The sequence below is a fragment of the Micrasema longulum genome, unplaced genomic scaffold, assembly GCF_059751315.1.
Source record: "Micrasema longulum isolate JH-2025_06_02 unplaced genomic scaffold, ASM5975131v1 h1tg001068l, whole genome shotgun sequence".
Classification (NCBI taxonomy): Eukaryota; Metazoa; Arthropoda; class Insecta; order Trichoptera; family Brachycentridae; genus Micrasema; species Micrasema longulum.
Genome location: NW_028278256.1, coordinates 275,041 through 335,988, shown reverse-complemented (window position 1 = coordinate 335,988; position 60,948 = coordinate 275,041). Strand labels below are relative to the sequence as shown.

Sequence of the window (60,948 nt, the reverse complement as noted above, 5' to 3'; positions counted from 1 at the left end):
GTGGCCCTGTTATAGGTCCTGTCGGATATACAGATCTGGTGGCTTCTAAAAAGAATTTCAAGGCTTTTAAAAAGTTTTGTAATCATTTCGGCGAATTGATCATGTCCAATCAATTTAATCCCAGTCAGTGAAGAATTCGCTTCCCTCTCTTCTCAATCCAATGAATTACATATTATGTACTTCTGGATTACTTTCTTTCAGCACAAAGATGCTAAGGCTACCAGATTTCAGAGAGCTCCTTCGGGCAGCTTTTCTCGTTTGACAACGAGCAAATTTTCCGTGTATGTGGGCACCGCCAAGGAGACTTATGTCCTCAGATGCGGTGTGCGGTATGTGGTGGGTAAGCTGTTATTAAGGAAATCATACAGTCTTTAAAAGGTACAAAAGAACAATTTAAAAAAGTAAAACCAATCACAGATTTCATACAAATTTATTATGAATGCAGGAGGAGAGGGGAAAAATAATTGAATTATAAAAAAGTAAAAATATGAATATTAAATAAAAAGTACATAAAAGGGAGAAGACATTGTATAGCACCAACTCTACTTTCCTCCCTCTCTCTCTGCTTCCATGAACATTTGTATTTCTTTGTAAAAATTCACAACCAACAATACTTCATTAGATGCACGTAGTAGATGTACATATGAATAAGTATAAATTAAGAGTTGAAATCAAAAGTTAAAATTAAAAGTTTAAATTAAAATTAAAGTTTAAATTAAAAGTTAAAATTAAGAATTAAAATTAAAAAGTTAAAATTGAAAGATAAAATTAAAAGTTAAATTAAAAATTAAAAGTCAAGCAGGAGATAAATTTCAAATGTCTTTTACAGATCTGATAAAAATATGGTATTTTCAATGTGGTATTTTCAATTTGTCGATGTCACTAAAACTGTCATTATAGGTAATCTGTATTCTTCTAAGAGTGCTATTTTTCAAATAATTAGTCTTTGAGTTAGGAATGTCGAAGAGTACAGCTTGACGAATTCTACGGACAGGGACTCGATATGAAATGCCTCAAACAATTTCTGGGCTATCAATTAGGTTATTAACAATTTTGTAGAGAAAGCTCATATCCAACGTGGTACGCCGAGTTGCGAGATTTTGAACTTTGTGAAAATTAGCGGACTCAGTCCTACTTGAAAATGAAACATTATTTAATAGCCAAGCTCTATATAGATATGGGCTTGGCGGGGAAGATTTAGCAAAATCTAAACTCTCGCCTTCCTGACAGTAGCCAGGCTCTTTATTGACCTGGGCTTGGAGGGGAAGATTTAGCAAAATGTAAACTCTCGCCCTTCTGACAGTAGCCAGGCTCTTTATAGACCTGGGCTCAGAAGGCGAGAACTATTCACGGGGACCCGTTACTATATATACTCACAGATCGCAGTGACGTCAGGAGCTTTAATTGCACTGACCCCTACCTCTAAGAATAAGAATAAGAAGGAAACAAAAAGATTAATCGGGTAACTTTTCATACTTTGCCTGTGAAATAAAAGAAAGTTCGATTAAAATATTGCTTAATACATTTTTTTTTACACGAACGTTCATATTGTTTCGTTGGTAATTAAAAAAAATAAGTTAAAAAGTATAAATTGTTTGTGAGGGAAACTTACAAAATACAAGACAAGAGGCCCATTATTAGAATGTAATACAATTAGTATTAATTATTGGTATCTTTCCATAAAATCTAACCTGGAACCCTCCCTGTGCGATGCAAATGTTCTACCAATGCCACACTTACTTTTATTTTTATTTTTATAAAAATAAATATCAGCGTTCTTATAATTTGGCCAAATATTTTAATCTTTTTGGTTATTTTCAAGGAGTTGTAAATAACTCTCTATTAGAAAATGAAAATCCAGTTGGGGTAGAGTGGGGTTCGAACCTCGGACCTCTGATCCGTGAGTCCGCAACACTAGCCACGGGACTACAACCCGATTTTCATATTGAAATAGAAATTTAATGAACGCAAAAACAAACGTTTCAAATTGTTCCATTATTCCAAATCTTAGGATTTCAATAAAATTTCATAAAAATTGAAATTTAATGGAACATAGAGGGAAAATATTTTTGAGGAGGGAGTATAGAAGTCCAGGCATTTTATTTATTTATTTATTTTATTTATTTGTTTGTACATTTTATCACAAATGGGATTTTATGTTCACCTTGCCCAGCTAACAAGGGTACATACCCCGTTCCAAGTTAGGCAATTACATTTTAATACATGATAATAGTTTACAAGTTAATAGAAAGCACAGACCAATAAAATATAAACTAACTTGTATACACATTTTGATACATCTATATACTGTAACGATTATATTTCATCCTGCCCCATTTAAGCAGCGCGGGTCCAAATAAATTTTTTTGGTACGTGAAAATTCAAGTGTGGCAATACCGCGACAGACCGTGCATTTTTTGAAAAGCAAAGACCGCCCGTGACAGGCAAAATTCGTGAATAAACGCGTAATTTAACAAAAGCTAAAATGTAGTTTGTTTTATCGTGGGAGCATCGCCTTACGGCATGTAAGTACTATGTAATTTAATTTGTAATCGTATTGTCGTTTCGATTTGCCAGAACACGGAATCTAATGATGTATTTTTGTCCATAATTATAGGCTTCCTAAAAACCTCATTATATTTAAAATTTATGGTATATTGCTATCTTTATAATGGATTATCATTACATCTGTCTAAGTTTTGACAATTTACGTCAAGTTTTATATAAAACAACTTAATTGTTTAACCCGATGCTGCATAAGATGACAATAAGGTCGGTCTGAGTTTTATTAAGAGGAATGACTCGGTCAGCTATGGCTTGCGCTAGAATGAACCTTTGAAAACTGGAACCTTTCACAAAATACTCTGGCCATTTGAAACAAAAAATTTTGAATGTCTACAAAGAAGATTTTAAGAATTTAACGTCGATGATTGGTGTCAAAAATCAAACATTTAATACTTATTATTTATTTTTATTTAATTTCCAAATGATTTGCAATTAAGACTTCTAGATTTTATATTTAGCTAGGTAAACGCATAAAACTTTATTATTTTTGCTTGTAAGAATAAAATTGTAATTTTGAGAAAATGCCTTTGTTATTTTGCAATTACTTATTTATTTATTTATTTATTTATTTATTTATTAACGGACATTGTCCATGTATACAATTTATAAGGTTTAAATATTACAATAAAAGAATAGTTTAAAACATTTAAAGAAAAAAGAAAGAAGCATTGACAAACATAAGGGACATCGAGACAAGATCTGGACTATTTATGTAGTGCTCGTTTAAATCGTTGTAAACTTAAACCAAAAAAGTCCAGATCCTGTCTTGAGTTAACAATACGACAAAGGCGGGTCATTGGAGAATTTAGGCCATAGTTTGTTCTATGCTGATCGATGAACAGTACTTCATTGTTTCTCAATCTACGAGTCGGGATATTGAATTTTACTTGTCCCAGTAATGATGGAACATCGATTATACCATTTAGTATGCCGAACATATATATGGAGTCAATATTAGTTCTACGTTTTTGTAGACTAGAAATATTTAACATTGACTCTATTTCAGCATAAGAATAATTATCTCTCTCTAGTCCAAGCATCCACGCTATTTTTCGAAGCAAGCGATGTTGGACTGATTCAATGTGATTAATGCGATTGACATAGAATGGAGACCAGACCACTGAGGCATATTCAAGAAGAGGGCGAACAGTTGAGCAATACAGAGTTTTGATTGTACGGACATTAGTAAAATCAGAGGATATTCTGTTAATGAAGCCAAGTAATTTAAGTGATTTATTTACTGTATTATCTATATGCTCGTTGTATGTCAGTTTATAGTCCAAAACAACTCCTAAATCTCTGATGGACTTGACTACATCAATTTTGGAGTTTTCTAATAGGTACTCGAAGGAAATTGGTTGTTTTGTTCTATAAAATGACATTATTTTGCATTTTTTAATATTTAGTTCTAATTTATTGACTTTACACCATCGGTTAAAAGAGTTAATGTCTGATTGAAGAAGAAAGCAGTCTTGTAAAGTTTGAATTATTTTGAGAATTTTGTTGTCGTCCGCGAAGAGCCAAAAACGAGAGTAAGAGAATGATTTAGCAACATCATTAATAAACAAATTGAAAAGCAGGGGTGCCAAATGAGCACCCTGAGGTACACCCGATGTAACATCAATACTGGTTGATAAATAGTTATTTATCCGAACATTTTGTGTCCTACTAGTTAGATACGATTTGATAAATGATAGTAATGGATCTCTTATTCCCAAGGCATGTAATTTATACATGAGAATTTTATGATCTACTTTGTCAAATGCCTTAGAAAAATCTGTATAAAGAACATCAATCTGCTGACCATTTTCGAGTGCTTTGACAATAACCTGGGTATAATCTACCAGGTTAGAGGTGGTTGATCTGGCAGATCTAAATCCATGCTGTTCATCGATCAGTATATTCTTAAACATGGGCGTGATTTTGCTAGCAATTATAGCTTCAAACATTTTAGGGATACAAGATAATGTTGAAATAGGCCTATAATTGCTAATATCAGATTTATCGCCTGATTTAAAAACAGGCCTTATATAACTTATCTTCCATAAGGATGGAAACTCACCAGATGATAGAGAGAGATTAAACATGAATGAAATTGGTTTAGAGAGACTGAAGCTACAATTTTTTAATAATAAATCTGGAATACCATCAGGCCCAGTGGTCTTTTTACTAGTTAATTTGTTCATAGAACGAAAAACATCATTATTAGAAATTGTGCAACTGTTTAAATCTATAGTATTTGAATATTGTAAAGGGATAGTGCAGCATGAGGAATTATTATTTGCAAAAACGGATGAAAAATGAGTTGCAAAAAGATTTGCAATGTCGGCACCATTAGTTGCTCGTCCGTCATTGAGGAACATAATTGACGGTATATGGTGATCGCTACGCTTATCCGAAACAAATCTCCAAAACTTTTTCGGGTCATCGTTTATCATCTGCTCAGTATTGCTAATAAAGACACTGTAACAGATTCTTGTCTCTGCTTTTACCATTTCTCTCAATTGGGAAAATATTTGGTAATTTATTAGGTTGCCAGTTGATTTATATAATTTGTGATTTCTTTTTTTTTCAAATATTAAGTTTTTTAAATACGGACTGAACCATTTTGGAAACTTTGATCGGATAAAGTTAGCTTTGGGGATGAACATATTTATTGCTTCATTCAAACATTGGTTAAAGTTAATTACAGCCTCATTAATATCAGTATAAGAAAAAATAGTGCTCCAGTCATAGGACAAGAAATATAGGTTTAACCCATCATAATCACCTTTATCAAACTTGTAATGCGCATTATCGTTAGGCTTAAGTGAGTCAATATTAAAGGCATGCGTAACATTTAAATCAAGTGGTGGGTGATACTTGTCGATGGGCAACAAAGGATCAATAGATTCTAATACAGAAATGTTAGGTATAGTACTGAAAATCAAATCTAGACAGTATCCTGAACAATTTTTTACGAAATTTAATTGATACATGTTCATGTAAGCAAATGAATTTACTACCACCGCTGTTTGAGGGGTATTGGGGCTTTGTGTTTTAACTCCACTTCCATCATTAATCCAAGATACTTTAGGCAAATTATAATCTCCACATATCAGCACAGAAGCTGCATCAGTGGAAACTCGCTCTACCAATTCTGTGTGGGCCTTGTAAGTATCAATAGACGAAGAAGGTGGAATATAAACACAACCAATAATCATTTTTTTGGAACCAACTGAAACACATAATATAATTTGATCTGCAATATTGCTAGAAGACTCAACGGTGTAACAAGAATACAATTTATTTACACATATCATGACACCACCGCCTCGTCTTTTATTTGAAGATACTGAACGATCGCAACGAAATATATTATACTCAGCTAGTCCTAGTTCGGTTGACATGATATTGTCAGATAGCCAGGTTTCCGTAAAAAATAGAAAATCGTATTTACATCCTGTAGAAAGATTACATCTCAAGGTATTTAACTTAGTGTTAATGCCTCGAATGTTTTGATAGTAAATAGAGAAACTACGTTCGAGATTCCGACGTTTTAACTTTGGACTAAAAAATTTATCCGTGACAATTCTTTTGTTTCGGCAGATTGACGGGCAGGACAGTCTCTAGTTCCCGTTACGTGGGTGGCGGGTTTCTTAAAGAATTTGCACGTGGCACATATCGGAGACTTGTCAGGGTTGGGGCAGGCATCACGGTTATGTCCGAGTTTGGCACAGTGGGAACAAGTAGGTGAGTCAGCAGTGCATCGAGATGCTATGTGGCCATAAAGTTGGCAATGACCACATCTCAAGTAATCGACCCAGTCTCTGACTTTGTGTAGCTCCCAATCAATGGCCAACTTGGAGAAAGAAATTAAGGAATGTCGCACAGAGGGAGGAACTCTAAATATAAATGTACATGTCCCTGTTCGAGGGCCAGATTTATGTGACATTGTGACTTGTTTCTTTAGATCCTCGAGCGGTATACCTGTCTCATCATGAGTCTGCAGATGTATCGCATTAATGACGTCATCGGGTGAGGTGTTTTGTTCCAATCCATGGATGGCAATGCGTGGGAGCCTATAAGTTGCCACCGTTGCTTTTAATCCAGCACCAGATATTTCAGGGTTATTAGCAAGCTTTAAAGCTTCTCCGTGAGAACTTGGGTGAATGACTATTCCCCCACTTTTAATTTGCTTCACTCCTGTTATTTTAACACCTATTTCAGTAGGATTCAGTGCAATCTTCATTTTTTTTAGAGTTGATTCTGATGTATATGATGTAGATTTATCTTCCGGAAAAACAAATACAGCAGGCCGCGCTGGGAGTGCTGGCGCTTTGTTGATTGTTATCGGGGGCATCGCACATTTTTTGTTTGATTGTGAGTTCGTTGATGTTATAGAACTCCAAGTAAGTCCAGATAACTTATTTGATTTCAGCGCTTCAATAGAGCCTTCCAGTTTGCCCATTGCAAGTGCCATCTGATTCGTAACAGTCAAAACTCCAATTAAATCGGTCTGTATACGAACTTGTTGGTCTTTTGTGGCTCGACAAGATGGCTCAGTGAGTACGGCCAGTGCACTATGAATTTTAGAGGATATACTGTTGATGTAATCAACGGCACTATCCATAAGAGATTCATCAACTGACATTTTAATGGTTGATTTTTGATTAAATATTAATTTTATATAAGAGTTATTACAGTTGCGCCTGTAGTAGGCAATATACACAGCACTTGTGGCAAAGATGGCCGCAAACAATCAAATTATATCACATGAGAATCTTTTTAGTTTATATAAATGTCATCAGACTTATTATCGATAATTAAACTTAATAAATACGTAAATAGGATATGTATTTTTATTTTTTTATAGAATGTTTGAAACACAATCACTTTTTTAATATATAAACTGTAATCAAGTATATTTGTACTTTTATTTTTGTATTTTTTAGTTTTCTTTGGTATCAGTGAAGGATTTGATAAGATAACACTCACTCAGAAACTGTGCGCAATGGCGCATCGAATGATATATGTAAAACAGTAGCACAGTAAGAAACACAATGGTTAAAACAATTTACAATAACTGTTCACAGAAACTGTGGGTAGTACTTTTGAGTGAACTGTAGGTACTCAAAGTGTTACCTTTGAGTACCTACAGTTCACTCAAAATTAAATTACCTGGTCTACATATTTTAATCAGCAATACACAGTGATTATTGAGGCTCCGAGTTTATTTAAATTTTGAATCCTATTTTTTTATCTTGATTCTTCACACATCTTGTGTGAAGCTCGGACATAATTACTGTCCACATTTTGGAGAGATTCTCATCTTTGCTGGTTGAGCGACACTGGTGAATAGCGTATATTTTGTGATGAATCTGATCTGCATTTATTTGTTCGGCTCACTTTTTGCATATGGAAGAGTTAAAGAAATGTGAATGTCACACAGTGTGTAAAGTGGCCACTTTTTTCTGTAGATTTTCATTTATTTTTTTATTAATGAATTTCATAAAAGGTACATGTTTTTAAAAAATTCTATACATAACTACTTTATACATCTTGTTAATGTTATCAATGTAACTCGCCAAAAAAAGAGACTAACTCTTGTGCTTGGAGATTTCAATGATACTATTGTTTCGTATATTTGATTATGTATGAATCTGAATTTGTAAAATGTATATTTTAATATTTCATCATCATTCCCTTTCCGCACTTATGGTGCATAGAGCACTGCAGTGGTACATCATTCGCAGCGTATCTTGAAATTTTTTGATAAATGAAGGTAAAATGATCAGTCTTACTCTTCAGGACCAGTCGAGGGTATATGAAATATTCTAGTGTGAAAACACCGTTTAAAATAAATATTTCATATCAACCATGTCGGGAATCGAACCCGAGACCTCTTGCATGGTAGGCAAATGTTCTGACCATTACACCACGAGGCGAGCAATTTTTTGTCGTTACAAGGTTTTTTTTTTTTTTTAAATAAAAAGAAACTCATAATTAAAGATGAGCAAATTAAACAAACAACAAATTTTAAGTACTTGGGTTTGGAAGTGGATGAAAAATTAGCGTGGACTAAACATATCAAAGCAGTTATAAAAAAACTGGGTCTAATTATTGGAATAATGAGAAGAACAGATGTCTTTGGCAAAAGTACTAAATTAATGATATACAATGCTTTTATACTTCCACACTTTGTATATGGATTAATAATATGGTCGCAATGTAGTAAACAGATGCAAGAATCAATACAAAGAACAATGAATAAATCACTAAAAGTAACATTTAATTTTAATAAATATACTAGAACCACAGATTTATATAGAATAACAAAAATGCTCAATCTAGAGGAATTGATTTACACAGAAAAAATAAACATGATATTTAAGATGAAAAAGAATAAAATAAAGACAAATATTAAATTGAATTTTAACTACAACATACATAAAATAAATTAACTTGCGAACAACCTAGGACCAACGGAAAAAGAAACAGTTTTTTGTATACAGCAATCAATTTTTACAATTCACTTTCTAATGATCTAAAAATTAATAAAACATGTGCGTACTTAAAAAACACCTAAATAAAACAGTTCTTATAGCCCGTGGGATGAGTGATATGTGATGTTATTTTATTGAACTTTTATTTACACTATTGTGTTATTGTATATAATATCCCCTCATACCAGCACTTTTGCTGATTGGGAATATTTCGTACAAATAAAATATGTAATATAATATAATATGTAAGAGTTTAAAAACCTTGTATTTTGTCATTTTTTTGTCTTGTTTCCTATGTATACTTGTGTTACACCACAGCCGCACAAGTGTTAAGTAGGTGCTTTGGGCATATTATTTGGGAATATTTCGTACAAATAAAATATGTAATATAATGTAATATGTAAGAGTTTAAAAACCTTGTTTTTTGTCATTTTTTTGTCTTGTTTCCTATGTATACTTGTGTTACACCACAGCCGCACAAGTGTTAAGTAGGTGCTTTGGGCATATTATTTGGGAATATTTCGTACAAATAAAATATATAATAAAATGTAATATGTAAAGTTTAAAAACCTTGTATTTTGTCATAAATAAATAATAAAAAATAAAAAAGTATTCGCGTTTTTATGATTTACCCATATTTTACATTTTATTTTATTTGATTTGCATTTTGAGGGCCATTTTCAACGAGTTGTAGATAACTCATTAGAAAATGGAACCAAGTTGGGGTAGAGTGGGATTCGAACCACAGACCATTGATCCGTGAGTCTGAGACACTAGCCACAGGACCGCAACCCGATTTTAGTTATTACCTTTAGGTGATTTTGTTCAAAAACTTCAACACATCCATTTATTATTTATTACCAATTGCTTTTTCCATCCGAGCGACATTATTGAATATTATTTGATTCTTATCAATGGAAATGCTATCATAAGCTCCCCCTCTTAATAAGTTATACACATTTTCCACTTCAAAGATTTTCTAAAAAAGTTCTTGCATTATTTTTTGTGGGAAAACAATGCAATTTTTTAAGAATTATCACAAATTTTACGAAACAACAATTAATATGATTAAATTTTTATCACACGATCAAAGGAGCGAGTAAGCTAGAATGATTCAAATACTTTGTAAAAGGCATAAGCCAATGTAAAATAAATACACAAATTATTTATTTATTTAACACCATAAACGATTTTGTCGGCCTCGTGGTGTCAGCGCATTTTCCTACCATGCAAGAGGTCTCGAGTTCGATTCCCGACACGGTTGATATGAAATATTTGTTTATTTATTATATAGTCACTCTTTAGTACGTAGCCAACTTGAATACAACTCGGTTATATGGTCACCATATTATAAAGCGCATATAAGTAATATCGAAAGAATTCAACATAATTTTTTACGTTTCGTTAACTTAATTTTTATCAAAAAGAGCAAATCATCTTCAGAAGATTGGGTTGGAATAGTTATAATTTGATTGATCAATGTATTTTGTTATTGTATAATTTCTTTAAAATATGTATGTATTTCCAGTAATTAATAATTTGTACAGTACGAGTATATTAATATTTCATACTCGAATTTTTTATTTTTTTTTAATATTTTTATTTCTAAGCACTCTTTATACCACATATATGTAAATGGCAAAAATGCCGTATATAAATAAATAAATAAATATTAGGTATTCCAGTTGAACATATTAATTATACATACTTAAATAAATATTTAAATTTACACACATTAGAAACTAGAAGAAAATTAAATGATTTGTTATTTTTATTTAAAATATTAAATTCAATATTTGACTGTTCCGAACTGTTAAAACTAATTAACTTGCGAGTGCCCGGCCGGATTGCTCGATTTAATAAACTCTTCTATATAAATGTATCTACAACTAACTACAGTGCACACTCGCCTATGAGGAGAATTCATGTGTTTACAAACGAATACGCAAATGATATAGATATATTTAATACAACTCTTTTGAATTTTAAAAGGCAGTGTATCAATTTATTATCTGCAAATTTAAATTCTTAAATAATACTATGTTGTTTTATGTTGAATACCTTTTATCAACTTATATCTGTATTCTTAATTATTATTTTTCTACATTCTTATAATTTTAAGATTCTTTCAATATAACAGATGGAAAAAAATAACTTCTGTTCTCTCTACTGGAATATATGTATGTATGTACTATGTGTAAGATTAGTTTTAAATATTTTTATTTTCTTTTTCTTATTACTTCATTTTCAATTTTTTGCTACTTTTGTGTAAAACATGTCTGTTTTTTATATATAAATATATGAAAGCCTACAAGGCGTTTAAATAAATATATATATACGGCCTAAGCCAATTACAACAGTTACATGAAGAAACATAAATGCAAGAAACTGAACAAAAAGAACATAAAACTATGTTGCAAAGACAAACAAGGGCAAAACAATAATGGTACACAACATATTCATAAAAACGAAAGACATAAGACTTCGAGCTAAACCATGCCAATCCAACTTCATCCCACACTGTTTAGTCGCGAAGAGATCTACGAAAAGCCGAAAGACCTATCCCAAAGAATTCCAAGTCGTGTGATGAATTGACTAATCTACGCATTCTGGACATTGGGGCATCAAAACAAAAGTTGCTCTTAGAAGATTTTATAAATAGCAGATTTCGACTTCCGTATTATTTAAAAAATATTATTATTAAATATTATTTAAAAAGGTGTTTTTACACTTTACACTAGAATATTTCATAGTCCCTGGACAGGTACCTGAAGCGTAAGACTGATCATCGTACTTTCATGTAACAAAAATGATCAAGATACGCTGCTGTGTGGTGTACCAATGCAGTGCCCTATGCACCATTAGGTACGGAAAGGGAATGATGATGATGATGACAATTTATAAACATATAAGGGCGGGCGTATTGCCTTAAGGCGATTTCTTCCTACCTACCCAAACCGTTCAGTTAGAGAAAATTACAGGTACATGGACATATTGAATCTAACGATTTCATACAAAATTAAAAACAAAGATTAACAAAATAAAAAAAATAACACTTTACGTTGAAGAGTGGAGAGGGAGTGGGAAGGAAAGAAGGATAAGGGAACAACTTAAATATTTAGTGACATTTCAATCTTGACTGAAATGTAAATAAAGAAGGGGCGGGGCGTCTCTAACATTAGAGGGTAGATTATTCCACAATCGAGCAGGTACTACTGTGAAAGAGGAGGCAAGTAAATTAGAACAATAAAAGGGTATTAAAAGGGTTCTCTCGTTACTAGAACGAAGAGATAGTCCGTGTGGTAATAGAGGTTGGAAGAGCTCTCTCAGATAAACAGGAAAAGTGGGATTATTAAAAATATTATGAAGAAGTGATCGAATGTAAATGTATCTTCTATGCCTGTGAGCCAGTGTAGTTACGTGCGATATTCGGTTATGTGGTTGAATTTGCGAAGAGAAATGCAATGTATATTTTTTTCGATGTGTTTTTTCCTCATAATAATGCAAGACTAAACATTACTTTCGATGTCAAAAAAATATGGTAAGCTGCAAATAATCGATTATAAGGAGAATTCGCCCTTGCATCAAAGTGCTGGCCAGCGCTTATCCTTTTAATTTACAGAAACTAGTATTTTTCCCCCTTTATTTATCATTTATGTGGTTTCACATTTAATTTATCATAGTCAAATAAACGCGCATGCACTGTATACAATTTAGACGCACATGTTTAAGGATCCATTAATACAATACAATGTCAACAAAACATTATCTCATATGAACAAATAATATTTTACTTGGTGGAAACTGGGATTGAAATATTCAGTATACGATGGAGCTTCGTTCTGTAGATACCACTCTGAGTACAAAACTTAAAAACGCCAGAAAAACATATCAACAATGATAATCATCTTGTCAAAATAACATTAAAAAACCAACTAGAAAAATAGAACCAAATTCGTGATTATTAATTTTTTAAATTTCATATTTTTCACAGTAAATTCGATGGTTATTTTACAAGTATTTAATATTGATCTTGAGTTTTTCAATTGACAAATCAACTGCTCTCTTTTTAACTGTCACGATAATTATAATTCATTTTAAATATTTAAAAAATAATACTCAAAAAAAAAATGGACACGCAAGAGTGTAAGCCAAATGCAAGAAACCAATACATTGCAGCTATTGTGAGTAAGTATTGTCTCTATGTTATTGATTTTATTGTCTTTCTTATACCTATTAGCAGTAACCTCTTGATAACCCGATTAATTTATTATGACTGTTACTTTTATCGATTTTACTGTCATAAAATAATATATTTTGTGAATATCAGGTGTGTGTTTATAAAACTAATGAGCGAAGTTGTAAAAGATATAAAAAATGATCGTTTAGAGAAAAAGAGTTATTCGGGTTTTGTCCGTTTTTATCAGGCTTTGTGATTTTTTATATGATATGTCAAAATGATTTTAGACTCTAGTTATGCAATCATATCACTTAAAAATAAAAATCTTCTCCTTATATTGCTTTTTCAAATTTTAAGTATTACTTGTTATTCCTTCTTTTTCCTCTGCTGCACTGACATGTTTTTATACTTTTAAACTACTTTTAATTACTTACATTGTATATGTATATGAAATCAATATATTGCTGCTCTTACTATGTATCATTAATTTTGAAGATGTTTTTTTAAATTGACATAAATTTATTTTCTTATTTAAGGATTCTTTAAAGATTCTTCTCATCGTTTCTTTGAATCCCTTAAAATATGTGTGTGTATATTTATATTTTTCCTTTTTAAAAAAATTTAATTATTTTATTTTATTTTTACATGTAAGCATATTTTCATTCTTTATTTTAATTCTTAACTTTTAATTACTTTTACAAATATTCTTTATTTTTTTACTTTAATTTTAATTTTTAAACAACTTCTATTTATGTTTATTTTTCTTCTCCTTTTTGTACTTTTATTAATAAGCTTACATATAATTATTATATAATATGGAAACTTCACTGGTCCATTAGTGTTAAGTCTAACTGTGTAAAATATAAAATAATGTAACTGTACTGTATGTTTCCTAAATAAAAGAATAAAAAATATATAAAAAAATACCCTTTGGTAATTTGCCAGCATCAACATTCTTATTAAAATAAGAATTTTTGAGGGCATTTTAATGAAACATGTAAAATTTTAAAGCCGTAAAGCAACGAATTTAGTGACAGTTAGCGAAAAAAAAACTTGTCGGTTAAGAAGCTTTTAGTAGGGATTCTTTTTTTTTACTAAGGACTCTTTAAAAAATCACTTTTCAATTATGTTGTTTTATTTAATACCGCAAGAATAGGTAAATAATCACAAACTAACCATCATGACGTTTCCTGTAGAGGTAGGAAGAGAGAATTAAACGCCATATCGCTCGGTCTCTGAAAATATACTCGTATATAAGCATTCGCTTCGCAAATCTTTTTGGCTGTTCTTTCGCCGTCTATTTGCTCTACGTGCTCGTCCCAACGCTTTGTTGATTTTGTCGATACTGCTTGTCTGAGCCTCGCAAAATATACATTTGTGCGCAAATCCATATATTTTGCGCGCAAATCGTGCATACTTTTACCACTCAGTTGCCTGAGAGATCGCATTTCGACAGCATTCAGCCTAATTGTATCCACGTTTTAATACGGTTTGACGTCGTTCGGTGAGGTTAATGTTTTTTTTTTTTTTTTAAAGGAGAAATATTTTAGTTCTTATTATTTGCTGAAATATTAAAATTTTCAGACCACTTCCTGAAAATCGTACATAATTTGTGCTGGAAAAATGGGAATCAAATTATGGTAGAGTGGAATTTGAACCTTGGTACCTTTGGTTTGTGAGACCACAATACTATCACGAAATCACAACCCGAAGAAATTTAACTATTCTCGCAATTGATTTTTTGATTATATCCAATTCGTTTCATTAATTGACTGTCCTGATTTGCTGGAGTTGGTGTGTTTCCGTGTACCTGGTCGACATACCCGCCACAGATCTCCTTTTTGTTCTGCAAGTTCTAGGACCAACTATCACATGCACTCGCCTATTCCCGGGCTCCATAGATATGGCAATCAGTACGAGGACAAAGCTGATATATTTGGTTCTGGACTTGATAGTTATAAAACGAGTCTGATTTCTTTTTTTCTCTCGTAATACTATTCTTAAACTTTTCTTTATATTTAAAAATGTTTTTCATTTTTTGTTTTTTCATATTTATGTATTTATTTCGTTAATATTTTTGGGTGCTTATGGTATTTACCTACTTATTACTATTGTTATAGTTGTGCTATTTTATAATTTTTTGTTAAGTATTTATATATGTATATTTTTTTCATATTTATGATCAATATATGTTGGCAATTTATGCCGTTTATGTAAAACTTAATAAATAATGAAGTAAACGTTTTTTAAAAATGGTATGTACTACATTAAAAAACTGTTTTTTTAAATACTTGTACGTTTTTTTGTAAAAATAAAAATATTGTGGCGAAAGATCACACAACTGAAGTAAACAAGAAAGAAGTTATGGTGATTGTAATAAATTATATCGAGAATAAATTACAAAACAAAATATTAATCATTTTGTTTTATAATAATAAATATATCTTTATATATATATAATTCCTATGTACGTGTGATGTCACCGTACTCCTCCTAAACGGCTTAACCGATATACGTGCGGTTTTCAGATAAATATAGATATTTGCGCTATGCGTGTTCGTAGATATTAAAATCTTCAATCGAAAATGTAAAAAAGAAGTAAGGAGCATAAATATTTTATTCATCGATCTACTAGGGTTGCATTCGAAGATAATGCATATGCAAAAAAAATGTAAAGATGTTGTTTTTTTGTGTAAAAAAAAAATGTTTTTGAATGTTTACAAAGAATTTGTTTTTTGTGGATCTCAATCAGATTCTTTCCTTAAATTCCTAATAATTTCTACCCATTTATTTCTTTTTATTGGAATTTTGGGAACACTTAAATAACATTAAATTCAAAACATTAATTTAAATCGTATTCCTATATACGTACACCCCTATGTTAGTGAGAAGACCGGAGATTGACGTTTGCAAAAAGAATTCCATATTTGAACAAATATTAATTTTATGTTTTGGAATTCAACCATAAACAAGTACCTCGGTACCTACCCAAATTCAATATTGTTGGAATATTAACAATTTTTAGTTTTGGAATTTAATCACAAACAAGTCCCTAGGTACCTACTTATCAATGAAATGTCCCTTTCCAAGGTAATAGCAGGCAAGCCAACGTTCGGGCAGGACAACGTCTGTCGGGTCCGCTTGTTATGTTATAAATTGGGTAAAGTCTTTGATAATGACTGATATAAAATCATAAAGTCACTCAACTTTTACGAATATAAAAATAATACAGGGTCTACAATATTAAATCTACAATATTAAAAATGTTGATGGATGCAGGAAACGAGAAAGACCGAGAAAGACATGGCACAATCAAGTCCATCAAATACTTGAAGATGGACATGTCAAGAGTAGGAATAATCGGCGTGCGTGCATAAGAAGATATATGAATGTAGAGGAAACGAGTATGCAAAGACAGAGTGATCCTCTCTGCGTAGGCAGCTCTAGGTAGCTCTACGGGGAAAAGGCATGATGGTTTGTTTGTTTGTAAATAAATCACTTTCTAGGGGGTAGAATACATTCAGAATATACCAATTTATGCCTGTTATGTACATATTTCTTATTAAACGTTCGGTATTTCTAATTTTCTTATCTTATTATTAAATGTTTGTCTTTAAAAAAAAGGCATTTTTTTACAAACAAACTTGGAGTGCCAATTGAACGTAGTTATGTAGAAAGCAGCCAGTCTACATTTTAGAAAAAACCGGATATTGATATAATCGATTTCAGGAAGGTAAATAGGTTGTTTTCACTCGGGAGGAAAATCGGATTCAACCTACTTCACAAATAAAAGATTTTTTAAAGATTCTCCTAGTATTTATATAAACCCTTATAATGAATATTTTAATTCATTATTTTCGTTTCGAAGATAAGGTCTTTCGAAAACGATCGTTTCGTAAGTTGGTAATAAATTTGTCACAGAAGTTCTCGAGTAATGCATTCACTTTAATGTTTGTAATGCCACAGGCCACAAATAAAAATATAAAGAGAGTTGTCTGTGGATATTATCTTAAGCCCCCCCCTTACCCACTCCAAACTCCAGTTCCAGGCACTGACAGATTAAAGTGAAAACGGATTTCATCTTACATCTCGAATTTCTTTTATTTTTTATGGTTTTCAACCTCTTCTAAGTATTAATTTTTTATGGTAATGATAAATTGAATTGTAAATTTATCATGAAAATTATAAATCACAACTCGTAGCGTTTGATAAGTGACAGAACGCCGTAAATGTAAACAAACGACATATAGAAAAAGGAAACTATCTACAATACTTTATAAAATCCATAGAAATTGATGAAAAAAAATCCGATTATGTCGCAAAACATCCGAAAACGTCATACTTGATGACGTCACGAATTGTTTTTTTTGGCACCATTCAAATGAATAGAATTTAATCCTTTATATTTCCCTTATTTCTTAACAGATTTTAATAAAAATAGCACCGATCGGCTTGTGATTTTTTAGATTAATTTATTAGCTAATAAAAAAATCTATTGTAATTGTCCATTCTATGTTCTGTTTTTAAACAGCCAGGCCAATTTGATACAAAAAATTGTAATAATCACTCTCTGAAAATATCATGATTTCAAAATGTCATGAAAATGAATGTCACCTCATTAAAATCATTAAATCTAGTCCAATATATAATGAAAACCTTTTTTGCATTATGCATTATGCATTATTTATCATTTGCCGAAGTAAAAAACACGCCAACTGTCGAGTAGATTTTATTATTAAAGCTTTTCACAAAAATGCTATTATCTCAGTTTTACTTTCCTATAGCTGGCTGCTTTCTGCATATCTACGAAACTATGGAATCTACTGAATTTACGGCACGAAACACACAGGCGTGAGATAAATCACATTTGCGTTTTCAACGGGAATCGAACACGGAACCTTTCGTGCGTGAGTCAAATGGCTTGCCCATTACACCACGGAAGCCTCCAGATCTCCACTATCGTTTCTTGTAGTTTAGCTAGTATTAAATAAATAGTAAACATGTTATTTTTGTAAAGGATCTTCACCGATAAGTTACATATATATAAATTGACTTAGTGAATCTTGTAACTAACAATATATTTGTCATGTATTTTTATTTTTAAGTATTGTTAATTTGGTTTTCTTCCTTCAGTGAATATAATCGTGTTCTGCCATGGCTGTTCCATCGGTTGGGTTTCTCCGTCTCTGCCTATCTTGTCTGGACCCTCGTCTCCTCTGGACGTACCCCTGACACCGAGTCAGGCGGCGCTGGTAGCGTCCCTCATCTGCGTGGGAGCCATACCCTTCACGCCGATGTTTGGGTGGATTGCTGATAGATATGGCAGGAAAGTAGCTGGCATCGCCACCGCGTTTCCTTACTTGGTATGGCTTAAGCTATTGCTGTTAATGTTATTACATTGTAATAAGAATGTTTCGTCGAAATTTTCGTAGACAAACAATAAATTTAATTCAATCCTGGTCAGACTTTAACAGGTTAAAAATACGAAAAAAATGTGAGAAGGAAATCTAAAATTTAAAGTTTGCATAGCCTATAAATTACCACAAAATTCATAAATTACTGCTTTTGTCTGGTTGCAAATTATGTGGGTATGCATTGTTCAGGTATTGTCACAACTTCTACGTCCTTTCTACCTACAACCACTGTTCACTTCCCACCTTAGTATTCTTTGTACACCCGCCACATTAAGACCTCGTGTTGTACATCGCGCATTTATTTCGTTGAATGTGTGCCGCATTTTAAATTTAGTTTCCACCAACCACCAGTGTTGAGCTCCAGATCAGGGCCTACCCTCGTGTTAGTGCCATTCGCAAGTATCAAGTCAGATCCGGCAAGTCCATCAAGACCAGAGGATACGGTTAGTGGCATCTCTTCCCAATCCATCTCATTTGCTGGAGTTCTGACCGATTGGCACTGCATACCGGATTCGAAGATATTCACTTATTTCCATTAAATTTAATTATAGTCAACTCTGCTCAATAATATTATAAGTCCTAGGGCTTTACCCCCGCTATTTCACGCCCCGCATCCACGTGGGAGTTCGCTTTCCCACCAATATTTGTTGATTTTTTTTATTCATCGTTATTTTTATTTCCAAAACTAGTAGTGCATAGAGCAGGCACCGCATCGATTTTTACCAAATGCAGTATATTATCTGTTTTTAACACTTTGAGTACCGGCCGAATACACATAGAATTTACTCTGTGCCAGGCCCATTTTTGTGAAATTTCATGCTCTGTGAAGGGTTTCTAAAAGTGTCATAATTATGCAAATGCTAGAAAATAAATCAATTGAAACTTCTCAGATTTATTTGAAATAATGAAATCAGTAATTTTTGTATGATAGTTTTGTCAACATTGGCCTTTATAGAGAGCCACCGCAGAGCCTCACTCCGTTTTTTGTGCTTTGTATCTCGGAACCGTGTAAACACATGATTATAATAACCATGCGTTGTGTCCCGGTCTCGTGTTTTCACGTGGTTTACCAGCATAGAAAAAGTACTAATAAAAGTCACTAGATGTCAATAAAATGTCATTTTTTAGACAGCTGGTAAACCACGTGAAAACACGGGACCGGGACACAACGCATGGTTATATAATCACGTGTTTACACGGCTCCGGGATACAAAGTGTTAAAAGGCCTGATAATAAACATTTTCTCGTCGCCCTGCCTGGAATCGAACCCAGGGCTTAAATAATGATAGGCTAGCGGGCAAACTACTACACAATGAAGTGGTCCCATCCCTCATATTTTTTAAGGAGCCTGTAAACGCTTCTACGATAAAATACTGGTAAATATTTTGCTAAACATACGATATACATAAAAATAACTCAATGACATAACAGCTTGGCAATGCATTTGCTTTAACTTTGAATTGGATAATTATAATAATTGATTGACGTTTTTAGGAGATTCTTGGAATCCCAAATACATAACTTGTTTTGGCATAATAAAACCTCATATGTTTTCAGTTTTTCTTACAGTTGAGTACAATTTTTAATTTCCACTTTATTTTATTCTAGGCATGTTGGTTGATCAAGTTACTCTGGCGCACTGCTATTGGTCTCATGGTAGCCAGGTTTTTGGCTGGAGTTGCGGCATCCGGCTTGTTCATGCTCTCCCCTCTGTACGCTTCCGAAGTGGGCAGCATTGAAACCAGAGGAGCCCTTAGCTCCCTCATGGTGTTCACCGTCAACATTGGTATCGTCTGCATGTACACCCTTGGAGCCTACGCCAGCTACACCACCACCCTGGCCATCATGATTCCTCTTCCCGTGGTGTTTGTTCTTCTCATGCTGAGGATGCCCGAAACTCCGACGTTCTTGGTTAAGAAGAACAAGTTGGATGTAAGTATACTATTTTCAAGAAAGAAAACATTCGTAGGAAATGACTTCATAAGATTTTTAGCCTCTCTGGTTTTCAAATTTGTGACAGTGTGAGTACCGGTACGCTCTTTGTTGGAGTTACCGATTGTGGTACACAAGTGTTGGATGCTTCAGCTTGGAGCTATAGGGTCAGTAAATCAACGATTTAACGCTGTACCGTATGTTTTGTAGATATGTTTATGTTTGTAACGCACACTTTCGCATGAATCTTTTATGTCTATACTACAAACTAAAACGGGACGTAAGAAGTCGATAAAATGTCATTCAATGCCCACTGCCCACTGCCGCCTGACTTCTGCTGTCTTAGGCCCGGTTGTTTGATCATTAGTAAAAATAGAGTTTTACTATAGTTTAATTTACCAAAGATTTTGGTTTACTATCGTTCAACTATCAGTGCGTTGTTTCACCCGCATTTTTACTATAGTAAAATGTAACCACTGGTTTTTTTATTCCAAAGTTCAAAAATTGAATATTGTTCTTTATTAGCGGTCACACATCTCAACAGGGAAAAATACGCAAGGGTTTGTCATGTTCTTAATACTAGACACTCCAATAAGGATCTGATTCTACGGAGAAGAGTCAATACTTTTTTGGTTCAAAGGCAGCAATATTATATAGGCCCGAGGGTATATAACCTTAACCCAGTTTCGTGGAAATGTGGTGGGATTGCCAGGCTGAGGAAGGTGTTGACTGCATTTTTAATCCATATTGGTCGGAGGGAGTCAGAGAATTTGTTGTCCGATGTAGAAGGACGTAAGCTGGTTGCTTGTTTTACTAGTAATGACTTAGGACTTAGGATATAGAGATTTTGGTATTATTTATGTTTTCTCTGGATATTCATTGTTTACCTTTAAGCCTGAAAAAGCACACATTATGATAAAACTGTAAATACTTTTAAATATCATTGTAAAATACATAATTTACTGCCTTAGAACGGGGAAGCTATCCCTAGTTAGGCAGATTAGATGAACCAACAGCAAAAATAAAAAAATATGTATGTTTACTTTTACTACTGAATTTATTTGTTGTACAAATAATTACTTGTATATTGCTGTAATAAATATGTAAAAAAAAATTTAAAAAAAATCATTTTTTACAAATGGTTACACTGTGGAATGTGACTTTGAAACGTCAAAACACCGAACAAATTAAACCACTTGACAACATGGCATGGGGACTGAGTAAACGCAACAAAATAACATTGGTTAACATAATTTTATAATATATATATTTTTTCAATTTGATGAAATAAAATCCGAGTATACTAACAATAACAATATTATAATATCTTATTTGAAAGCAAGAACGATAAGAAAAATTAAATAACAACTAAAATACTGTGAATCCAACAAGATAGCAAATTTTAGCTCTGGAATATTATAATGTGGGAATATAGTATAATATTTATATGTTCTTTGTTCATGCCATTATTTATAATTTATAAAAATATCCGAAACATTTTTTAAAACTCTAACCGAATTATTTTTAAAAAGAAGACGAAATTTGACTGACACAAAATTGTCCGTCCGAGGTTTGGTGGAATAATACTGCCAAATTGTTTTCAAAATGTTTTCGTTTTCTTGACAATAAGTACAAAATGTTATCATTGAAAGAACCCTCCGATTTATATTGATCATAATAAGCGTAATCTATTCCGTATTCGTAAATAAAAGCAAAACTGAGAGACGTGAGCAAATAACGACAACGTTTTACTCGCCAACATTGGCGAGTTAAAATTTTAACTAATGGTTAAAGACTTTTACTATCCACCGTTAGTTACTATAGATGAAACAACCCATTTTGTCAATTTTTAACTATTACTACAGTTTTTTTACTATTACTAACGATCAAACAACCGGGCCTTAAGGATAACGCTAAATGTGAATCAAGCAATTCCTCTATCTAAACAATGAAATATCTAAAATACTTATTACTTAGCACGGATATCAAATTGTTGATGGTCAGGGAAATAAAACATGATCTCAACTCCGCACTCGGAAGAGGAGAGAACAATAATGATGGCTATTATGAAAACCATGGACTCCTAATACAAGCACTTCAGTCAGTTAATTAGTCTGTTAGTGAGTCAGTAAAACGTGAGTAGGGGAGACAGGAGAGTTGAAACAGTTTTAACATAACCTATTATATCTCAGCCTAAAACAGACAAACATCAATTAATTTTACATTTTGACGTATCCAATTTTATACAATATATGATATAAACAAAATGACAGGAAAAAATAATCGGGGTCAATGAGAAAATCGGCTAAGACTGAAAAAAACTCCCTGAGTTACAATTCTCCTTGCACCGACGTAAGTTGAAACAGAGGTCAAGGTAAGTTGTAATAGTTTGCTATTTGGGGATTATAATTCTTTTATTATTCTAAAAACAATCCTATTTTTAAAAATAGGAAAACTTTTTTTTAAATACTCGTGAAACAAATTTAACTGTTGTAATCAACCGTTGGCGTTGGTATGTTCATCAGTAAAAATTTATTGGTTAGGCTTTATTTGGGAATTCTGAAACACGAACAATGGACAATTTGGTGTACAAATTCACACAACAAAACATTTTAGTACTAAAATAAATGAAAGAGGAGAGTTGAAACAAACTGTTTCAACTCTCTTAGGCCCAAAAAATCAGGTCTTGTTCAGAATAATGGCTTTTAACCCCAAAGCTAGAGGCGAGCTATAAAACTCCATCAAGTGGCAAGTCAAAAAAACAATAAATGTGTGGTGTTGCCAGTTGCCGTTTCTAAAAATTCCCATTGTTTCAACTCTCCTTGGTCTCCAAAATGCAGTCGTTACCCTCCCGTAATAAATACACATCGAAGAACAATATCGTTTTCTTACGTATTTCTGTATTTCTTTCTGCATCGAACCAGCAAAAACTCTACTTAAGCATGACCTTCCTGATTTTTTTGTTTTATTTCGAAGGAAGCAGCTAAAGCCTTGGCGTGGCTGAGAGGAGTTCCATTGGACAGTGGAGTTGTGAGGAAAGAGTTGGAGAGCCTGAAGTGTGAAGTGGAACTTGCCAATAAGCCAGTTAGAAATTCTAAATACATGCTCACAGGTATGCTGGTAAAATACTAACTTAAATATATTATTATCATATATATCATTGCTTTTCCTACTGTTTAACATTCATAATTCTACTAAAGTTTGAATATCCATCATCAATAAACATGCTTTGTGGCAAGGGACACTCCCATACTACCAGAAATCAAACCAGTGGTTGGGTCATGGGGTCTACCACAAATTCTGAATTCAGGCAAATAAATTTCAGGTTTCTTGGCCCCAAAATATTCAATATGTTACCCAAACATTGCAAATCCATGACCCGGATTCAATTGAATAAATTTGTGAAAAATTAGTTACTGGGTTAAGGTCGAGAAAACTCGGAAAATTTACTCAAAAACATTCTCACAAAATAAATGGTATAAATTAATATTGAATAACTGTATAGTTAATTGACTAGTTAATTAACACAACTAATAATATAGGAACATTGTTAAAAAATCACAAAGACAAAGTCCATAAAAATAATAAATCTGGAATATACCAATTAAATTGTAATGATTGCGATTCAATCTACATTGGAAAAACTAAAAGAAACTTTAATATTAGAGTAAAAGAACACTTAAGATGATTAAATAATTTTTTTTTTTCTGAATTCGCAAATCATCTGATAGAAAATAATCATAACTAAGGATTAAAAGTGCTTCATGTTGAAAATAAAATATTAAAATTAGACAACTTAGAAATCTTAGAAATTAAAAAAGCGATTCATAATTAGAAAACAATAATTCATAACCAAATAAACAACATTTCTTTTAGTCCTCTCCTGGCTTACTTCGAAAATAATGTTATCAGATTACTACCCGTGTAAGAAAAAAAAACACTTGATTTATTGGGTCCACGTGTAGTATTTAGTGAACATGATAGAAATAAAATAAAAAGGACTCAATTCATTAGTTACGTAAACCTTGACGAAGAAGCTTGTTTGCTTTGAAACCGGTCGGTGAAAAATAAAAATTAGTCGTTAAAAACAAAGTTGTTTTATTTATTTTATTATAATGAATAACCACAAAGTTAGTGCTTAAAATATAAACTTTATAGTAATATTATTGTTTATTTTGCATAAAAGTGTCTGCCTTAAAACAGTTTGTACCTAGTTAGGCAGACTAGACATGATCCAGAGAAATCTATTACCTAACTGTGTGTATAGTAGATAAAGTAATTGTGTTATGAGCCATTATTATTATTTAAATAAATATTTTCTGACGAGTTCCCGTAAATTTCCAGCCATCAGATTTTTGATCTATTTGAAATGTAGTCAGACATTTGAAAAAGTTTTTTGTTTTGTTTTTTTTATATTGCCCTGTACACCATCGGGTTTTAAAAGGGGTATTATGATAATGATTATCTGTTTTATTTAACTTCAGAGTTTACTTCTGATAATCGGTTCATTAAACAGAGAAAATGAAGTCAGTTAAAATAAACATAATTGAATAATCGGATTGCTAAGTTTAACAATGAAAAAAAAAATTGTTTTTTTTAGAATTAACACCGAACTGCTCAGCAAATTCATTCACTGCCACCAATCCATGGAAACTTTTCCGTAAGTAAATACACAATGTTTTTTACACTTCATAATATTGTAATTATTATTAATATTTTTCCTAACGCTGGTTGATGCAGCAAACTTCCGTCATCATCACCAAAGTACTTTCGAAACGACCCAAATTTTTACCGGACACGGAGCTATGAGAAGTTATCTATATAGGTTTAAAATTAAGGAATGATGACTATTGTCCATGCGATGATATTTCTTCACAGAGTATAGAACATCTGTTATTTCAGTGCCCATTTTTCAGTTTGTAACGCCATAGTCTTGAAGCAGAATGCAGGAAAGATGGAATATCCTTAACAGATATCCACACTGTAGTTAAAAGTAGTTATCGCGCGCCATTGTTCTTGAACTTTGCAACAATGGTGATTGGACTCATAAAGGTAATAAACCAAAATCAGTGATCGAACATCCCATTTCCAAGACAAACAAAAACGATTTTTCCGACTATCTTAGCCTTGTACATAAGAGTGGCCAATGATGTATGAAGTTTTTTTTTTTTTAGATATCAATGTGAAAGGGGTCTAAAAAGTTGTATTTTGGATCGCATTGAACGTAAAAATTATTTAAAAAAAAATTCATACTACTTTTGGCCCTCAACAGAAGTTTGAAGTTTATAATTGTCTGAACATTTTTAAATTATCTACATTGATAAAATTATTTTTTTGTTCGTAAAGATAAATTCATCAAGTTAATCACATTACAAACTCAAACACGTTTTAAAACTACCGAAATACAAAAAATTTACACTCCACGGAACTGATTCCGTTAAACGCCTGACTAAAATTTACGAAAACAATGGCACATTAAAACATTGCTACCCATTTATTACAAAACAAAGTGCAACTCACGCCCTTGGATGCTTATATAATAAGATTTAATGCAACAATGTTTGATTATGTCCAAATGCTTGCAGACTGGCTGGATTTCCTCCCTAGGGAGTTGTTCATATTTAAATTTATTTCAACAGAGAGGGAAAAAGTTTTCGAGGAGAAATTTGGAAGTCTAGGCATTTACAGCCGGATGAATCTCACCCACGTGATAAAGGTTTCAGCTCTTTCACTTCACAAAAGTCAACAGATGGAAGAGTTGAGGAAATGTGGATGTTCAAACATGGGCAGAATGGTGAATGTTACACAGTGTGTAAAGTGGCCACTTAAACCAGCCAATGACAGGTCATAAGCCCTGTAAATGCCTAGACTTCCAAATTTCTCCTCGAAAACTTTTTCCCTCTCTGTTGAAATAAATTTAAAGATTTAATGCAGATTACACAATTTAATTAGACTGATTTTCTTACTTAAATACGAAATGACAGCCGGTTTAGGGCAAAAAATGGACTTTTTCGAAAACTTCAAGCTCTGGTTAAGGGCCAAAAGTAGTATAAAATATATTTTTTTTTAAAGGCAACTTTTTAGACCCCTTTCATTTCGAAATTCGGAAAAAAAAATATCGGCCTACCCTATTGTACATGACACGTAAGGCTACTAAATACAGGGGTCCAAATATATAATGAAAAAATAAATCCCTTTTCCTAGAATTTAACGCATTTTCAATTGGTTGGACTGTCCGGGTTTTGGAGAAAATCTGTTGTAACTGTGCATGTCTCCACCTTTGCATTTGAGACACACCAATTATGTAGTGACGGTGAGTCGCATTCAAGTGTTCGGTTGGACTGGACTGCCTTTTCCCCCATTTTATAACTTTCAACCCTATAGAGCAAATCAATTAAAAATATTTTTATAGAAGCGGTACGAAGCGTTAATCTGCGCGGCCTATAGTACATTCATAGACGAATAAGAGCATAGATAACCATTCAAACGAACCATTACGAAGTCCATTGATTTTTGTGTGACATCGCTTTCAAAATGCGATCTCATAGAATTAGAATAGTCCAGAAACCGCATACGTGCATCAAACAGAATCCTACTAAACTACTCACAAATAAGTAGTTAAGTGTCAAAATATTGCTGGGATTAAAAGAGAATACGGTAGGATCACATTTCACGTGTAAGAAGCGAATTCCCAAGGAATCTTATTTAAGAATTCGATTATTTTACCATCTGTCAGATTGTTAAATAAAATGACGTGGACATTTTGTTAGTATTGCCAGGGTAGTTGAATTTTTTACCCGGCTTTTTATTCTTAAGCCTTAATGTAATATTAAACGGTTTTAATTTACTTGATTACTAAATGATTATTGAAAGACTTTTTTTTACATTTGACTAGTAAAAGTACCTGTTTTTTTATAGTCGGTAAAATATTTTTCGTTGTAAAAATTATACGAAATTATCTTATATTTGTGTATATTGTTCACGGTCTGGCAACATTACGGGGCCATTTCACGCCTGCGCGCAAGCGGGATGTCGGGTAGAGGGGGGACTTGAAGACATAGTGCGATGTATACAAACTTGGTTCTGCGCGCCTTCTGGTATATTATAATTCTATGTGCGATCTGTTCGCTGGTAAACCTATGTATGATGGGTGCACAAATATCAAGATCCGAGCATTATGTAAAGCTGAGACAAGTATTATTGTCAAAATCAAGAAAGGGGTGCTGCGTTGGTTTGGGTATGTAGAGCGAATGGAGAGCGAAAAAGATTTACGATACAAATGTTGAAGTATGCAGAAATAGAAATAGACCGAGAAAGACATGGCATGACCAAATCCCACAAATACTTGATGATGGACATGTCAAAAGTCGATGTAGAGAAAGCGAGATCTGTATGCAAAGACATAGTTATATGGCGTTTTATCTTCTCTGCCTACCATTGCGGGGAAACGGCGAAGTGGTTTGTTTGTTTTGTTTATTTTTTGAGAGAATGGGCAGCAAAAGAACGGCTAAAAAGATTTACCATGTGAATGTTGATGGATTCAGATTCAACAAATCCTTGAAGATAGACAATTCAAAAGTCGAAGTAATCGTCCACCGTGCATGAGAAGATGTACGCATGTAGAGAAAGCGAGTTCTGTTTGCTAATACCGAGCAATATGGCATTCTATCCCCTCTACCTACCCCTATGAAGAAACCGTGTGTTGGTTTGTAAGTTTTTTGTAATGTTCCAATAAAAGTCTCGGGTAAATCTTATTTACTGTGAAAAATGACAACTTTAAACTGATATTTCTTTTACCGGCTTTAAAGACGAGCTCGAGTAGTTTCCCTGCGGTACTCTCACATGAAAGCACACATTTATAGGATTCAATTGAATTATCTTGAGTATTTTTTCGTATTTCTAGTGACTTCGGTTCCTACTAGGCGTGCCTTCTTGGTCTGTTTTGCACTCCTCACTTGCCAGTGCTTCATGGGACTGTATGCTGTGATCACCTACTCCAACGATATTTTTTCTCAGGCGGGCAGCACCATGTCACCTTCTGTTTCCAGCATCATAGTTGGTCTCCTGCAATTTTTCGGTTCCATAGTGGCATCATCTCTTATTGAACGTCTTGGAAGAAAGGTAGAGTCAATACCCTTTATTTATCACCGCATTTCTCATTACAACTTTGCGAACTTCTTAATTTTTATACATAAGATTGTCTATTATTTATGTACGATAATTTAACTTGAAGAAGTTGGTCTTGATGGTGTGCAGCTACTATCTAAATGTTTTTAGTGATATTTAACTGTAATAATTGAAGAATTATTACAGTTATTATATTTCTAACTTTAATACGTTCCGGTGAATTTCTTTTTACGTACTATCATTATCATAATTAAATTCCCTTTCCGATCTTCACTGACAATAACCGACTAAATCTGTTTAACACAAATACCGACCACAGAACAGTGTCTCAGTTTTCCTTGTTACGATCTTTATCTTCGTGCTCTCTCTAATACAAATGTAGTGTTCTCGTATTAGCGTCACATTCATTCTTCGCGTAGCAAGGATATGTTTGTATTAAAATCCAGTTATACAAATTTTACTTCCAAATCCGGTGTGAAAAATGCTCGTCATTTATAAAAATTTTCATCATTAAAAAAAAAGAGATATATCTCTTGATATATCAAGTCTTGTATCGTATGTAGACTAGTGTGACAGCACAGCTATACAAGAAATAATAATGGGCTGAGGATCGAGAAAGTTTCAAAGTTGACAGCTTTAAATACTTGGGAGTTCACATAACTGAGGATGGTAGCATGCACAAAAAGCTCGCAACCCGTCTAGGAATTTCTGGAGCAACTTTTAACATGATGCATTTTGTCTGGAAGTCTAGTTTATATTCGGTCAAAACAAAATGCCGTATATATAGTACATACATACATTGCAGTGGAGAGAAAAGAAGTGCATTTTTTTGTAAAATTTATACGTAAAGAATCTTAAAATTAGAAGAAAGTAAATTGATACTCTGCCTTCTGAAATTCAAGTGTCTTGTAGTACTCATGTCAGTACTTCTATATGAGTGCAAATCTTGGCACCTTACCAAAGCTCAAAAAGCCATTATTTTGGTGCTTGAGGAGTTCGGTTTCATAACTGACATTCAAGTCCGAGAAAGGATGCAGCAGCCTCCTATAATGAACGTTTTGAGGATGCGCTGACGGACTTGGCTTGGATACATGCTACGCATCAACCCACTTAAATCGATATAATTGATATGGTTTGGTAATCGTCCACAGGTTCTCTTGGTGTCATCCTGCTTGGTAGTTTTCATCTCTATGGCGTCTATGGGAACCTTCTTCTACCTCAGAGATTTTGGGTTTGATGTCTCCTCCATCGGGTGGATTCCAATTCTGGCCATGTCGTTGGCAGTTTGTGCTTTTGCCATGGGCGCTGGACCAGTGCCCTACGTTTTGCCATCAGAAGTTTTCATGGTTCAGGTACGTGTTATATCAGTTGTAATGACGGGATATTTATTTAGGGTGATTCAAATTGGATTCTTATATTAAAATACCTTAACTTGATAATGTCGAAAGCAGACACAAAGAAGGGCATGTATGACAAGATGAGATATATGCAAGAAATGTAAGGTCATCCTCCCTGCCTTCTCAATAGTATTATAGTAGTTTCGGACCAGGTTTAAGAGTGCCTCGGTGATATTGAGTTTGTACAAGGCAAGATATTCCCTCGTGTTAGAGAGGGTTAAAAAAAATTCTGAGGTATCTCTACATGAGGGAGTATAGTAATTACCCGTGGCTCTATCTCCGTACATTCCTCTTGGGCATGCCGAAGATCATCAATTTGCCACTTAGAAGGGATGAGTTCACACTGACCCATTTTTTCAAATTGATAAGAGGTTTTATCGAGATCTCAGCCATTGTGGAGAGTATACATTTTAATGTTTCTGATAGTTATCTCCGACAGCGTCAGCATATACCATTTTATATCCCAGCTTCCAGTACCAACCTGCCTCTGGTCATGCCGATCGGAAGAGCAGTCAAGCAGTTGAAAATTATTACTTTGCAGATCGACATCTTTCACATCAGTGAAACTATGTTTAAGAGGCAAATACTCATACTATTGGAAAAAATATACCACAATAATGTCTAACCATTGGTCAAGGGTTCCTGGTTTGATATGTGGTCCCAATAATACCTTGAATATTTTTTTATTTGTAATGGTTTTCTTAAGCTAATGATTGGAGACAGAGCTGGCAGTCTCCTAAGGACAAGACAGATGCAAGACATTGAACTGATGGATGACTTTGTGTACCTCGGCTCACTTATCTCCAACAACGGCAGTTGCAGACCTGAGATTGGTCGCAGTATTCAAATGGCCAAAGAAGCAATGAACCGTTTGGAGAAGATTTGGCGAGATCGAGGTATATCAATAAAGCAGTTGATGGAAGCCCTGGTATTCTCCGTTTTTCTATATGGGGCTGAAACGTGGACAATGCGTGCTTACGAGAGGAAAAGGATCGATGCATTTGAGATATGGTGTCGGAGAAGGCTGCTGCGAGTGCCTTGGACAGCCAGAAGGACGGATGCATCGATACTGGAAGAGCTCCATATTACAACTCGTCTATCAGTGGTGTGTTTGAAAAGGATACTGTCTTTCTTTAGACATATTGCTAGACGTGAGTCAAAAAATCTAGAAAAGGCAATAATGTCTGGCCGAGTTGAAGGTAGGAGAAGCCGGGGTAGAATCCCATAAAGATGGACTGACCAAATAAAGGTGGCTACAGGGCTAAAATTTGATGAGTCAGTACGTCGGGCTGAGGACAGACTGGATTGAAACAGACTAATCAGAAGTGTTCATGGTGATCACGATCCTCAGCATTGAGGAACCGACTTGGAAGAAGAAGAATGATGTTTTTTTTGTAAATTAAGTTAGTTAAATTTGAATCAGAAGTTATTGATATTAGTTATTTTTATGTCTTTTCTTATTTATTTTCTAGACTCGCGGAATAGCTACAAGCATTCTCTTGACTTGGGTGTGGCTCGCTTCCTTCATCATCGCCCAGTTCTTTGGCTCCGCAGTCTCGGCTTTCAGTATGGGCTCCGTCTTCTGGTTCTTCGGCCTGGTGTGCCTCGGAGGAATCGTCATTACGGTCTTCTTCCTTCCGGAGACCAAGGGAGCTACTCTCGAGGAAGTGGTCGCCTACTTCAACGGAGACAAGGAGAAAATGAGCGCTAGAAAAGGATCGGAAGTTGGAGAATTACTATGAGCTATATTGAAAGTTAATATAGATATGTATATGTAAATAAGCTTGTCCTTATCTTTTAAAATAACTATTCAATGAAGCTTTAGCCCTTACGATCAGGCAAATTTAGCTTTAGCCTGTAATCTGATAAAAAGTAAAGAAATCATAAGATTGAGCCCACCAACCAGAAAATCCTACTAACAAGAACAAATAAATAATATATTACAACAGAGATAAAGAACACTTAAGAGAAGGTAATATAGAAATCTAGGCATCTACAGGGCTTATGACCTGTCATTGGCTGGTTTAAGTGGCCACTTTACACACTGTGTAACATTTACCATTCTGCCCATATTCGAACATCTATATTCCTTCAATTCTTTCCTTTAATTCAAAAATAAGATTTTCAGGCGTTGCCTAGTATGAAGGTGAAATAATTCAATAAGATGAATCTCACCCGCATAAATAAAGGTTTCATCTCTTTAACTTCACAAACATCAACAGATGAAATGGTACACCAATCACAGCGTGTCTTAATTATTTGTGCAACATGAAGGTAAGATGATCAGTCTTACGCTTTAGGTACCAGTCCAAGGACTATGAAAAAGTGTGGTGTGAAAACACCCCTTTGAATAAATATTTTATATCAACTATGTCGGGAATCGAACCAGAGACCTCTCGCATGGATTGTATCATGACCTATTCTCTTTAAAAAAAGAAATCAGTTTATGGTGCCGTGGCTAGTGCCTCGGACTCACGGGTCAATGGTCTGTGGTTCGAATCCTACTTTACCCCAACTTTATTCCCATTTTCTAATAGTGAGTTACTTATAACTCGTTGAAAATTGTCCTCTTTGGATTGATCATAAAAACGCATTTATTTATTTTTACTAACAAAAAAATGCAAACATCAATGAAAAATTGTTTTAAGCGTTTTCGTTTAAAAAAACCGACGTATTTATGAATTATAAAGCCTGAATTAAGATATAAAAAAGAAGATTTAAATGTAATTTTTGTGATTGAACATTTTTACTAAAACTCCATACACCTAGCACCTTTTTTTTGCACCACGTCAGGTCAGAGATTCAAATAAAGTGGTGAGTTACAGCACAGAACACCCAGGCTTCAGAAAAAAAATACGACAGTCATGTGTTTATTTATTAATTTATTTATTTTACAGAAACATACAGTAAAAAATGATTAAATAACATTATAAAGATAAGGTTTAAGACAGACCAGCGAAGTTTCTAAATAAACATTATACATATAAAGTTGTGGTACAACAAAAAGGTGGGATTGTGTGTATTTGTATGGGAGTAAGTGTTCAGGTGTGTGTAAGAGTGAGCATCATTAAAAAACAAGTGGAAGCGTATCGCAGCATGATACAGTGAGTCTTAATTTATTTTTAAACAAATTAATGGTCATATTAAACATATCGAAATATGAATAAAAATAATTAAAGTTTAAACAAAAACGATAGAGGAAAGAGTGTTGTGCATAGTTAGTGCTACAGAATGGCAGATGGAATAAACATTTATTTCTTGTCACGCGAAAGGGCACATTAAAATGAATTTTGGAGAATAGGTTTAGAGCCTACTTTATTATTTAATAATTTATACAAATAGCATAATTCGGATATAGTGCGTCTATTTTCAAGGATCAAAAATTCATTTAAGTAGATAGGTGATATTGTATTTAAGTAGATGGTGGTATTGTTTTTATAATCTAGGAATTTTAAGAGTCAAAGCAATATCTTCCAACCAAATAATGATATAAACAAAAAATAATATATTATTAATATTTAAAGTACACTTTGTGGTCAAACATTTAACTAAATGTTATAAAATATTTGTAAATAACCACTTACCGACTTTTTTATGTCTACCGGTTTCGAGACGTACCCGTCTCTTCGTCAGGACACCAATTGAACCAATGCTGAATCAACTGCTCCACAACTGTATGGCTTATGTTAGGTTTTTGTTGTTTTCATTGTGTGTTTTGTAATATAAATAATATAGATGTATATAAATACCTTGTTTTTAAAACTGTCTGAATATTTGTTAATTATGTTTGTTTTTTAAGTGAGTCTTCTTTGTTTATTCTCAAATGTAATAAAAAAAACTAAATTGTTAAGTGTCCTCGGCACGGGAAACCCCAGTGAGGTCACATTATTTTTATTATTAATTTATAGTTTGTAAGCGAAAAATATGAATAAATAAAAATAAAAATAAAAATAAAACATGCAAAACCCACTGTACACTTTCACTATAGTTGTTGCACAAAAATATAAAACCAACACGACATGCATTTTATTTAATAAGCACGTGCACTGATTAGGACAAACATGCACTGATTAAATTATGAAAATATTCTGTTGTTTGAGAATTAATGGAAAAAGTAGAGAAAAAAATACTTCTAATATTTGGACAAAGGCGTTATACTTTTCTGGCCCCTAAGCTATACAACTTTTTAAGCTAGGACATATTGGTTAACAAAATGAAAAATAATATTTTCGAAGCTCGAGTCCATAAATGGATTGCTAAAAATACTAGGCAGGAAGCTGAGGAATATGTTTCATATATAAGAATATAATTTTAGTTTCTTGAAAATCCTTTTTCGTTTTATTGATGTAGGTATGTTATAATTTAATTTTTTATATTTCTTTTGAATTTCTACACGCAATTGATGTGAAAGTATGTACAATATGGATCAGTGGAGTGGCTACATCCATATGTAAAAACAAAATTATATTGAATGTACCTAGTGTATAAACATTTTTATAAACTATGTATTTGTATTTTATATTGGATTAAATAAATAAAAAAATATATAGTCCTTTATACGATGTTCCACAGTAATGGTCACCCTATTAATCTATTAAGCTTACCTCCTCCCTCCATCCCCTCTACGTTTTTTATTAATTCTCAAACAACAGAGTAATTTCATAATTTAATTAGTGCATGTTGGTCCTAATCAGTGCATGTGCTTATTAAAATGCATGTCGTGTTGGTTTTATATGTTTGTGCAACAACTCTGGTGAAAGTGTATAGTGGGTTTTGCATGTTGGTTTAGTTGATGTCCTGACGAAGAGACGGGTACGTCTCGAAACCGGTAGACATAGAACAGTCGGTTTGTGGTTATGTACAAATATTTAATAACATTTAGTAAAAAACTTTTTTATTAATAAATTTCATAAAGAGTACATGTTTTTGTAAAACTCTAAACATATCTACTTTTACACATCTAGTAAATGTTATCACTGTAACTCTCCAAAAAAAGGGACTAACTCTTGTGCAAGGAGAGTGACTTACACTGTTCTAGTTGTTTATTTATAAGAGTTTGTATAATTTTAAATACGAGTACATGAGAAGGAAAAATAAAAACATAGAATATTTAAAGAAAAAACATAAAACAATAATACATTCATACTAATTAAAATTTAATGTTGTTTTTACACGTGTTCAAAAAATTTCTTCAAATTAACTTTAAATTAACTTATTGATATATTATTTTTAATACAATATACCTACATATAACCTAAAAAATTGACCATGAGTTCTTGAGAAAATTATATTGGTGCAGCTGAGTTTTTGTATACCGTGAGATTCTTATCTGATATAATTACATTGTTGGTGGAATCAATTGAAAATTGAAACAATATGACAACAACGCTTGAAATTGTGGACACGATCTAAAAAATGGAACAAAAACATATAATAAATTATTTAAATTGCCAGTGGAACAATAAAAGAAGCGAGCTAAAATATTGAATCCCGAATAACAGATTATTACATTATTAAATCTGTTCGCTCAACTTATTTATAACAAAATTCTTGTACCAAATAATAAAGAGAAAAATAAGTTATAAAATAACTCTGTCACTTTGAGCACCGGCCGAATACACATAGAATTTACCCCGTGCCCGGCCCATTTTTGTGAAATTTCATGCTCTGTAAAGGGTTTTTTAAAAGTGTCATAATTATGAAAATACTGAGTCGAATCAATTGAAACTTCTCAGATTTATTTGAAATAATTAAATAAGTCATTTTTGTAGGATAGTTTTAGAGAGCCACATTGCGCATTGCAATGTTTTTTTTTTTTTTTTTTTTTTTAAAAAAGAAATATTTGCGTTCTTATGATTTACCCAAATATTTAATTTTGAGGGCCATTCTCAACGAGTTGTAAATAACTCACTATTAGAAAATGGAATCAAGTTGGGGTAGAGTGGGATTCGAACCACGGACCTTTGGTCTGTGAGTCCGAGACACTAGCCACGGGACCACAACCCGACTCAATGTTTGCACATATACAGGGTCTCACTCCTTTTTTTGTGCTTTGTATCCTGGATCCGTGTAAACACGTGATTATAATAACCATGCGTTGTGTCCCGGTCTCGTGTTTTCACGTGGTTTACCAGCAGCAAAAAAGTACTTATAAAAGTCATTAGATGTCAATAAAATGCGCCTTTTTAGACAGCTGGTAAACCACGTGAAAACACGGGACCGGGACACAACGCATGGTTATATAATCACGTGTTTACACGGCTGCGGGATACAAAGTGTTAAAAGGCAATATTTATCAGAAGAACGTCATGAAATGTATATATTTATTTATATATTTATTATACTAAAAACTGAACGAAAAGAACATAAAACTATGTCGCAAAGACAAACAAAGGTAATGAAATGAAAGAAGTTATGCAGAATGCTGCCAGCCATCATAATCATTATTTATTTATTTATTTCGACGGCTTACGCTTTTGACAAAGTATAAAATAATATTGAAAAACAATTATAATGAATCAAAACACCCGTACACAAGTATAAAAAATATAGATACATAAAATAAAATCAGCAGAAAATAAAGATACAATAAAGGAAAATTAAATAAGAAATTATAACATAGATATGCAGCAAATTAACAATAAATAAAGTGTTTTAATTTAAAAAGTATTGAAGTAATAGAGGCCTTTTATCATTCCCTTTCCGCATCTAATGGTGCATAGAACACTGCATAAGTGCACAAATCGCAGCGTATCTTGATCATTTTTGATTTATTAAGGAAAGATGATCAGTCTTACGATTCCAGGGAATTTGACATATTCAAGTGTGAAAAGACCCTATTAAATAAATATTTCATATCAGCCACGTCGGGAATCGAACGCGAGACCTCTTGCATGGTAGGCAAAAGCGTTCGTCATAACACAACGAGGCCGACATGCATATTCAACTAAAGCTTTTTCTATCAGTTGTTATTAAATATTGCCATGGTCCCGACTCACGTGATATAAAAGTGTGTTGTCAATAGGGAAAAGTCCATTGGCGCTGATGTTGACTGGTTTCTGATGAATTTGCATCGAAAAATTAATTATCTGGAATATTAAGGAAATTGAAACAACACCAGTTAAAGTCAGATTTTTGCTTATATTATATAAAATAATATTTACTTGTACTTTAATTACACATCTATTTATATCATCTTACAATAAACATAACATTTCCATTTAAATTCATTCAAACTATTTTTATTCTTCATACATTCAGGCATCTCTTCATACATTTCAAAAGCTTAATACATAATGCAATTTTGTTTTTTTTTTAATATTTTTAACGTGAGCCTTATTCTTTTCTTCTATGCGTCGGCTGGTGAAGATCTGGAAGAATCGCGGTATAACCAAACACCAAAAAGAGACGGGTAAAGGCCTTGGTTTTCTCAGTGTTAATGTGCGGTGTGGAGTGTTGGACACTGAGGGAATCTGAAAAGAAAAAATCGAAGCTTTCGAGATGTGGTGTTGGCGGCGAGTGCTGCGGATTCCGTGGACAGCCAGACGTACGAATGCATCTATTCTCCAGGAACTGGACATAGAAGAAAGACTGATATCCATGTGCGAGAAAAAAATTCCGCAGTTCTTTGGGCACATTTCCAGGGGAGACTTTGATAGTTTGGAGAAAACTATTCTCCTGGGAAGCGTCGAAGGGACAGGGTCGCGTGGACGTCAACCGACAAGATGGAGCGGCACAGTCACTGAGTTATCAGAATCATCACTGACGAATGCCTATAGAAGAGCACAAGACCGTTCCAGATCGATGGAGACTGTCCACAGACGAGCCGTGCCTGGAGTCAGGTGTAATCATCCTCAGACATGAGGCACGGATTGAAGAGTAATTCTATTCTTATTTCTAGTAATATACGTATGAGTTTTTTTATTTTACATTTTCTTATTTTTCAAGTATTTGTGCTTTCAAATTTGAATACATAAACAAGGATATTATTATAATATACCAGACGGCGCGGAGCGTAGAAACATGTTTGCACACAGCGCACTGTGTCAAAAAATCTGACATCCCGCCTGCGCGCATGCGTGAAGTGGCCGCGTAACGTTACCAGAATGAGAACAATTTATTATCATAACACAAATAAAAAATGATTTTGTGTATTGTTATGTTATGTTACCACAATAAATATTTTAATACTTTTATTAGGCAAACGTAAAAAAAACAGAATAGTTCAAATACATTTTCATTACAAAAGTTTAATAAATTATAAAATTTACACCTGTTTTTATTAGATACATTCAAATAAAACTAAAATTCATACAATTTTACTACCTTATACTTAAATTATTCTAATTTAAACTCTTTTATTTCCATAATTATATAAAATCATGATTTACAACCACTGTTTGTATACAGAGTGTTTTTTAAACCCTGTCACACCCGAAACCACGATGATCAGTATAGGAAAGAAGACATATTAGCATATTTAAAAAAAAATATTCAGAACGAAAAAAATATTTAAAAATAAAATATTTTAAAAAACCAAATGGTTGCTTACTTCTGCAGGGAAGAAGCGAGGGGGACACGGCCGTGCGGTTGACGGTGTATCAGACTCCCTACTCCTTCCTCTATGTTTCTCCCCTGCGGAAGTAAGCAACCATTTGTTTGTTTTTTTATATTTTTACAAGACAAATTGGAACATCAAAATATTTTTTTGGAACGAATAATGATTAAAAGACACGAAAAACTGAATAAATAATCCCGAAGTGTCGCAATTAAAAAATATTTCTTAAATCTTTTTGATATTGGTAGTTATTAATGTTGTTTATATAAGATGGTGTTATATGTTTCTTATTCAAAAATATTTTCTTTTTTTTCGGATGTATTAATTTGTATGATATTATGTATTGTCAAAAAAATGATTTTTCTTATCTACGGTCCCAAATGAGTTTCTAATAACTCCTGGGAATATAATATGTAATTTTTGTATTATATGTTTAATTAATAATAAAAAATAAAAAAATCAAAAAGCAAATGGTTGCTTACTTCTGCAGGGGAGAAACGAGAGGAAGAGGGGGGAGTCTGACACCAAAAACCGAGCTCCTCTCACTTCTCCCCTGCAGAAGTAAGCAACCATTTGTTTTTTTTAAATATTTTGTTTTTAAAAATTTATTTGTTCTAAATATTTTTTTATTATCCTAATTTTTCTTCTTGTCCATACTGATCATCGTAGTTTTGGATGTGACAGGGTTTAAATAACACCTGTATAAAAGCTCCTAAAAAATAATTACGAAAAATCTTACCTCGTCTTTTAAATCTCTGTTTTCTGTAGCAAATGATATTTGTTGAATCAGTGCTCCTGTTTTTTTAGACTGGAAAAAAGACAACCAATTGAAATATTTAATAAATTGATCGATTTTTTTTAAACGAATAAATCGTAACTTTGTTTTATGGACCACTTTTTATTGACACCAACTTATCTATTCACTGTTTATTTTATGTACTCCACTCAATTTTCTTATTCAGAATTTTCACGCAAAAACAGCCAAGGTTCTAAAGTTTTGTTCTATTTATTTATTTATTTTATTTTGAATCTTGAAATAAGGCACGCATAAACAAATTATTATGTGTGCTCTAATAATAACAATGTAGGAATATATATTTATAATATATGCCTTATATAAAATTAAGTTTTGGGACTTCAGCTTTTTTATAAATGGGATTAACATTTTACAACAGAGATGAAGAACATTTAAGAGAAGGTAATACAGAAGTCTAGGCATCTACAGGGCTTATGACCTGTCAATGGCTGGTTTAAGTGGCCACTTTACACACTGTGTAACATTCACCGTTGTAAAATGTTAATATAAACAGCTCCCCAGGGAGTTGAATCCAGTCCTTGTCTACAAAAATTTGGACAAACTCAAAATATTGTTTATAAATGGGAGTCTGATTTTTCCTTTTTTCTGGTATTGTGATCATGATCATATTGTCTTTGATATTTTTTTTTCCAAAATTCTGTGTTTTAAAAAAAAATAATATATATGTTATACGCAAACATCATCAGAGTGTAAAATATTCTTTGTTACATATTGGTACTTTTAAATTATTTAACATCAAATTTACACTTGTGCATCGTTTTTTTCCCAATATGATTCTCAAAGCTTTGTTTTTTAATACGGTTAGTTTGATTATTTTTTTTCTTTTTTTTTATTTTAATTTTTTTTTTACATTTTTTTTTTTTTGCACCACAACAGGCCAAGAGGCCTTATTACAGTGGTGAATTACATCACAGAGCACCCAGGCTTGAGAAAAATCCCATTTTAATTTTTGTGTTCTCACCGGGAATCGAACCCGGAACCTTCCGTGCGTGAGTCAAGCGTCTTGACCACTACACCACGTAGGCCGCCGGCTTCTTCTAGGCTTGATAAAAATAAAATGTTGCTGAAGTATTTAATGTGTGGTTCAATAACTGTGTTATGGTATACCATTATTTTATTGCTCTTGTTTGCTTTGCTAAATAGTTTTATGATCTTTTTGTTCAGTTTCTTGTGCATATATTTCTTCTGTTGTAATTAGCTTAGGCCGTTTATACAGGGTGTTCTTGAAACCCTGTCACATCCGAAACCACGATTATCCAGTATGGACAAAAAGACATATTAGAATATTTAAAAAAATATTTTGAGTGAAGAAAATTTGTAAAATTAAATATTGGTGAAAAAACAAATGGTTGCTTACTTCTGCAGGGGAGAAGCGAGGGGGCGCGGCCGTATGGTTGACGATGTATCATACTTCCCCCTCCTCCCTCCTCTTTTCTCCTCTGCAGAAGTATTAAACCATTTGTTTTTTTTAAATATATATTTTTTTTAAATTTTAAAATTTATTTTAATGTGTCAATACTGATCATCGTGGTTTTGGATGTGACAGGGCTTAAAGAACACCCTGTATAATAATAATAAAATAAAAAAACACTTTGCATGAATCTTTATCAACAAATCTTCCAATTTTTAGCAAAATTAAAATGTTCGCAATCTTTTTTGTTACAATATTAGTATTTTGATGAAACGTAACTTACAAATCAATCATCACACCCAAATATTTAATTTCACTGACTTTATTCAGTTTTTTATTATCTACTACAATTGACAGGGTTACTTTTATTATTTTGATTCCTATGATCATATATTTTCTTATGTTCTAATAAGCTAAAAATACTACGTTAAAATCATGCTCACCTCTCCTTTTACCATATCACTGATATTTGCCAGAAAAAATACCCTTGTCGACGTTTCTAGAATATAGAACACAGCAGAAAAGTTGTTTCTCTCTGAATCAAACACTTTAGACGCAGAAAAGGATAATACAAAAAGTGTTTTATACGCAGAAGTAAAAATTTTAACAGCACTGTCAAAAAGCACAAAAATATTTCGGAAACAATACATATCCGAAATTTTATTCACCAATTCGCAAAGGCTGAAGTGGACATCTTTATATCCCTTTAAATAATTACAATTTGCATTCTGGGAGTACGACTTGCCTTTGAAATTGTGCAGAACTAGGGATGCATTCAACATTTCAAATCTCCTTTTCAACGCAAAAAGGACTAAAATTTCTTCAGCCAGAGTGTAGTAAATAGACAAAAAGATTTGGATTCTCAAAAAATACCATGACACTCTGATGACAAAGTTGCTAAGAGATATTCCAACAAAAATGGTACAAGAAGACACCAAGCAATAAAATGTGATCATGAAAACTACAGTCAAAGACATTTTACGGAAAAAAATATTTTCAATTCTGCAGCCGATCATTTGGAATTTTCTATCAATAGAATTAATAGTTTTGAAGGTTTTTTCAGCATTTTTTGACATCACCAATGTTTCTACACTGGTTACAACGTAAGTTGCTATCATTACACTTCTTACAAAATGTGCTATCGTTGAACTTAAAATTGTTACTGTAGTAATTTTTTTGCGGTAAACTGCTTGGTAAACGAATTGTAAGATGTGACAGAAAGAACTTAAAATTAAAAACGATATGTGAATCGATTTGCTGTTTTTTGAAAGTAATCGGTATTTGCTGTGTGTCAAAATTGTGAAGTCAGCTCCGACCAAAAATTTGGCCCAAAGCAAAGACAGCAATGCTGGTTTTGTTGGTATTGATTTCACGACAATTTTCATGTTAGTAATTTCTAAATTTCGTTAGTTTGAACACAACTGTGTTCGTAATGCTGACAAAACAAAATGAGGAATTCGTTATAATAAAAAAAAAAGATTTTTTCTGTAATATTTAATTAAAATTATTGATGTTTTTATTTGAAGACTTCGTTCTAAAAACATCGAATGTCCAAAATTTAGAAAAACATTATTTGAATTTTATTATTCTGTTTATGAGTCTATACAACCGTTCTTTACAAATTTCAAAAAAATATATAGATATCAATTTGTTTACTTTTTGGGTGATACCGTGTCTGCTGGATTTGTTCGGACGTTTCAGCTACAATTGCATGAGCCATTTTCAGGGTAAACTGAGTGTTTTGTAAAAAAAAAGTATGTGTTTAAGTACTAGTAATTTTTACTGTGTCGCAGTCGGCAGTAGGCACATTTCTTTTTATTTTTGTATTATGTAGTGCTGGTATGTAGTTTTGTAGTATGTTTGGCATAAACCCAGTGATTACGGTGCACGAATAATGAAAGTGGCAATTAAAATACTCAGACACCCAAATAACATAAACAAAGTAGAAGGGCTTAAATTAAACTCAACATGGTTCCCAGCACTACATACTACAAACATGAATGGAAATGTGCCTACTGCCGACTGTGACACGGTACAAATTACTAGTACTTAAACACTTACTTTCTTCTTCTTCTTTCCTACATCCGCTCCTAAGTGGAGCATGTGGACATCACCAGTTGCCTCCAGGAGACCCTATCACCAGCCAGCATTTTCGCCTCTTCCCACGTCAATCCAGCGCCCCTTAATTCCGCCGAATAAAGTCTAAAGATCGTCATTGACGGCCTTCCAAGACGGCGTGATCCCGCAGGTTTAAAGAAGAGGCAACTAGGGTTTCGTTTCTCCTGAGGCATGCGCAGCACGTGTCCAAGCCAGGTCTACCACCGTATCTTCAAGACGCTCGTTATAGGAGGCTGCTGCGTCCGTTCTCGGACTTCAATGTTAGTTATAAAATCGACCTTATACCTAATATTTTTCTCAAGCACTTACTCTCAAAACTCAGAAGTTTGGTGTTTTGAGCTTTGGTAAGGTGCCAAGATTCGCACCCATATAGGATAACTGGCAATATACAAGAGTTGAATAATCGGTATTTCATTTTGACCGAGTATAGACTAGAGTTCCAGACAACACGCATCATTTTAAAAGTTGCTCCAGCAATTCCTAGGCGTATACAACACATACTTTATTTCTACAAAACATTTAGTTTATCCTGAAGATGGCTTCTGCAATGGTAGCCGAAACGTCGGAACAAATCAAATACACTCGGTATCACCCAAAAAAGAAACAAATTGAAAACAGTGACCGTGGAAACCTTCCCACCTATTTAATATATAGATACCTCAAATTCACTATTAAAAATACGGTGATAAAAGGATTTTTTTTTGCTTAGTTTAATAGTCCATAAACAAAATTCTCATAAAATGATATTTTTCCTTCATTTATACAAATGGATGTAAACGATTGAGGGTATTAAAAGCAAACTTAGGAATCTCCATTGAAGGAGTTACTGAGATATTTGCGGAAAACTTTGAAAAAATAATTGTGAGATTTCTAATTATGCTTCACCAACTCAATAGAGAATGTTAAGTTTGCGGTGTTATTAAAGCTTTGTATTTCTGAAATAACTCCGCGTGTGACGTCAGAGGTTCTCTTTCGCCTATTCTCGATTAGTTCTGTCCATTGGTCCATTGTCTTACCATTGGTTGATTCATATGAACCAGTGACGTCGTTCAAAGTAGTTTGTTTTTATTTAAATATATATTTTTGTTCGTACGTTTTCAGGAAACTTTGCCATACAGTTTAATACTTCAACTTTTACCGCACGCAAGAAAACATTTATTGTATCCAATTTTCCGTAGGACTGAAGTTCCTCATTAGCATTTCTGCAACTGTAAATATATAACTAATCACTCGTTATTTGACAGTTCAAAAGGCGTTCTGGATAGTCTTTTATACAGGATTTTAGCAGTGAATATTTTTACAAATCTAAATATGAAATTTTAACTAGCGTACAAATTTTTGAAAAAACGCTATTTTTATTTCAACTATTCACTCTAATTTTAGTTTAGTTTGCACTAAACACCACACAAAAATTTAATTTAATATTTAAATATCGATATAATACTTAATAAAATACATATTTTAATTTCTATTCAGTGCATTTAAAGCATATCCATTATTTCATTTCATTGAAAGACATAAAAACAATAGTAAACCAAGTATTCAGTATTCGTACTATTTATACTTTTATGTATTTCATCATTTTATATTTGTTTTATTATAAATTAAACCATATTATTTATGTTTAAGTAACATGTATTCTTGACACATATATATATACTTTATATTTGTATAATAACGATTTTTAATTTCTTACATTTGATAAGCTAGGCATTCATAATTAAGTAGTTTTAGTTTTTCTTTTTTATGGTATTGTTTCATTAATATAGGACTACGTATGCTCTAAAGATAAAAAAATATCTATCTTAGAACAGGCTGAGCCATGTTAGATAGAGACTATCATAAACAAAGGCCACTTCGTTTTCATTTTACATTAATTAGTTTTATATAGATTTTCCTGTTGTTAAGTATGTATATGTATGTTATATTTTTGCAATAAATTTATAAATGAAAATAAATAACTAAGTAATAAATATTACCGAAAAATTGTTGGTTTGGGACATTTGGGGTTTCTAAAACCAGGTTTTCAATTAATCAAAGTTGAATCATGTAATGACAGGTTAATTGGACTGACAATCGTGTTAATCTACGAGGTTTCCAAATTCTGTCATAAAAATGAATTTAATTATATTCTGTCATAATTAAATAGATTTATCTAGAATCCCCAAAACTATATAGATAAAATAAAGAAATAATAATATACTCAATAATCGGATTGATTTTGTCAATTTGCTGTCTGAAATCAATTTCAATATTCCCCTTCGTAGATAGGGCAAAACCATAGTTTTAAAAAAGGGAAATTATGTTCCATAATTTGAGACCCTTCTGAATCAAATCACATACTTGAAATATAAAAGGTTCAGAATAAATTTTTGCGATACTTATATCTTAGAAAATAATAGTTTTCATTATTGTATCTGATCGCGCCACTTGCTCGTTAGCAGATGAACGCTCGAATAGCTGGTTCGCGGGATGCGTTATCCTTTATTTTGATTTGCTACTGAACCCTAAATACAATGACTGCAATCGCCTTCCTTATTCTGGGTGCTGGCACCTTTATTGTCTGGTACTTTTGTCGTGGCAGTCAGGATCAGATCCGATCTTGTGGTCACGAAGAAGGGGCACTTGATGGTTACACAACACAGCGGATTTAATAGTTATTGATCGCAAACTATGTTATTTGCGATCGCGGTGAGAATATAAAATCACATGTACACATGATCAATTACAGTAGGGCCAATTTAATAGGACACATTTGACACTTCATCAAAATTCAACAACATAACCTTGTAAGGACGGTAATAAATATTATTTATTTTTTAGAATTCAGAACTGCACAATAGCTTAACTTTTTTCAATTAAGATTACACATTTATTGTAATAATGATAAAAAAAGGAAGTTTTACGATTTACTTTCACTAATAAACCATTCTAAACAGAATAAACTTTTTCTGTTCTAAACGTCGCTACAATGTTGCATCAGTGAACCCTTTTTCTTTTTAAACACTAGGGATGTTACCCAGAAAAATCGAATCTTATTTTGTTCCTTAAATTTGCGATAGAAAATAATAATGGGACAGGGATTCGAGATATAATTTTTAAAATAAATTTACAGTACCTATAAGTTCTTTATCATAGTAACTGCATTCAATTCACATTATTATGTTATCGGTACCCACGGTAGGCAAATGCAACATCTTAACCAGGGCCCCGTAGGTAGCAAATAAATCCGAACGCCTCATCCTAGCAAATGTGCAATATATATGGGTGAGTACGCATAGAGTAAATGTGGCGTAACCAGTGTCCATCATTATTTCTAGCAGGGGTGCTGGATTACAGCACTCTCGAATCTCGTCATCAAATTTTTCTTAGGAAACATTTCTGTAAGCTGATTTCTGGAAGTATATAAAATCCAAATCCGCTTGTATGTGCAAGTCAGAACTCAGAACTCACCCATTAATAAATATATATTCTCTTCAAGACCGTCGAAATAAATCCAACTTTCTAGTCCTATTTAAAATTCTCAACCCACTCTTTGATGCGCCTGAACTACTGAGCTCAGTAAAATGAAATATCCCAACTAGAAACCTCAGACAAAACTTACTATTTCATACCGATAACCATAAAAATAACTATGGTTTTCATTCCCCTATGCCCAAAATTCTAAGGTCTGCTAACAAACATACCAGTCTTGATTTCTTTGATAACAAGTTGTCTTCTTTCAAATGATCACTATATCAAATTCAATTACAAACACCTCTCTTCCGCTTCCAATCCCACCAAGTCTACTTTATACGAGTACCATTGTGTCTTTCTACTTTCTTTTATAATAATTTCCTATGTATAAATATGTCCTTAAAAATGCCCGTTGGGCGTATATATAAATAAATGAATTAATAGGGCTATTCGCTTGCAGAATACGGCGTCTGCTGACAATATGGATCTATTTTTCTGTACTTATCGTCAGTTAAGCAGCTATCTGCTTTCTATTAATTGATTTCTAAGTTATGTTTACTGTCTGCATTACGTGGTGGGTAAAACAACCCATAAAGTAATGCAGACTACAATTATTGTCACCCACCATATACCGCACACCGCACCTGAGGACATAAGTCTCCTGGGCGGTGCCCACATACACGAAAAATTTGCTCGTTGTCAAACGAGAAAAGCTGTTCGAAGGAGCTCTCTGTAATCTGGTAGCCTTAGCATCTTTGTGCTGAAAGTAAGCTATCTAGAAGCACATAATATGTACCTCATTGGATTGCGAAAAGAGGGAAGTGAATTCTTCACTGACTGGGATTAAATTGATTGGACATGATCAATTCGCCGAAATGATTACAAAACTTTTTTAAAGCCTTAAAATTCTTTTTGGAAGCCACCAGATCTGTATATCCAACAGGACCTATAACAGGGCCATAAATAGTAGCGAGAAGCTCCATTCGGTAATCATAGAGAGGGAGAACGGGACAAGACCACAGGATTACAGTTAACAATTAAAACAAAGAAAAAAACTGACTAAACTTCTAATAAAGACAGATTACTTTTGTCTGATCGGTCTCCATCCGAGGAATGAATATTTCAATGGAGGGTCTGTCGATGTCTGTCAACAATCGGGCTTCTCCTCAATGAGTTTTCTGTGGTTTCCTCTTCTTCAAGCAAACGTGGAGAGGTTTCTTGGCCACAGCCACGCCACAGCCGATTATCCCGCCAGGTTCTCACACAATAGTAAAAGAAGTCAGACGGAACTTACTTTTTTCAATAAATTCAAGCCTTGCACGAAATAAACAATGTCTCTAAATTCCCTTTATAAAAAATCTTACCTGTAACCACCACGACGATATAACTAATTAGATAATTGCACGTTTCCGTTATTTAGACATTCTTTGGTGACTAATTAATAGACAAAGGCATATTAATTGTATCTTGTGCGATAGTTTACGAGTCGATTGGTTATTTATAATTATTGTACGAACATACTTTTAGTAAGAACCGGATTAAGAGTTTTTGTGACACAGAACAGAGATAGTATTCAGAATCTTCTGAATATAAATACGTTAAACTAAACATGGACATTTTCAATTTATAACAGTGATGGGGAACATTTCAGAGAAGGGAATATGGAAGTCTACGCATTTACAGGACTTATGATCTGTCGTATAAATGACCACTTTAAACACCGTTTAAAATTCACCATTTTGCCTATGTTTGAATATCCATTTTTTAAATATAAAAAAAAAGAATAACCCGCTAAGCCTCTATTGTGAGGCTTGTCAGCAGGTGGGATAGAGGGGATATGGAAGGAGGTAATGAAAAATACACCACAACACCCAGACCAATTGAGAAAAAATCTTTCTTTGTTTTTTTTTTTTTCATGCAACTGGCGGGAATCGAACCCGCGACGCCAGTTTCACGGTTGGCCGTCTAACCAACTGCGCCACGGCGCCTGTCTTTTCTGTTTTGTTTCTTCATTTCTTCCATCTGTTGATTTTAGTGAAGTTAAAAAGCTGAAACCTTTATTGTTGTGAAAAGATTTAACTGATCGAACTATTTCACGTATTAGGCAACACAAAAACAATTTTCCAATTTTAAATTTCTTCTTGGACCAGCTGGTATTATTACAATATTTTGAGTTTATCCAAATGTTTTCGGACAAAGACTGGATGGATTTCATCCCCTAGGGAGTCATTTAGATTAATAAATTACAACAGGGATGTTAAGTAAGTGACGATAAGTACTTGTTTATGGTTGAATTCCAAAACTTTACATGATTAATTTTCAAATAAATAATTCTTTTTGCCAATGTCAAACTCTGCTCAGGGGTGAACTTTAGTTAGGAATGTGATTTTTAAAAAATTATCGAATATCAGTTAATATCGTTTTAGTTTTATTAAAAATCTAGTAAAAATGAATAAATAGATATAAATTATAAAGAATTTAAAATAATCTGATTGTGATCCATAAAAAAATGAATGTTGTTCGTAAACATTCAAATACCAGTTTTTTTATAAACAAAAAAATAACTTACATCCATTTTTTTTGTATCCGCAATCTCGGCTAATGCATCCCTTGTAATGAATAAAAAAACATTTACACTCGTAACTTTTCTTGTACTTAATAAATTGAAGCTTTTATGAGCCATAAACCTTCTCGTGGCAAATATGTACATTTATCGGAAAACCGCACGTAAGTCGGTCCAGTAGTTATTCATTTCATTGAAGACAAATGGTTGTTCAAATGGTTGAACATTGCCTTTTATATATATATATATATGGTCATATGTAAAATCTAAAAATACCTCTCATGTTATTCCTAATAAAATTATCTACCTAAACCAAACTGCAAATAATGGAATAGACACATGCAATTTATTTTCCGACTACTTTAAATCCGTTTTTACTCCAAAAACAATACCTATTCTGTTCAATCAAAATAACTCTAATTATGGATCAGCTGATATCCAATATGCGGATATAACCCAAGCAATCGTAAAAAAATTCATTAAGGAACTTGACATAAATAAAGGTAGTGGACCAGACGGGATCCCTCCTATTTTTATTAAAGCGTGCTACCAAAATTTATCTCTCCCACTTTTTATATTATTTAAAAAGTCTCTCCAGGAATGTGTTTTTCCATCTCAATGGAAGAAAGCAAACATCACACCCATATTTAAATCTGGATCAAAAAATGACGCAAACAACTATAGGCCAATTTCAATACTATCAACATTCGCTAAATTATTTGAAAAAATTATTTATGAAAAATTATTCCATGCAGTAAAATCCTATATCTGTCCTCAACAACATGGCTTTTTCTCCGGACGCTCGACCGTTACAAACCTTACTTTATTTACAAATGATATTTTAAACACAATGGAAAGTGGTTTCCAAACTGATGCTATATATACTGACTACAGCAAAGCCTTTGACAAAGTTGACCATTCAGTCTTAACACGCAAACTTTTGGCTATAGGTATACATGGTGATCTTCTGCGCTGGCTGATATCATATATTAGTAATCGATGTCAATCGGTAGTAATTGGTGGGTATAAATCTGACTGGGCAGAAATCTCCTCTGGTGTTCCCCAGGGAAGTCTACTCGGTCCCCTATTATTTCTTATATATATAAATGACATTGATGTTTGCTTTCGTTATTCAAAATTTCTTCTTTATGCCGATGATATGAAAATATACGCTAAAGTTAAATCTCAAGAAGATTGCCTAATGATTCAAGACGATCTTAATCGTCTAACTGACTATTGTATTGAAAATAAACTGTTTTTGAATATAAATAAATGTGTCTGTATTAGATTCACAAGGAAAAGAAAAACTCTTAATTTTGATTACAAACTAAACAATAATGTACTAATGAGAAAGCACGAAATTAAAGATCTTGGGATTGTTTTAGACTCAAAACTACTTTTTGAATCGCATATCAGTAAAATTACCTCCAAATCATTGAGCATGTTAGGTTTCATAATTCGAATGAGTAAACACTTTGATAATCCAAAGGCCCTTATTTCATTATATTATACATTTGTCAGAAGCCATTTGGAATACGCCTCTCAGATATGGAATCCCCAGTATGCCATATATATAAGTAGAATAGAAAATATTCAAAACAAATTTATAAAGTACCTTAAATACAAAACCGGTATTTCTTATGTATCTACTCTCACTGCCTCCACCTTCCATGGAATCATTTCTCTACAATACCGCAGAGTGTGTGCGGACCAACTACTGCTTTACAAAATTGTGACAGGAATGGTTGACTGTACAGAGCTGCTTGGTTTAATAACAATACATGTGCCAGCCAGGATTTGTAGACGGTACCACCTGTTTCATGTACCAACAAGTAAGACATCGTATGTTAAAAATGCTTTTTTTCGTAGGACTTTTTCAATGTACAATACAAAATTTAAAAATATAGATTATACAAACATCACTCTGTCAGATTTAAAATTTAAACTAAAAATGTATTATGTAACTTAGTAGACATTATAATAATAAATATGTACATCTCCCCCCCCCCCTCCTTATCCTCTCTTCAAGCATTTTTGTCCTTATCCCGCCCAATTTACAGTAACTTAATGTTCCTAAAATTAATATTTAAAAAATCTTTGATTATTGAGAACTTGAAAATAACATTTTTATATGTATAAATTGTATGTATTTATTTGATATGTAATATATATATTCTTTACTAACTTTGTATACTATGTGGAAATCTGTTATTGGTTCTGAGTTTATACACTATATCTGTTTGTTTACTAAAAATATGTATGTAGAACTGTTGATTTCCCTAATAAAATAAAAATAAAATAAAATATATATAAGATAGGTTCGTGCTGTAAAACTGATTTAATCATGTATGCTTTTTCAGGGACTTTTATTCTGAAAACATAAAAATATTTTGAGAAAAATCGGAAAATTTACTAAAAATAAATTCCTAATAAATTAATATTGTATAACTGTAGAGTATATTAACAAGTTAGTAGTAATGTTAATGTTTATTTTTGCATAAAAATGTCTGCCTTAAAACAGGCTGTACCTAGTTAGGCTGACTAGACATGATCCAGAGAAATCTATTCCCTAAGTGTTTATGTAGTAGATAAATTTATTGTTATTTTTGTTAATAAACTTTGATTATTATTATTTTTATTTAAAAAAAATACAAATCCAACTTCCTAAATATACTATATTGCTAATACCACTCTGCAATATTTTAAACTGTAAAATACCTTTGTTAACAGTGTTAACACACAGAGGTACTTCAATAAGCGACATTTTTTATGTATAAAGGTCATTAACTTATCATCTTCAAACACGGTACCTTTAAAATACTTAATTTCCTTAGGGGTTTTTCAGCTTTCCATCAAAGTATAAAAAGGGCTGAATTTCTAAGAAATGTACCATTGTCAATTGAAGTTTTCCCAAGTAAACACGTATATTCAAAACAGCAAGATGAACAAATTTTGTTCAGTTATTGTGATGATGCTTGTTTTGGCTTCTGTTTTCGTGAGATATTTTTTTACTATCTGCCAGAACTAAAATTAAAAACAGCGCATTGTACGCAACTAATATAAAAATAATTTACGTTAAATAGTTTGATTTTATAGCGATGAAGAATAGGAAAAGTTTAAATTAAAAATAACACCGTTGACCTAAAAATTTGCTCCATGAATTACGTGTTTTAGTTTCACGTCGCTACGAACCGCCATTTCGAAAAAGTTTTTGTGACGGATTAGTTTATCCGTCACACACATGTGTTTTTTGTTTACGATCTATATCAATATTAAGTCTAAATATATTGGATAAAATTACTTTTATACAATATATTACTGGTTACCCAGGGCTGCGATTAACATGGAAAGTTAAGGACGTCATATCTTCACCATGACGGTATAGTTGAAGATAAATTCTCATGAGCGATTACAAACATACACTACCGACCCTCTACCTTCAAGGGTAGGTACATAAATATGAAACAAGGGGACGCGTACGCCACTGTACATAAATCTACGCGCTCTGTCACTTTTTACATACTTTCATTACTAAGTCATAGTTGAAGATTTATTCTCCCGAGTGATCACGAAGATACGCTACCGACCCTTTATCTTTGAGTTTTGAGGTAGGCACATCGGTTTGTTCCTATGCCGATGGCTCTATTACCCCACGGTACACATATCAACGCATTAAATGTCTCAAAAAAATAATTCTCATCAGCAATTTTTTCTTTAAATACGATTTATTCAAATTTGTTAACCTTCTGAGATGGACACTTTTTTTTCTCAAAAGGCTATTAGAAATACGAAATAGAAATAAGTAGATTTTGAAATAGAATTAAACAAAGCTGTCAGTTTTGAAATCGAAAGGATAGATACAAAAACAATGTGGCTAGATGCTGGCCTATTAACAGATAGCGGCATCTAGCCGTAATTGGCACATTAACTCTTGTGTGGCTGTGATGTCACACAAGTTGACATAGGACACAAGACTTGATATATCTCTCTTATTTTTTTGAGTGATGAATTCGTATTTTTTGTAATCTTCATATGGACATTTTCGCACCCGACTTGGAAAGTAAAATTTGTATAACTATGCTAAATGTTTATTCAAAAAATATTTATCCTTGCTACGCGAAGAATGAATGTCCGCTAATTCAGCAACACATCTATACATATACCTTATACAAGAGAGAGCACGAAGATATAAGTCATAACAGGAAAGACAGAGACGCTGTTCTGCGGCGGATGTCGTCTAAAATAGATTTAGCCTTCAGTTGGTTAATGACAATGATAGGGGGCGCACGCGCGTAACATGAGCGGCGTTTTTGTGATTTTTAATTTATTTGCTATAGCATATGGAAAACGAATTATTAAACAGTATGTTTTCTTTTAAGAGTTAATAAATAAATTTAATTGCTATATTTTTTCCGTATTTCATCCTATTTTTCAGAGAACACGTATCGAGATTTCGATAGAGCCAGCTTTATTATACGCAGGTAGATAGAAATATTCAGAAAGTTAACTATACCGTCTTAGGAACTGTCAAATTAATCTCGTATAAGAATCATGTTCAAGTTAAAACTTTTTGTTATGATTGAGATTTGTTATGAGATGAGCCACTACTTTTGAAGTACTAGCTGCTTATCTACTTTTATCACAGAATCCTATTTAAAATAAGAATGATAAATATTTAAAATAAGTAAGGAACGCTGAGTAAAGTTTTGGTGTCATTTATAAGTTGAATTCGATCATGTGACTTCAGAGATGATAAATCGGTAGAGCTTACCGAGGCAGAAAGGGATAGTGGAGAGGTTAAGTATACGTCGCGATAAGTACCGACTAAGGTAGCGTTTGTAATTGCTTCCTAGATTGTAATAATTATTTGTTAAAATAAGGATGTTTAAGTGATCATTTACACCTGGAAGAATAATAGTCCAGTAAAAGGATTTGTTCTTATTTTTATTGTAGTATATTTTTTTATTTTGCGTATGATGTTCAAGTTTTATATTTATTTCAAAGGGAGAGTTATTTATTTTAAAAAATAAACAAATACTTCCAAATTTGTTGCAACAGAGAGGGAAAACGTTTTTGAGAAGGGAATATGGAAGTCTAGGTGTTTCTTTTTTATTTCACAAAAGTTAACAGATGGAAGAGTTAGGGAAATGTGGATGTTGAAACATAGGCAGAATGGTGAATATTACACAGTACGTAAAGTGGCCATTTAAACCAGCCAATGACAGGTCATAACGCCCTGTAAATGCCTAGAATTCAATATTATCTTTTTAAAAATGTTTTTCCCCTCTGTTGCAACAAATTGAAATATGCATTTATTTAAAATGCGTATTTTTAATCCCAGGCCAGTCTTACTGAAGAGGACAAGAAGACGCTCAGGAAGCACCACCAGGAGTGCTTGGGGGAGACGGAAGCCGAAGAGGAAAAGGTGAAAAAACTGCGCCAAGGGGACTTCTCCGACGACGATCCCAAACTCCAACACTACGTCTTCTGCATGCTCTCCAAGAGCGACCTGATCACCGAGGATGGCCAGTTCCGCAAGGACGTCGCCATGTCCAAGTTACACGACGACGACGACAAGGCGGAGATCGAGAGAGCCATTGACGCCTGCATGAACCAACAGGGGGAGAATCCCAACGAATCTGCCTGGTTGATGGTGAAGTGCTATCACTCTGAGAATCCTAACCACGCCATCATGTAAGGGGGAATTGATGTCAGATCTTTTTTAAACTTGACGAAATAACATCTATTGCATCTATTATTTAAATAAACAAATATATAACCGTAAACAAGTTATTTTTTCTATTCGTCTTTATCCGTTGTGTATCACCTTTTCATTTTCCATGTCCAGTAAAAGAGAGTTACTTTACCAAATTTTTGAGTTTGTGAAAACTTACAGGCTTCTTTTAAATCACAATATTTGAGTTTGTCTAAATGTTTGTAGACAAAAGACTGGATTTCACCGCCTCGGGAATCATTTAGATTAACAAATAACAACAGGGACGGAGAATACTTTAAATAAGAGATTATAGAAGTCTAGGTATTTACAGGGCTTATGACCTGTCATTGGCTGGTTTAAGGTTTGAATTTCTCTATCCCTGTTGTAATGAATTAATTTAAATGACTCCCTAAGGGATGAAATCCATCCAGTCTTAGTCCAAAAACATTTGGAAAAACTCAAAATAAGGTAGTATCTTCTTGAAGGTATTCTCCATCCCTGTTGAAATTTGTTATTATTTTTTGCTTTTTGTTTTTTAGTTTAAAATAATCTTTAATACATTGAGTTCTAGCTGTCCTTCCATCTTTTTGGTGGTCTTCGAGGCAAACAACGACAAGCTAGAATTTCAAAGGCCATGGCATAGGAGATTCTAGAGTTGTCAATTTTATTGATGTGATCTCTCTAGATACTGCTCTTTGTTCGGCTGTACCATACTCGGGGATTAAAATTTAATATAATTTATAGTCTCTGGATTCTGTACTGTAAGGTTTTCCCTGCGATTGCTCTTAATACTTTTATCTATGACGTACTGAGATTTTATATTTTTACCGCTTGTGTCCTTGTCTCTACTGCTTACGTTATGATTCTTTTGACACGCGTTTCGTATATCCGAACCTTGCTCTTAATCAGCGCGCGTTTATTGTGCCATACGATATTCCTCACGCATCCAAATGTTATATATATTTAGATAATTTATAAAGCGCCAATAATGTGAAAATCACCTCAAGGGCGGTGTACAATAAATAAATATCCCAGCACATCTTGCAGCTACAGAGCGCATTGACTGTTGAGATTCTAGTTCCTCGTCTTCAATTATGATATATAGGAGCTAGATTATAGCACGCCTTGCAGCTACAGAACGCGTGGACTAGAAATCTAGCCCCTATTTATATACTTTTATTTATTTATTATTATTTTTTTTTTTAAAGAAATATTTTCGTTCTTATGATTTACCCAAATATTTAATTTTGAAGATCATTTTTGACGAGTTGTAAATAACTTACTATTAGAAAATGGGAATCAAGTTGGGGTAGAGTAGGATTCGAACCACGAACCTTTGGTCCGTAAGTCCGAGACACTAGCCACAGGACCACAACCTAATGAAGTTTAGAGTTTAAGTGATATTTAAAAAAAACTAAATAAAAAACAAATTTATTAAAAGTTAGATTACAACAAGTCTTGCAGCTACTGAGCGCATAGACGGTTGGAAGTCTAGACCCCATTTACTAAATAAAGATATTTGATAGTTGATAACATTTGCCTATTGAAGCTAGATTACTAATCGTCTTGCAGCTACAAAGTGCATGAACGAATGAAATTCTAATAACTTAAAATTATCAATAAATTTAAAAAAATAATCATTGAGCATAATAGTAATCACATTTCTGATTATCGCAGGCAACTGAAATGGCTCAAAATTAGACAGCGGGGAGACTATCACTCCCTCTCACTTCTGTTCAATGTACTTCATAGTCCTAACGCTCCCATATACCCGCGTGAAAAATTTCAACGCTTAACAATTCATGGTTTACCTTTTCATTCTAACTCCCAAAGCACTCTCTTAATACCCATCCACAATTCATCTTTCTTCTCTAACTCATATAGTGTCCATACGGCTCGACTGTAGAATCATCTCCTATCCACCATTAAAAATGTTACTACAGTATCTCTGTTTAAATCACGTCTGAAGAAACATTTCTTTTCTCTTCCTTAATCTTTCCTCCTTTCCTTTTTCCTCTTTTGTTGTTGCCTAAGCTTTACTCGTTTGTTCTTTCATTTCGGAGAATAGGTATAAAATAATATAAATATAATTCTGATAAAGAGGTACATCAACAATTTAGAAATAAAAAAAACCAGCGAATAAATTAATAACTGATAATTAATAACGTATGAAAGTTTTTCTTCTCAAGGCAACTTTGTTCAGCGTGATATTTACAATGTTTGCACAGTCTATCAGTGGTAAATTAAATAAAAATATAGCTACTGTACATTTATGACGCAGTAACGAAAAGAATAGAATTTACATAATATGTTATATTTGTTACGCTACAATATGCCAAGATAAACGCATCAGTGCTTAAACGTTGTAGAGTTTCTTTCTCTTTCAGATACTTATAATATTTTTTGAACCTTATAATTTAATTTTAATTTTGTTTATTCAGAAAAACAACAGCAATACAAAAAAATACACACAAAATTATAAAAAAAAACATAAAATAAAGCCAAATCAGTTTTCCACATAAATACAATTATAAAAATCCAGTTCAGTTAGATATTAATTCATAGAAGTGCATGTGCGCGAGTTTTTTTTTGTTTGAGGATGCGTGTGTAAAAAAATGGAGTGTGGTTTTGGTAGGTATGTGAATATGTGTGTGATTGTATATGGGTGTAAGGGTAGATTTATGGACAGGGTGAGTGTGTGTTTGAAATGAGCGTAATATGTTTATTTATTTAGTTTGTAAATGTAGACTTATATAAATTAACTAAGAAAACAATAGAAAATAAATTGAATAAGGGATTTTGAGTATTATGAAATTGAAATCTTTAACTTAATTCCACTATCCATTAAAATAATTAGCAATGAGAAAATGTTCAAAAAGACTATAAAGAAAAGGATAGTGGAGCTGGGCAGAAGTAAAATGGTTTGTCTCGTTCGCCCAAACCAATATTGAATCAACCGCTCTACAAATATATAGTTCATGTTATGTTTTTGTTTTTTTAATAATCGTATTATAATATAATTGGTGAAAGCGCTAATTGGTGAAAATAAATAAGTGGAAGTGTACCAAGTATTTTTTAAATTAATAATTTATATGGAAATATAAGTTATTACATCATTACAATCTAACATGTTTATAAAATACTTATCTTTTATATTTTTAAAATAAATTATAAAAGTATTTAATAAATACAGTTAAAATTCGTAAACAAAATAAATAATAATCCCCTGATATAAAAAAAAAATTTTTTCATAATAATTACTAACTCACCAGTTCATCGGTACTAAATTAAATTCTCCACTTTTTTTAAAAAGCATCCAATTTCGTTTGCTGTTATTGTTGCTTTCTTTCTTGCTAAATCATAGCACAAACTACAAATATTTGAATATTTTTTAAATTTACTAATAATAAAACAAAAAATATAATCAAACCTTTTAATTTTTCTTAAAAACAAAACAAAAACATACTCGGAAACAGTTTCACACACAAAACAGGCTGCTCGCGCACACGGTAATAGAATAAAACAACGTGTAAAAGTGTGTTTGCTATTAGGATCGCGGCGCCTACTGTCGTCTGTTGTCGGCCGAATCGGAGTATCCCACGCCGGCACTTACCGGCGTAATTGTAAATCGGCGCAAAACGACGTTTACCTGTATTTATTTTTAAGGGTGCTTTTCGCTAAAATATTTTATAGTTCCTGGCGTAAAGCTAGGGTTTCCTAGGACAGCGGTGCCCGTATTTTAACGGCCGTAGTGAACGGTGATGCAGTGGACAGCCGTCGTAACGTCGACTAGAGAGTGGTTTCCGAGGTAAACGGTGTTAAATGGTGTTGATAATACCGTTTTCCTAGGAAACCACACTCTAGTCACCGTTACGACGGCTGTCCACTGCATCACCGTTCACTACGGCCGTTAAACTACGGGCACCGCTGTCCTAGGAAACCCTAGCTTAAGACTGATCATTTTACCTTTATGCAACAAAAATGATCAAGATACGCTGCAATCGGTGAACCGACGCCGTGCCCTATGCGCCATTAGTTGCGGAAAGGGAATGATGATGATAATATTATTTATTCCCAATGCGCACAAAGCGTTTTGATCAAAAAGTGCAGACCCTTCCGGCTTCCCTGCGACTTTCTGGCAACTCTTAAACATTTTCAAACCTTTATAGTTTGTTTTTTTTTAGTTTCAGTCAGTCTCAGCTTAGAAACCTGTAATCACCTACACTTCTCGTTTCGTACTTGTCAAAATTATAATATTATTGTAGAAGCAGTTCTTTTTTCAAACAAATAAAAAAAAGCAGCTTTATTATCGAAATTTCTCTAGCATTAAAACTTTTTTGTGTATAAACCTCAATTTAAAATTACTCTCATTGTCTTTTTTTGTATAACTTGAAATACATGCAAAATAATGTACAAAATTATTAACACGTCCAATCCTTCAATCTTTTGCTAGTTTGCATGGGATGCAATTGCTTTTTTAACTTTTAAATTCGTTATTTAACGACACTGTTTGTAGATATGTAAGAGAATACAATAAAATTATTGGGGAGTTAGTCATATTATTTAAAACCAACCAAATGCTAGGCCAAATATTAAGTTTTCAAAAACTTTAATCAATCTATCTTGTTTGAATCGAGATGACACAACATTGTTTTTCAAAACCCCTGGGTGGCGATTCAAATAGAAAAACGATAGAGTTATCACAAATTTTCTACTTTATTAATTTTATTAACATAATAACTTTAAAAAAAAACACAAATATTGGTTACATATTGGAAAACCCTTAATTGTGTAATATACTAAGGTACTTATCCTTAATCCTTTTCTTTGTGTAGGAGGTCAGTACTATTCAAGTTCCTGACGTCACTGCAACCTGTGAAGATCTATTGTGACGGACCCCTGTAGCTATCCAAGCCCAGGTCTTACATTTTGCTAAATCTTCTTCTCTATTAGGTAGGGGGCGAGCTCTTTAATATCCTCAGGTTTAACCGGTGGTCCCTCGAGGATGAGGCTCCTTTTATGATGTAAAGCATCACATTCACATATAATGAGTATAAGTGTTTCCTAATCTGCACTGCAGAACCTACATCTAAAAGTTTTCAAAGGTTCATTCTAGCAAGGAGTTAGTTCAATTTGCAGTGCCCTGTAAGGCTAAGTACTTATCCTATGGCAGTTTAAAAAAAATTGTCTGAACAGAATTTGTTACTCGATCTATAAAGTCTTAGAGAATTATGATTAATTTGTTCGCGATAAAATAGTTTTAAATGGAACTCTTAATAGGCGAAAAGGCACTCTACTCTTATTATTTCAACAAGCTAAAGAAATTTTGATTTTTTTTATTTTTTGAACAAAATAAAGTGCGATCGAATTTTGTGTACGAAAATTTGTATATTTCTAGGGAATTTTCCATGGTATCCTGTAATTAACGTTTTTACAAATCATGACACGCAAACATTCGCAAAGTATTAACACACACTTAATTACTGATCTTGTTTCTGTAGCGCACACACATACTCTTTTACATTAAAGTACACTATTTTGTAAAATTTTGTAAAGTTCATTAGCTGATTCATTGTAATTTCTAAAGCCGTGTGCTTTTTTGAACATGAAATAATTTTAAAACTAGGTATTGATAATATTTTCATAAGCAATTTGAAGATTTAGTATATGCTTGGTTGCCGTAAATCCGTTGCACTTTTTCAGATATCTTAGACAGCATTACATCTTCCACGTCAGTCTGAATTACTGAAGATGGTACAAATGAAATCGAAACACGGTACAACAACCCAGTAAATTATCACAGCATCATCAGTGTTTATCAGAGTCCCCATGTTCGTCAACACCGTTTATTCTCAATTTCACATTCTGCAACAGTTCTCCGAATTCTTCTTCTTTCTTTATACCAGGTTTATCGAATTTCTTTCCTCCAAAGTAAGCCACAGTTTCTTCTATGGTTCGTCCTTTGGTTTCTGGGACGAAGAGAACTGCTATTAGTATGGCGAGGCAGCCGTCTAAAGCAAAGAACCAGAATACCACGTGGCTGCCAAAAGTCGCAACAAACAGGGGATAGAACTGGGCGATGATGAAGGTGGAGATCCACATGCATGTAAGTCCGATACTTGTGCACAAACCTCGGACCTAAAATAAATACCAAACAGAGTAAAAAGTTTGTTGAACACAAAAAAAATGTTTGAAATTTTAATTTTTTCT

General features: G+C 33.0%; 3 protein-coding genes across 3 annotated transcripts in view; 2 read left to right on the top strand and 1 right to left on the bottom strand.

Annotated features, from left to right (window-relative positions):
* The first annotated feature begins 12,871 nt into the window (after nt 1-12,871).
* Nucleotides 12,872-32,033, top strand: LOC148277214 (facilitated trehalose transporter Tret1-like). Its single transcript, XM_088233196.1, has 8 exons — nt 12,872-13,238; nt 18,364-18,593; nt 20,253-20,576; nt 23,553-23,688; nt 25,177-25,236; nt 28,480-28,697; nt 29,855-30,055; nt 31,573-32,033. Exons 1-8 carry the CDS (start codon nt 13,181-13,183, stop codon nt 31,840-31,842), a joined length of 1,497 nt encoding a protein of 498 aa, XP_088089322.1. The 5' UTR covers nt 12,872-13,180; the 3' UTR covers nt 31,843-32,033.
* Nucleotides 32,034-51,927: 19,894 nt separating this feature from the next.
* LOC148277213 (B2 protein-like) lies at nt 51,928-54,794 on the top strand. Its single transcript, XM_088233206.1, has 2 exons — nt 51,928-52,017; nt 54,364-54,794. The coding sequence occupies exons 1-2, from the start codon at nt 51,964-51,966 to the stop codon at nt 54,718-54,720; spliced, it is 411 nt and encodes a 136-aa protein (XP_088089332.1). The 5' UTR covers nt 51,928-51,963; the 3' UTR covers nt 54,721-54,794.
* Nucleotides 54,795-59,435: 4,641 nt separating this feature from the next.
* The window catches only part of LOC148277212 (trehalose transporter 1-like protein), a 9,319-nt gene continuing 7,806 nt past the window's right edge, over nt 59,436-60,948 (bottom strand). The window contains exon 8 of the mRNA XM_088233195.1: nt 59,436-60,876. Coding sequence (XP_088089321.1) covers nt 60,547-60,876 — 330 coding nt within the window. The 3' untranslated portion in view covers nt 59,436-60,546. The remainder of the gene's footprint in view (nt 60,877-60,948) is intronic.

Bases quoted from the DNA above. Each gene is read 5' to 3' on its own strand.
- LOC148277213 (XM_088233206.1), top strand. From the start codon at position 51,964: ATGAACAAATTTTGTTCAGTTATTGTGATGATGCTTGTTTTGGCTTCT. The intron at 52,018-54,363 runs GTGAGATATTTT...TTTTAATCCCAG, and splicing joins TTGTTTTGGCTTCTGTTTTC to GCCAGTCTTACTGAAGAGGA.
- LOC148277214 (XM_088233196.1), top strand. From the start codon at position 13,181: ATGGACACGCAAGAGTGTAAGCCAAATGCAAGAAACCAATACATTGCA. The intron at 13,239-18,363 runs GTAAGTATTGTC...TTCTTCCTTCAG, and splicing joins ATACATTGCAGCTATTGTGA to TGAATATAATCGTGTTCTGC. The intron at 28,698-29,854 runs GTAGAGTCAATA...AATCGTCCACAG, and splicing joins TTGAACGTCTTGGAAGAAAG to GTTCTCTTGGTGTCATCCTG.